Genomic DNA, 64,749 nt, shown 5'->3' on the forward strand with positions numbered 1-64,749 from the left:
AATCACAGAAGTGCTGTCTGAGTGCCGGCAGTTGATTCTACACTTTAGATATAGACTTTCTTGAGGTTTACGGTAGTAAAAATCAAAAAAGACATTAAATCATTGGTACTTCAGAACACTCAAGTTACATAAGAAAGAACTTTCTCGACACAGTTTCAATGGCATTTGGTAGAGGAATTGTTCTGAAAAAGGCAACCAGAAGAAAGCAGCACAGCATTCTTGATCCCTCAAGGAAGATCTCTATTACGCTTGGTAGCTTTAAGGATATTTGAATAAGTTCTTTAATCAAAATGATTCACTAATAAATGAATAAAACCACATTGGGAATTTTCTAATTTTTTTGTTAGTCAGCAATTATCTAAAATTGCTACCATTAAAAGAAAAAGAAGACATTAATAAGTGTTTGTCTTTTAGATATTTCAGAGCATAAACATAAAGAAGAAACAGGATTTGATTCTGCTATTTACTATCATGTAAACCAAGAGGAACTTGGTTTACTTGGTAAACTTCTAGGCTATACTTTTAAATCGAAGCAAAGAAAATTTACAGAGGAATCCAGTGTAGGTATTCCAGTATAAATTGGTTTAAGTTTGGAAGTGAACAGAGCTGTATCAGAAGGGCAGAGGGAGGGTGACAATGATAGCTTTCTTTTCAAGAGTTTTACAGTTTCATAAATAACAGTGGTCATCCATCCATGCACAATGATTGCTTTTCCCTAGTTAGTCAATTGCAAGTGAATTTGGCAGAAGAATTCAGATCCAAAGCTCTACCAAATTTCATTTAAAAAAAACCAACAAAACAAAATCCAGGGAAAAAAAAAATCCACCACAACTCACACCCAAACACAACAAACAAACCCCAAACAAACAACAGCTAGATACAGTGAAAACATGAAATTTGTTGCTCCCATTGAAGTAAACTCCACACTGCAAACTCAAAAATTGCCCATCTTTTGGTGGCAAATCTACATACGGTTTGCTTGGAATTGGTCACACGACTGTGCTGCCCCAGCCCCATCAGTAGTTAAACAACATACAAGGTAGGAGTAGGTAGAAGAGCGAGCTTAGGGCGTGCAAGAAGAACTGGTGGTTATCACCATTTTAAGTACTGAGGTTACAGTACATAAACACATAAAAATTGAGAACTATTTCCTTGCATATTGACTTGCTAGGAATGTATTTTTACCTTACTTACTCTTGGACGCAAGTCATTTCCTATAGGATTCACATTAAAAACAAACAAAAAAGAACATCCACACATACTGTCGAGTCAGGCTTCTTAAAATTAAGGAGTCTGTGAAACAGCACAGTAGCCCCTGGCTTCTCACATTCAAATAATAAAAACCAGATGATTCAAAAGCTTATACAAATATTTAGACTATTATAAGCACACCATAAAAAAAAAAATCAACTGAAAGCAACAAGGAACAAGACAAGTAATAAACGATCTCTGTGTTTTCATTAAAAAAAACACAAAACATTATCTGGCAAACTGATTGGCCTGCTTTTCTTTGGCATATCTTTAGGAAATGTGGCACGTTTACTGATTGAGGTAGTGGGTAACTAATACAAATGAAGGAAACAGAAATAAAGCTGAGTCCTTTTTTTCCATTTGCTACCCAGAATACTTGGCTTGCTAGAACTCTGCTATTAGGCTTAAATTCAATATTGAAAATGAAGTATGTCATTTTAGCGTCCCAATGAGTGTTCATTTCTACTTTGACATTCTGGTTATCAGATTCCTAAGAACAGAATTTGTTATAAAAGAAATCTAAGTCATAATTTTTAACAACACAAATTGTAGAATTACCACCTGATGGTAACACAAAAAAAATTACATAAAGGATGGTTCTTAGTACAGACTTCCTCTTTTAAAGCCCTGTAATTGAGAGTTCACAGCTCTCACCCATGTGTTCTTGAGAGGATGTGATGCCATTCTTCACCACCATTTTTCAGGCTGACAAAGTCTATACTTGGAAGAAAATAAATATTTAATCTCTAAGAAAAAGTAGAGCAGTTGCTCTGCTGTCTAGGAGTTCAGGAAACACTGTCATTCCACAGAGGAAAAAATCTTCTGGGGTTTTGAAAGGAATGGATAGAGTAGTGCTGGTTGCAGCGTAATCTTTTTCCCTTAAGGTAAGATAGAGTCAATATGCAAAATACATAGAGATTCTATAGAATTGCGATTGGTCTAATTAATAAATCTAATCTAGTAATTACAATTATAACTTACTGTACAAGATACCTTGGGTTAGATTTAGAAGACACCATCAATCTCTTTGTTTTACCTATTGACAAGTGTATTATCTCACAAGTGTCAAATTCCTGAATTCTTTATGCAGATTTGTTTTAAATGTCTTAAGTGACAGAATTTCACCTATTTACTTAACATATCATGTCATAGTCATGAACAGCTGTGGGTTAAAAAGTTTTTGCCATTCTCCAGCTCAGTCTACCTTCTAACTATATCTCTATGATTAACCATAGAATCTCTTCTCTCCTTCTCTTGCAGAAAGCCAGAGAATACTAAAAGCTCCTGCAACAAGACAGGAATGCAATGATATCCTTTCTCATAATCAATTGCTTCTAAGGCTTACAGGCCTCTAAATCTGAAGACCAAGCTGCAGTTTCAAACAAACTAAAGAAAGCTTATATCCTTATATAAGCATATACCTTTTCAAGACCCTTGTTAGACTTCAGAGTTAGAAAATCAGCTGTTCCTGTGTTCTGGTGCTACTAACAACAAGGTAACAACTTAGGATTGCCCTCTATTTTCCTTACTTGAGGCTGATGTAGAACAAATGCTTGAAACCAAAAAAGAGTTGTTATCTGGGAAGTCTGAAATTGAGACATTTTAGTTTATATAGACACCTTATCTGATAATTTTGTTTCTTGTTGCTAATTATCAGCTGGAATCTTCCCTTACAATACAGTATCATTGTGGAAAAATAACCAAAAACTGTTCCCCAAAGTTCAGTTTACATCTTAACACAAGCTGTAAAGTTAAAGCAGCTTTGAGGCTAGATACAGTTACTGCTCCCAGGCACGGAATGCGGTTGGCATGGACAAGGCCTGGCCTGGCTGAATGTACAGTATCCTTGAAATGAGCAGCAAAGTGGTACGAAGGTACCAGGGCTCATCCCTGTTCCCAGGGATAGAGAATGGCTGACAAAGGGAACCGCATGGCTGGCAAGACAGACGGATCGCAACTGTTGCCTCAACAATGGTGGTGAAGGATGTTAGGATGCCAAGACCTAGCCAGGCATTTACGGGGGCAATTTGGCCACGTTAATGTTTAATAAGTTGCAAAATTCCTGGCCTTTAGGTGAACTCTGCTCATTATAATACCAAAACACAACTCCATCCTGAAACGTATCTGCCTCCGGGCTGCAATCATTCCTCACTGAGCAGGCACCCTAAATTTCTTCTAGTCTATACTTTAAATCGAAGCAAAGAAAATTTACACCAATCCTGACAAAGGCATGCATGACTAGAGTCACTCGAGCTCCACCCGAAAGTATAAAAATGGCTTAAGAGAAGGGGGCGTTGGGGGAAGACCTCCATGGCAACATCTGGGAGCAGTCAACGGGCTGGACCTCTCTTCTCCCCCCCATAGGGACGCCTATTGGGCAAGAGCTCTGTGTTACGCATGCTTAGTTACTAACATCTTACTAGCTATTTAGAATTATCACTGATCAGTTTTGCACCTATTGCTGCCTATCTTCGAACCTGTATCCTGTCACGAGCATACATAATAAATTTGTCATCTATAAGTTTCCAGAAACTTCAATAATTGAAACAGGGGATAGAAGGGATTTGTCCCAGTGCCACTGCCCGTGAGAGGCCCTGAACAGGTTAGATGAACACCCTGCGACGTAGCAGGCGGTCCAGAGGGATCTGTTCCAGTGACACTATCAGGGTGAGCCTGACAGACTGGTCAAATTGTAAAGAGTTCAAGGTAACCCCTTCTCTTTAAACAGGGTGTGGCAGGCGGGTCGAGTACAAGGGTCTCGTCTTTCTTGGGAAACTGGTAGACTGGTCAAATTGAAAAGGGCTCGAGGCAGTTCCCTCTCTGTCCTCTATCGACCGAAAGTCACGTCTTAACGTGACAATTATCATGCCCATACATACTTCAGATGCAAACACCTGCTAAGAAAAGAAAGCCCAACAATGACAATGTTCAGTCCTAGGCAATAAAACAAAACAGATCATTTAATCTCAAAATGAAAATTTAAGCCAAGCATCTAGACGAAGGAAGGAAGAAACGATGAACTCGACTCTAAACAAACCCAACCTGGAAACTATTTACCTGTTGAATGTGTGCCTGCCTAACTTTCTGAAGACTTGGTATTACTGCACTCCTCTAAAAACAAAAGCATTTCATTGTATCAGACACACTCAACAGGTTGAGATTTAGGTTGAAGCAGAAAAAGAACAAAGCAGCAAACACCCTTGGGCTACAGAGATAGTGCAAGAGTAAACACTTACATGTTCCATAATTCTATATATTCCCAGCAAGCACTAAGATGAACATTTTGGACAATTTTACTCCAAATGATAGCTAATTTTCCATTTGTAAGTACTGCTTCCCTATTGCGACAGGTTAGAAACTGAAAAGCCTACATGATACGATTAACAAAGATGGTGATAAATCTTAGACAATTATAAAGTTAGTAAGAGAAAAAGATTAACGACATTTTGAAAATAAATCCAAAAATCAGATAAAGAGGTAAACCAGAAGATTTTAGAACACAAAAAAAACAAAAAAAACATAGAACTGGGGCAAGTTACTTAGTCGGGCCTTTAATTCACTTGTATTTTAACTACAGAAGCAGCTTTGTTAGCTTTGTGTTGTTACAAACATAGACCAAGTAAGTGTCATTGAATCACTTCCATAACTATGCAAAAATGTCAGAAAGTTCAATTCTATCAAACTCTAATTTACAAACATAGAACAATTCAACTTAGTAATTTTAACTTGGCTTCTTAGAAAAATATACTTCAAACCCATGTGAAGCTAAGCTGCAACTTGACTGACTCACATTTGAACCCTCAGAAGTCTAATTTTATCGATCAAGTGACAGTGTGCGTTTCAAACATGAATTTCCTAAGCTTTAGCTTCAAAGAAATTGTGGCCTCATATGCTAGAAGGAAGAAAGTAGGCAATTATGAATGGACCAGAGAATTTATTTTTATACGCCTGGAGGGTGAGAACTACCTCCTGCTAATGGAAACAGCTTGGTATCTAACGTTCCACGATTGCAGTTTTTATATAGTGTTTGGCTAAACATATTCTGGGTATATCAACATTAACTTAAAAGAAAACAAAACAAAACTGAGTCTTATACTCTTAAATCTTCCCAAATATTGAAGGCTGTTAGTATTATGCTAAGAAATGAGACCCACAGGAGTTTAATGCTGTTTCCTCTTATTTTCATAGAACAAATACCCTATAATAAGCTAAAGTGGTGAAATACATACATTAAGCATGCTACAATAATTTTCTTATGTTTCCACCTTAAAGAATTCAGAAAAAATTTGGTTTGACTTTATTGTTTAAGTACAGTTTTAGATTATGAATAATAGTTATCAGTTTGCTGCGCATGTTATTAAAATCTAGGAAGTACAGTTTACAATCTCTCAAAAACCACGTATTTCTTTCTACTATAATATTGCAAATCTGAAGGGATAATACCACACGACCTAATTTAAATTACAAAGTCTTTCCAAATATTTTTCTGCATTTGGAAACATTAAAAACGTAACATTTTCTTACGTGAACACTCAAAATATCAATATATAGAGCAAGTAATGCAAGATTTCTTATTTCCCAACAGACAGAAAGAATGATTAATTAGATATAGTTATGTCAGTATGCTGGCGTACAGTATTTCATTCAAAGATAGGTGAAGTCGTCTCACGGTATATGGATCTCTACTACTGGAAAAAAAACTGCAGTGAAGAAAACGGCTGGCTAGTAATATATTTAAACCCCATCTGACATGATAAATGAAAGAGAATAAATGTATACAGCTAGTGAAACTGCCAGGGAACAGGGGGAGACTTCAACACTTCTGCTGACAGTGACTTTGCTGTCAGTGGCCGTCTCTCTTGGAGGCAGCTGTCAATCACAGACCGACTTTCCCTCCCAGAGGGGTTCATTGTGCCTGCAGACAGTTGTGGAATAACCGCTCCTAGGCGTCAGAGCGGCAGATGGAGCGTATCTGTCAATCATTGTCACTAATTATTAACTTCTGTCACTCAGAGCAAGGCAACATACCTCCGCCTGGTCCTCTGCGATTTGATCGGCTCCGCCACGGCAGAGCCGGGCGGCTCAGCGCGCCGCTCCGCGCCACGCGGGGCTCCGCGCGGTCAGCCCTCGCCACGCGGCGCTCCGCGCCAGGCTGCGCCCCGCGCGGCGGACACGCTCTGCCGTCAAAGGCAGCGGTCACTCCTTTTCCGCAAACGTTTTGAAGCTAAAGCGGCACAGAAGTAACAGTCTCCTAAGCTTTAAGCAAGGGAAAGGAATCTAAACATAAGCCAAGTAACTCAGATTTTCATGTGATAAGCTGCCCTTTGTAATTCACCAAAATGTTAATTATCTTATCTCAAAAGACTTAATTACTCTGAAAGGAGGCAACTTCCTTTAATGGCAATTATTTACAGCAGTTAGTAAGGTTAAGGGAGGCAGACCAGACAAGAAGGATCACCCCCTCCTTTTCCATTGGCCAGAAAAATCACTACAAATTATCATCAGTGATTTCTGATTTATCTTATGATTGCCTGCGTTTTCGATCTTAGAATTACAGGTACTTTTATTAAGACTCCATGCAACAACATTGGCCACGACCACTGAAGGAAAAGGATCAATAACCGAAACGTATCGCTGCAGGAAAAGCATATTCTATGTTTTCAAGTATATACTTGCTATCATCCCTCTAGAAATTCTACTTAGCCAAACCCAATGCAGTGTCTCAAGGTTGATGAAGAATGTTTATTATACACAGCTTATGATAAAAGAAATTGTAACACCTTCAGTAGTTAAAATTCTATAAATCCAAGAGGCTCCAGACACTTTTTATAAAACCAGAAAACTTCACAATTTTTCTTTAAGCACCTCTGCTTTGGGAAAAGTCTTACGCACAGACCTATTTAAAAAAAAAAAAATAACAAAACCAAAACTCAACATCTATCTGCAAGCTTAAAGTCCTCTCTCCCCATTATTTTTAGTATTGGAAAAGTTGTTAACAATGATGAGATTTGTTCAGGTGTAAAAAATAGTGTGGATTTTTAACACACTACTGCTGTTATATTCTAATATATTGGATTCTACCATATTCTAATACAACAAAATGCAAAAACATGGATATTGAGGAGGGATTGAAGCCACAGGTACAGATTAGGGGAAAAGATCTTGGGAGAAGAACACTTCTGAGAAGGACTTAGGGAAGCACTCCAATTTCAGCTTCCACTGGGATGTTGTGGAAAAATGGATGAAAGCAATAACTGGGTGCATCTGAGAGTAGAGAAGACAAGAGGAAATTATTCCATTACTGCAGTTTGCATCAATTAATCAAAGCAAGTGTAACATAAGTTCTTCTGGTGTTCCCATTTAAAAGGAATAACAAAAGACTTACAGAAAGAACCTCACCATTACAAGAGACTTGTGAAACTCAGTATTTCTTGTTTATGAAAAAGACTCTGAACTAACTTCATCATCATGTATAAGGTTCATCATGGAAAGAAAATGACAAACATTCTGCAAGCTTTTGAAGACTGGTCTGAAAAGAAAGAAAAGAGAGCTAAACATGTAGAAATTAGAGACAGGGTGACAAAACTCAAACACCCTGCATCACCACTTTTTAATAGTGGAGGTGGTCGAGTTTAAATAGTGAATTGTCCACAGTCTCTCAATATTTTCAAACATTTTTCCTCTCCAGACAACCCAATTTAGCTGAGTACAGTGCATTTTTAGAAAAGTTAATGAGTTCAAGGCAGCATTAATGGTTAAAATACAGCATTAGACTGTCCTATCTCCATTGTTCTCTGTATTTAGGTCTCCTAAAAACCTATGAAATTTCAAGTTTTTAAAAATTCGAGTAGTTAAAAATTGGTAAGATTTTATTCTCATCTTAAATTCTATTAACTCCTTTATCCAATGCCACACAGCCTGACTACAACTCAATAGCTAGCTACACCATTTTCTTTATTTCCTTCACTTCAACTAAGAAAAAAAAAAAGTAACTGATAATGTTCAAATCTTAAAGACTCATGCTAGACTTGAAAATTCTTATGAGCGCATTCACAAGTTTAAATGGTAGGTTCTTCATTCATCATCTTCCGCTTTGAATACTAGATGACTTTTCCATACCAAAGGCTATAGATCCCAGCTAGCAAAAAAAACACAACCAGCAAACAACAAAAAATTAGATTTATTTAGGTATTTGTTTTTAAAACCTTATGACAATTTTGACAGGTCTATTCAAGATCCTTACCCACTTCTCTCAGAATACTTCTGACTCAAACACAGATCAAATTTCAAATTGATAAACAAAAGAAATAAAAAGGCAAACATAGCCAAAAAGAGGAACCATCATTGGAAATTGCATAGCAAACGGATATTCCAAATCTTGAAAAAATTTCATTATTTCCTCACACATGCCCATTCAAAAGAAGAGACATTTCATTGCCTCTAATAATGACTTTTGTTAATATTCATTGGAAAACAGGAACAAAAAGAGACCATGAAACTATTTCTGTTTCCTCTGGTTTAGACCCTGACCATCTGCTGTCATTACAGTTCAAAGTACATTTAATTTCCTTTCATAACTTTTGACAACAAGAATCACTAACAGTATTTTAGTTGAAGAAACTTTTATAAAATATTACAATCAAATCAATTGCATTAACACATTTGAACCTCTAAGTTCAAGACAGTGGAAAACACAATACTTCTTTATTATATCAGCTGTCTGGTCATATATAAATCATCTACAACTAAAACCCAAAGTATTGAGAGTACTATTTATCCAGAGTTAGCAAAAGGAATTATCCGACAGTTGAAAATGAAAAACCACTAATAAGCATTACAGTGTATTGAAAAGTTTAAACAATGTGATTAAGGAAACTTTCGCAATAATAAGAAGCGTATGTGATTCTATTTCACCTTGCTAACAAAATTCCTCTAGGATTTCTTATTCTGTTATACAATAACTAAACTGGAATATTATGTTAAACAAGTCTCACATTCTAACTGTATTCAGAATATATTTAAAAATAAGAGATAATATTCTTTCAGTGTATTGCACTTCACTAAAGCATTCGTATTTTCACTCAAATTATTTGCACAAAGCAATAAACGGAACAGAAGGAAAGTCAAAAAGCCCTCACCACTGCCTTGGCCATTTAGAGGCTTAAGAGATGCAGCACAAAGACATTTAAACCATCTTTTATGACTTTATTCTTAAGAGATGAAAACAAGGAATTCTTTAGAAAGACTGAGCAGATAACTCGATGGCAGAAAAGAGTGCATTTACCATATCTCCTGCTGTAAAAAGCCAGTGACAAGGAAAAGCATGCAGTGAAACCCTTTAGGAAACAAACAAAATTGAAAAGGAAAACTGCAGCACAGATGATAATTACATTGCCTATACTGTTCACTTAGTGATTAGAGAATTAAAAATAAAACAAACAAACAAATCAATCACAAAGCATTTGGGAATACAGTGCAGGAAAAGAGTGAAATTTGTCACTTACGTTATTTGCTGTGGTCACCAGTGATTAGATCCTATCAAGTAACCAAAATATTATAAAGATACAAAACTTGAATACAAAAATTTGACCACTGTCAAAAACTGACAGTGGTTTGGTGGTCAAAAATTTGACCACCACCAAAAACTGTCACTGCAACGCAAGGTCTGACAGCAGCCCTACATCAGTTACCTAGAAAACACTTCACTTTGTAAATATTGTACTCCCAAGTCATGTAGAATTACAGTTTCTTTATATTTGCATTAAACTTAGATCTTAAACTATACTGATGCTCCTTATTTAATTTTATTTAGGAAACTATTTGCAAGTATTCAGTGATGAAGAAAAAATTCCAGTAACTGCTTTTACCTGGTGCTGCCGACATGCCATTTGCACTGTACCAACCAGCAGCCTCACTACATCTGACACAGACAATTACTTAATGTATTTAAAGTCAAAATCCTTGAATTTAAAAGTTTTCCATAAGTTTCTTCAGTATGTGCATTACAATCCACAAATCACTGGCAGGAATGCTAGCCATACAGCTTGCAATTTACTACTTCTCAGTCAATAAGCCCAGACACACAAATACTTTCTAGCAGAGTATAATGCCCTGGTAAATTACCATTCCAATGAGTAATGGAGCATGAGTAAATTTTCAAACAAAAAAGGTACACACAGACAGAAATAATATTTTCCAACTCCAAACCATTAAAACTATTAGCTAATACTATTTTAAATACTTTAGATTCAGACTTGTATGCATCTGAATCAGCATATGCAGTCCATTCACTTCCATAGAGTAACAATGCAATGACACAAATTCATAAAATGCATCCAAATCTAGGTCTTCATTTTGCTCAGATTTTAAACTATATTTAAACTCAGCCACAAAGAGGTCAAATTCATAGTTCTGTATAACTGTTGTTTACATCAAGTAGGTTGTCACAGGAACACATGAGGGTGCAAGTTTATCCTACATATCAAATTATTTCAGCTAGACGAGGCAAACTAAAGTCTCAGATGCTCTCCCCTTTACACTATCTCCGGTTTAATCACATGTCGACCTACAGTGCTTTTCTTCAAACCATTGCTGGATTCAACACATTTCAAATATAATCAATGGAGGAAATGAGATGACAAAAGCATGTGTCGTGACCACTTGGTTTAGAAAACAGTTTCCTGAATCTCGACAGTTCATGTTTCCAAGCACGACAATTAAAAATCCCAAGAACCCATAACTGTTGTCCTAAGAGCACTGCAAGCACGAATAAGTTTTATTGGTTTGGTCATGTACACAGGCATAAAGAACCACACATTCTCCTCTTAGATCTTTAAAAAAAATAAACTATAAAACTCAAAAGAACCATTCAGCAACAAAGTGAGACCCATGAGCGTAATTCCCAACTGCTTTACTCTGTTGCCAGGGAGCTCTGAAGGGTACCTGAATTCCCTGTGTACCTAAGATTCCACTGGGCAAGTTCCTAAGACACTCTAACTCCTGCCTATCAATACTGGGTAGAAGTGAACCTTCTCTTTGCTGTTTTCCATATGAAAAACAAGACTAACCTGCCTTGTTTGTTTAATGAAGTCAGGCATCTGAATCCTTAACAAAGAGGAATCTTAAGCCCATGGTTTTATTTGGCATTTTCTATTCGCTGGTTAAAGCACTTCAGTAATCAGGCTGTTGCGGATCCCAGTTCTGCACACTGGGTATTTTTTCTATGCGATACAATGAAAATGAGATGCTTAGGACTGGACTCCTGTGTCAGAATAAATGTGAGGTAACTGTTTCCAGCATCATCACTGGAAAAAGGACAGCATGTTCTGTTGTGCCATAAGATATAAGAGATGGGAACTATGATGCTGAAATAACAGCCTACTGCATAACCTAGCTTATGGGGGGGCTTTCTCAGGCTTTGGTCTTCCCTTCCCTGTAGGCCTCACATGCTTCCATTTAACATTAAATTTTGCTCTCTTTATGAACAGTTACAGATACATAGCTAAGAACTCACAACACGGTTAAGAACATAAAGATACTTGAACGCTATTCAAACTCCAATAGGCTGTTAGATATTACGATAAAGAATCTGCAACATTATGAGGTGATCAAGGATGAATACTTTTGTCATTACCAAAGAGGAGTTATGTGGCAGTCACATTACGCTGAACCACTCAGGAACAGAAAACGTGCACAAGGTAGAAAATTTTTAGAATTAGGCTAATATTACAATTCCCATGCTGTCATTACCATGATGGAGAGCAGCACCAGAAGAATATTCACTCTAGTAATGCCCCTCGTAGGCTAATAGGAAAATATTATTCTAATGTTGAAAATGAACATCCTGCCCTGTCCAAGTCAGAGAAATATTTTACAAAACAACATGTCCCAGTTGCAGCAGTTCCAGAAGGACATTTTCTTATTCCCCAGAATTGAGGCTGGTAATAACGATAATAATTTTTATTATCGTAACAACAACAACATTTCATATCGAATAAGCTGGGATGCTTTGTGCCCTCACAGAAATGCTCGAAACCCGATAGTCTTAATGTTTGATTCTGAGTATGTCTGTCAGGAAACAAGCGCCAGCCTTCAGCAGCCGCGGCTGCCTGATTAGTCTCACAGTCACTCCAACGAGCAACGAGCTATCAGCTTCTCAGCGTGAACTTCTCCTGCATCACTGCTCCAAGCCTTTAGGCAAAGGATTCTAATAATGAGTCACAGTGCCGTGACTGAGGCCACACTTCTGCTCTGGTGAGCTGCTTGCTGAGAGGGACTGCATGCTCCCTCATTATCATTTTACAGCTTTTTTGTTTGTTTTGTTCTTTTTTATTCCTTTTCCTTCCTCCAAATGCTTGGTGCTTTTCAGCTCGAGTACTTAGTGCTACCACCAGGACAGAAGCCATATGCTCATGTTTAATAACCTTCTGCTGTGAAGTAGTCAAAAAACTTAAGATGAGGCAGAGTATTATGTAGAAGAAAAAGATAAGATAGTCTTCTATCACATCCTAATGAACAGATGTAGACATTCTCCTTCCAATCAACAGAGGTTACAAAGGTAAAATATTTCACGTTTCTCTTTCATTAATGGTATTATGCAGAATTAAAAACAAAACAAAGTGACTCACTTACTTAGCTCCGCCCTAGCAGTTAGGATAAAAAAATATTTTTTTATCCTCCTACCTATATTCTTATGCAACGTTGAGAAGGTCAGTTCCTCAAGAATTTGATGAATGGCACTTAAGTCAAAACATACTTACATTAGTTACATCTGCCACATACACAGAGCGGTACTAATTTGCCATTTGCTAATTGTCTAGTAACATCCAATTCAAAAAACATACTGGACAAGCTTTCCATCGGAACAAAATTTTTCATGCTCTTATGCCATTCCAATAAAATGTCCCACTGTTTTGAGACATACCTAGATACATGCAGTGTCATGTGGTGTTGCTACTACTCTTTTTTGTTCATTCTTTGTGTAGCTAGAAATGTATTGTTATTTTACTGTTCTTTACATAAGGCCTAGGTGTACTTGAGCGCTAGCAAACTTCATCATTACTTTTCTAGAGAGGAAGCACAATGTTAAAAATTGAAAGATTTAGAATATGAACATACAGTTCTGCTCAACTTAATCCCCAAAAGATACAGGGAAATGTAGAAGTGATTTCAAAGCAGATAGAAAATTGACAGCCTGACTACTCTATCATGTCAGGAACACTGAAGTTGCCTTATGGATATTCCATCTATACATTTAAAACTAAACGGAAAGAGGAGCTACAAATAATCCTCTATATAGCTATGTACTTATATATATTACAGTATCAGATACTAAAAAAGAAATCCAGTGAGAATAAATGGGAATTTAATCAAGGATTACACGCAGTACCTTCTGTACAGGATTAGAATAACCTGAAAACCAAAATTGACTGACCCATCAGGCACATGTGTTCCAATCCACTGCAGTCAAACATCCATGCAAAGTACACCATTAATCTGAAAAAAAAACAGTGAAGCTCTCCAAGTTCACCTCCAGCTTTTACTTTATAACGAAATTTTCTGAAAACAAGGTTTTTCAGAACAATACATGTGGGCCATTCACATATAAAGTCTGTCTTTAATCATTCTCCTCTCCTTTTTGTGTTTGTATTTTTTGTGTCCTGGCAATTAGACAAGAATAAGGCAAAAACCCCTCAGCTCCCTTACAATAACGGCCAATGCCGCAAGTCTTTTCTTCGACTCACAAGCTAAGCAGAAAAAAAAAAATTAAAGGAGGGTACACATTAGAATTTGCATATTTTCTCATATACAGACCCTATCACCACTGGTACTGGAAAGAATAAAAAACTAAAGAGGACAATATTAAAAATAAAAAAATCTTCAGTAAGCAGCGATCTCAAATTGAATAGTCTTTTTGTGTAATCGGAGAACAGCAGCACCACAGAAACACTGAATATGACTGCACAACCTCACATCTCCCCTAATTTTACATGATTGGAAACCTCAGGTGTTTCAATCAGTCATCTTTCCTTGGGACATAGCTACCTTCAAATCAATCAAGCTTACTCTAGCTGGCTTTTAACTGCATAGTTTGGATGGTAGATCTTAGAATGTTCCAAATATATTAATATTTTCTGAACTTCTCTAACATACACTGCAGCTCCACTCTGCTGTCACAACGTTAGCAATGTCCAAGTGAACTAGTTCAAAGACAGCTCAGGTGTATCTACGGCAGTTGCTGTCACAGAAGCCATTAAACTGTACATATACCTGTACCGTGACATTTGCCTTTTTTCTTCTCTTAGATATCGAGCATACTTTCACACTAGCAGAATATGGCAGTGGGCTAAAGGGAGCAAGCTTCATAAAAAGAAAACGTAAGAAAGCAAAATCAAAAGTGTTTGGGGAAAAACCCTTGAAACAACAAGGCTCTGAAAAAGTCAATGACGAGTGTGCCTATCCTACACTGACAGAGTTACAACATTGATATTTTCAGTATGACTTTTTCTCACGTTATCTATATAACATTAAAAAGACTAAATACAGGAAAAACATCAGCTGAAAAAGAACGTGGGCAGCTTGGTGAAGTCTTCCATCTCACACCTGTGAGAGCATGTTGGTCTGCAAGGTGCGCAGCTGGACCATGAAATTCAGAGCCTCATTTAAATTCGTGCTGTCTTTATGGTATTTTCAATTAAGTTTGAAAAAAAGGATACACTCTTACTCGGCATTTTGAACAACTATCTTTTGAAAAAGGCACTATCAGAAAAAAACAGAAAGAACGCAACACAGAAGAAAAAAGACTATCCAACTTTTGACTGAAGGTCTCCACTGCACACATCGAAGTGAAAAATCACCTTTCTGTTGTCTTGAAAACAGGTTTCCTAAAGACAAAAACTCCCCAACAACTCTTCCATCCATTTACTTTTGACAGATTTCATGGATCCTCCTCTGTCTTCAAACATGACCACTTTCCCTGTCACTACTCCTAATGATGCATCATTCTCATACAAACATAGCTGCACAGTAAATAAACCGTAATCTTTCTCCTGCTCCTTGAGTTTTCTGATTTTTTTTTTTTAAACAACAAATAGTTCAGGTGACCATACATTTCTGAAAGTCAAAATAAATGCAGGTTTTGAAGCTTTTTCAGAATGTTACCAAGCCATCTACTTGGTTGGAAATATATTTAAACTAGGTAGCCTTGAAAATTGTATAAAAACAAGCAACTTAATAAAGTCAAATGTAAATCTCATGATGGGTTTTTCTTAACCTCAAAAGACTCTGATTTGGCTTTTGATTTTTTTTAAGTGAACTGTCTATTTACTCTGATCCTACTACTTGAGAAGCAGCGTGACCTAATTGCTCTGAATTTCCTCTCTATTTAACTTTTTGTCCTTAAGAGAGTTCTGTGGTACAATTCTGTGTAAATTACAGTTAACTTATTCACTAATAGATTCATGTATTAAGACTGATATGCAGTAAGCCATTACAGGCTAAGCTAAGTTGACAGACTCTATTAAAGTGCAGTACTGTCATGGAAATTGTGATCTTAACACAAGCACATGCGACGGATACCAATTACTTTGCTCTTTTTCATAAAAAGTCTGTATGACATAGTAGTTATTATGAATGACTGATAAGATCACCGAATGCTTTACATCATGATTTTCAAACATGATTCATCTTTAATCATGGAGTAAGCATAACTGCTTATCTATCCCATTATGACCTGTTGTATGCAGGACAGGCAGATTAAGCTAGTCACCTCCTAACCAACGTTACTATCACAGTATGCTAACTACCACTTATGGAAACTGGCATCTTTCTCCACAACAGCAGAAGTATGCTTAATAATCTTAACATCTCCCCTTCAGAAGCATTAACTTTAGACGAGAGAGTCTTTTCCAGAAAGCAATTATTTTAATCAATGCTAAATCATATAAATCATCATCCCTTAAAAATTGTCTTTAAAAGGAACTAGACAGCTGCTTCTAAACACGCTCAGATCAGTGCCACAGCCAAAAGGAGGGCATTGCTTGTTCAGTGTGGCACTTACTGATGAAGCAGGAAAAAATACGTATGTAAAGACATCTAGAAACAAAGAAAACACTGTAAAAATTAAATGCTTTCATCACAATTCAGAAAAGTGCAGCATAGATCCTTCTGCCTCTCTGTACTGAAACACAGCAAATACCTAGGTCACGTTCTAGGTTGATTTACTTAAGAACAAAGATAAATGCCAACTGAATAGCAAACTTTGGACTCACTCCTTCCTGTGTTAAGCAGCTATTTCTAACAAAATCAATGAAGGACTTCAAGAAACAAAAATTTTAGTTTTATTTCCAATGACAAACTGAAAGCCTCAGGAATTTTTCACTCCACACTGCTGACGGGCGATTCCTGAAGATTTGGTTTTACTAAGCTGTTGTTTGGCAATTATTGTATGATTTACAAGAAGTTACAGAGCTCAAAACATGGTTAATACGACTTGTAAGTCATTAATTTATTCCAAATGCATTGGAATAAGAATGCATAAGCTCGGCCATCCTACACGTCCCACAGTTAGATTCGGGAGTCACTATTTAGCATCTCAGCCATAAGCTACACAAGTAATTCCAAAAGGGCTCCGGTACATACTTCAAAACACATAGGCAAAAAACCAAACAAATCATAATTCTACCAAATTACATAAATTTAAAATTATCCAATAAAAGGTTTGAACGATGAGTGTGGTATGGCACTCAACTATACATATTGTCCTCCTATAAACGCATGTAAACCAAATACTGACTTCCCATGCAAAGAGTCATGAACATTCATTAATACCCATAAGGCATTTCTTATGTTTTAAAAACTATTAAACTAGCCAAGACGGACAGATGACATATGATCATTGATTCATTTGGGGGTTTTCAGAGGTTGCCTCTGGTGGGTTGTTTTTTGAGGGGGTTTGGTTTTGTTGTTTGTTGGCATTGTGGGGTTTTTTTTTTTTAAAGCTCACAAAACAAAAAGATTTTTGCACTGCTGACTTTCCTTCATGTGAATCATACAAAACACTTATTCTTAAAAATTAATTCACAATAGCCCATTTAAAGACAATATTCTACACAATTTTCTTCTGAAGACTTAGTTCATCTAAACACAAATTTGCAAGACGAAGCCAGAAATCTTTTGGAAAACAAAACAAAAAAAAGGGAAGAAAAAACCAGAACTCCCCACCCACTCAAAAAATGTTCTTGTATGTCCTTTGCTCTAATAATGCATTAGAAATACTGCAAGAACGTTCCCTCAATATCTTTACTATATACCGCAAGCACTTGTGGCTATAGTCAAAAGACTTAAAGATGGTTTTAAGATAAATGAATCAAGCAAAATTCCTACAGAATTAATTACATAGAAAAAACATTATTACAGTTGTACCCGTTAGAACCATGAGAGAATTTTTCTTCTCACAATAAATTAGCAGTTTTTTGATATAATGAAAAATGTATTAGGAAATATTTTCAATTCTCTGAAACAAGTTAGTACTTATTCTCCTCCTGCCCAGTAGCAGAAAACATTATCAGCTCACAGTTGTTTAAAGCAGATTTTCAATGATACAGTCACATATCAACATTTTTGCTCATAAATACTTACGTAAAGTGCAAATATGCAAACATGTAAAAACTGTGACTTATTTAAATAAACTTCCTTACAGCTTTACTACAATCTTTGTGTAACAGATTATTTAAAAGAGAACAAGACAGCCATCTAGAGGGCAAGAAAAATAAACTATCTTTAGATCACAAGGGAATGCTGAATGACCAATTCATTTACTGTAAACCAGAAAAAAAAACAAACAGGCCAAACACATGTGATTAAGTGAAAAGATCCACATTTCTGTTACCCACCAGGGAGTTTATTTGGTATTTCAACATAACTCAATTGATAACGCTGAACCCCAAAAGTGACAATTTTTTCCTTTTAGGATGATAATTTATACAGAAAGTACATGTTTTTATAAAAGCAAAATGGTTTTCACTATATGGCACTGAAGTCTAAAAAATTAAAAAGCACTAATCCATAAAAAAAAGCACTGATCCATAAAAAAAATTAAAAGCACTGATCCATAATCAGGATGTCAGTTCTGTCTAGCCTCTTAACTACATTACTGTACTCATCACTTCCTTCTCCCATACTGACTAAACCAGCTAAACTAGCAGTGAGCTTTCTTCTTACAGTATCGTAAAACAGCATTTATGGCAATAATGCCTACACCAGTTCATAACCGATAAGTTGTAAACCCTCACAGTAAGTCATAGAAGTGGGAGTTCCAAGTGGAGCATCTTTATAACTAGCTATTTCTTGGCACATCAGAGAATTGGATAAACCGAGGATTACAGCCCAGTGGGAAAGGATTCTGGATAATTCTTACTGTTTACTCAGATCAGCTCCTGGCTGTGGGGAAGCTTAATGCCGCTCTATTAGCATAGCTGTTTCAGAACAGATGTTACAGATGAAGAAAAATGTGCAGAACCACCAAGTTATTTGAAAAAAGTACGAAGAAAAACCTTTCTAGAGTTTTGATTCAGATTATGCAGAGGGAAGATTGTGAGGTGAAACAATCAGCAATGCTTTTCTCTCTCTCTGGACTGATTTCCTTTTTATTGGTTTCAATTTCCACCCTACCAGAGATCTAATTGTTCTTAATATGGCAAGTCCACTGCGACCACTGCAGGCTGTCTCTTAAGCCTATTACAGGCACCTGGCATATTTTTCATAGTACAGAGACAAATACATACAAAATTCTCTCGTATCTCTTGCCATTTCCACAATATGGAGTGAAGGTCTTGAGTTGTCACTCAGGAACTAGGGGGGTGCGTGGGAACATTTAATTCCTTTGTATACCAATTTAGGAAAAAGCCTACAGAAGACTGTTCACACTGAAGTACCTCACTCCCTAGATTTCTAGATGAGCCTGAGACATTTCACACCTTCCCTTCGTTTCATATCCAACACGAAGTGTGGGTGGCCTGCTTAGCAACACCAGCAAGAAATAATCTTTAAATTAAATCCAAAAGTTTTATTTAAAAGACTCTTTGCACTGGTCTTCTAATGGTGACCTCTTCCCTAATTTTGCACTGGTTTCAACCTCCTTTCCAATCATTGTTATAGCTATAAATAGCAAAACACTTCCTCCTAACCCCATTATGATGGCAGCATTAAATTTTATTATTCATTTTTAATAGGAAGAAGTTAAACTCGTCCAGGAATCATAAAAGGTAGGTTTTTGATTTATCAGCTAATGGAAGGTTGCTACAGAGTTGTGCCTTCGGCACAGTCTGATAAAGGGTATACCTGGTACCTGGATGACAAGAGAAAGATAGATGTTACTCATTATTATTTTTTAAAAAATAAATCCATTCATTTTAAACAGGACTATTTTAGGAGTTCTTCTGTTGGTTGGGTTTTGGTTTTGTTTTGGTTTTTTTCTTAATCTCTTATCAGTCTTTGAACAGCATTTAAAAAATTGTATACCAACAACCAAAATTATAAGCTCAGATCAAGACACTGTCTTAAGATAATTGTCTGTTTAACCTTTAGATCATCCTGCACAAAGATAACATGTCTGTTCATCACTCAGTAGTTAAAAATCATAATATTATAACCCCTGCTGTACACAGTGTCATCTTCCAAAAGCCAGTAACATCAGTATTTGTATCAAATACCATCAAGGCTATAAGAAAACAAAACAAAAAGGGGTGGAGGGGCAAGGATTAACATCTTTGTTAGTGACACGGACAGTGGGATCGAGTGCACCCTCAGCAAGTTTGCAGATGACACCAAGTTGTGTGGTGTTGTGGACACGCTGGAGGGAAAGGATGCCATCCAGAGGGACCTTGAGAGGCTGGAGAGGTGGGCCTGTGAGAACCTCATGAAGTTCAACAAGTCCAAGTGCAAGGTCCTGCACGTGGGTCGGGGCAATCCCAAGCACAAGTACAGGCTGGGCGGAGAATGGATTGAGAGCAGCCCTGAGGAAAAGGACTTGGGAGTGCTGGTGGATGAGAAGCTCAACATGAGCCGGCACCATGCGCAGGCAGCCCAGAAAGCCAACCGTGTCCTGGGCTGCATCCAAAGCTGTGTGGGCAGCAGGTCGAGGGAGGGGATTCTGCCCCTCTGCTCTCGTGAGGCCCCACCTGGAATACTGCCTTCAGCTCTGGGGTCCCCAACACAAGAAGGACATGGAGCTGCTGGAGTGGGGCCAGAGGAGGCCACAAAGATCATCCGAGGGCTGGAGCACCTCTGCTGTGAAGACAGGCTGAGAGAATTGGGGCTGTTCAGCCTGGAGAAGAGAAGGCTCCGGGGTGATCTTATTGCAGCTTTCCAGTACCTGAAGGGGCCCTACAGGAAAGCTGGAGAGGGACTTTTTACAAGGGCGTGTAGTGATAGGACAAGGGGCAATGGATTTAAACTGAAAGAGCGCAGATTTAGATTAGAGATAAGGAAGAAATTTTTCACTCAGAGGGTGGTGAGACACTGGAACAGGTTGCCCAGAGAAGTTGTAGATGCCCCATCCCTGGAAGTGTTCAAGGCCAGGTTAGATGAGGCTTTGGGCAACCTGGTGTAGTGGAGGGTGTCCCTGCCCATGGCAGGGGGGTTGGAACTAGATGATCTTTGAGGTCCCTTCCAACCCAAACCATTCTGTGATTCTATGATGGAGGGGAGGGAAGACTGAAATCAGATCACCTTCCAGGTCAACAACAGTCTGGCCTAGCACCTGGTCAATCTTCAAATGAGATTTCAAAACCTGACAAGTGACTGCAACAGCTCAGAAGATGGCTCTAAACAATGAGTACTATCAGCCTGGGAGTATATTTTCAACCCAGAGAGTTTCAGCTAACAGGTATGTGATGTGTGACAAAAGCTACCCTTGAGACATTGGGGATTGGAAGTGTGACACATGGAGGCTCACATAATTTTTGAAGAGTCAATGTGCTTACAGGGAAGTGAGATTTTTACTTGCTTTCAGTGGTAATCAAAATTATCAGTCCCTCAAAACACAGTCATATAGGCTTATAAATGCAAATATTTCCTCTTTGCTTTTCTCTTCCAATTTCAGATAAAGAATAAGCAGTTAGCAGCCTGAAAGACATTGGGGTTGGAAGAAAAGAGAGGGGGATGGAGATGGACACAACATCAACAATAAAAACTCTATGGCAAAAATCAAAGTCTGAAACAAAGATGTGGACAGACTGGAATAGCTTCTTCTCTCAAGGTATGAAAGAAAATGGATCACTAAGGAATCAACAGTCACATAATGTACACATTTGCCACTTTTTAATCAAAGAAAGTCCTACCTTAGGATTGCAGCAGACTTCAGAGGAAGTTAATTCACCTCCCGACGGTTCCATTATGAAAGCAAAGTATGTAACCGTACACATTTGTAGTTGCTAGAAATAAATAGGAAAACTCTATTAAAAAGGCTGCATGAGGTCTAGGTTAAAAAAAGAAGTTTATCTCCTGAAGCCGAGCTCTGTTCCTGCATTTGGAATATTTTCTATTTTGCCATGAAAAGAAGACATTTTCCAGAGAGTCACAATTCAGATTCTTTAGTCTGGATTAGCAAACGCTCCACTCTTCAAATGCCTCAGATGTAACCTCCACCATTTTTCTAACCTCCTGTTTAAACACAGATTTATTCTAATTGGTCCTTTTCCTTCTGAATGGTCCCCAACTGCTTTTCTTCACTTGCCTCACCAGGTGTCTGAGAGATAAATCAGGATAATTAGTTCTGAATTACCTAGCTGATTACCGAAAAAAGTGGCATTAGACTCTTCTAACATAACACACAAATAAAAGACAGAAAGAAGGCAGTCTTTTGTCCTCCATCCAGTCCACAAGGCTAGCAAATGCAGTCATAACTCTCTGCTACCAAAGACAAATCAATTGTTCACAAACCTAATTAGCAAGCCTCATTTTGTAACAAGTAAATATCCAGTAGCACTCACTGACTGCAGCCTCAGTAATCCCAAGAACATAACCAACCATCGTATCCTCACCATTAGTAAAAGACAGAAAGCAGCAAACCAGTCTTCAGTAGGTTTCATCAGCCCTGAACCTGTTTTCTCTGTAACAAACTGCAAAAGCCCCTACAGATTTGGTCTCGCTTCGCTTGGACCAATTTATTAATAGTAGCTGTGAATGTAATTCTATAGAATTTTGTGTTTATGTTGTAAAAAGGTCTTAGCAAAATAAATGGCAAGAAAAATACAAAACGAATTCACATACAGTAGGTAATATTATAATCCAACCTAGAACTTTTGGAGACAGTGATCTCTTAAAAGAGCAGGAGAAAAAAATCCACCTAAATTGTGTCAGTAGGAAGACAGACAGCTCCCACAGAAAGTCATGCCAATCGTTCTCCTCAAGCAAGGGGTGGGTAACGAGCTACACCTGTGTACGCTTGGTATAGAATTTAAGCCCAGGTGAGTGAACAAGAAAGTAAGGATCTTTCTCGACTTACTACTGGGCATACTTTGTATCCAGTGTTGCATTTAGTATTTATTGTATCTTGGTGAGTTTTGTTGTTGTAGAATGTTATTTGCTACCAACAGCACAGAACAAAGATTTGCTTTAAAGAATCTGTTTCCAACTCACTCAAATCAAATTTGTCACCCCAGAGTCCGTATGAACACGCTTTCAGGATACCTCTTAGACTTCATGAAGAAGCGATATACAATTAGTAACTGTAAGACAGTAACCAGGTTCTGATGCTGCCAAGCAAATTATTTTAAAGTCAAGTCTTTCTGCACTTGCACTGAGCGTCATTACAGAGAAAGGCTGCCGTGCACAAGCCTATGACTATGCTACTTTTCCTAGTTGACACGAAGTATCCTACTTGGTAATCTCTTTTGATTGCATAGTATGTTGCCTGGTCATTCAAAGAGATGACCTTCTGTGTATGCACAGAGACTGGGAATAACGAGCCATCTATTTGTCACCTGGGACAACATTGGGAAATTGCCAGCATTAGGGTCAAGTATAAAATTGTCTATTATTTCAGTGACAAGTTCTATAAATAGAAATAAAATTTGTTTAAAGGGCATGGCTAACAGTATCAGAAGCAAGCACTCAATACTTTCTGTGTAGTTCAGTTCTGAAGAAACATACACTAGACAGACTATATTTCAGATTCTTTTCCTCCTCATCTGTTTTTTTCCTCCACTAGACGGAACTTTTACAGTGGGAGTGGCGCAGAAGGGCAGGTTAAGATACTCAGCTGTGCTCAGGTAACATTGAAGACAAGTGAAAAATAACTACAAAAAGCTGCACAAGTAATTCAATAACTGCAGAAGCAATCCCAATCCTCGCACACACAGTTTGGAATGCTCTCATGACACATGGAAGTCCTTCTCTAATACTTAGACCTACGAACCGTTCATGACAGGATGCATTCAAGAATACCCAGAGGGAAACATTTTCTAAACAATGCACAGAAATCTTTAGCTCAGTAAACAGTCAATATTCATGCCAGGCAAAGAACTGAGGTGTTGTAGATATTTGTTCATTTAAGTGAAGAAGATGCTTTGCAATTTGTATTATCACTAAATATTTAGGGTTTTGGTTGGGGGCTTTTTGGTTTTTTGAGTGTTTTATTTTCTTCTTCTTTGGTTTTTTTTTTTTTATTTGATACAGCTCACATTTCTTTCTGGGATCAATGCTGTCACAGCACCATCGAAAAATAAAATGGTAGTACCTTTATTTACATTTCTAAAATACCATGAAAACTGTTCCCAGGCAGGACCCAACCAACGTTATAGAGTCAAACTATACCACTGTTCTTGAAGCTATAAAATGCACTTTTTTAAGAAACCAATAAATTAGTAGTGTAACGAAGTAGCTAAAAATGCTGTTGAACTTTTTGTTGTATATGAATTGCATAGCTGTGGAGGTACAGTAAGTGCCTAACATAACGACATAATGAGTCATGACTGGAGCTGAAAGGCTTATTTGCCCCTAAGTGACACAAAACCAGGGAATTAACATCAAATCAGCTTACATCCAATATAAAATATACTGCTTCACTTCACAGCAGGTTTTTAAACTCAACTGTTAAACGACAGAATATTGATCTACTCCTCTGTGAAATAATGAAACTTTAATTTTTAAAAAGCACATCTTAAGTTATTTTCTGTTTCAGTGAAATTTGTTTTCATGCTGAATATATTATATTGTTATAAATTCTTTAACTACTATTTCATTTTCATCTGGACAGTGAATAATAGAAACAAAACAGTAGCTGCTTACGCCCAGAAAAATTATAGCTTTCAAAACCAGTATCAGAACAGAGTGCGAAAGAGGAAAATATCCCAATTGAGAAGTAGCAAGTTTGACTTCTATTTAGAACTACAAAAATGCTTGTATTTAAACCCAAAAAAGAGTCTCAGGCTCAACAAAACAATCTATTTCCTGACTAAAACTGGGAAGAACTTAAAAATTTGAAGAAAATCATTCCAAGACTATGCAATCTTCTCTGTGATATGGCTCTCCCTCCTAGTTTTACAAGGTCCACGTTTTTATAATGGTGCCATTAATGAAGCTGAGCACCTGGAGATACACACACACTCACTAGCCCCATCTTTACATGGATTTCAGAAACCCAGAAAACAAGCTAGGGTTAAATTAGGGTTAATCAAAAATGAAGAAATTGGTGTTTCTTTCCTTCTCATGCTTAAAGGATACCTGTTCACACATTAAGACCAAACTAGGCAGCAACATACAGCTTTGAATCTCAGAAGCTGTGACCAATGACAAGTAATTCTTAAATCCAGATAAAAGTGCAGCTAATATAGCCATATGCTAAGAAAAGCTCAATAGATTTGCTTGGTTCTCTGTAAACTTTGGTGACCTATCCTTTAAAACTATAAAGTTACTTAAAGCAGAGATGTACACTTTATTTTGCCTTTAATTTAAAAACATTATATGCACTTTATTTTGCTTTTACTGTTTAGTCCTGTGTATTGTTTACATCAATATGAAGCTTTATTCCTAACAGTCAGCAAGTATTTGCTTACTTATCTCACATTCTCTAGGGGAATAATACCAAACCACTTACAGAGAGAAAACAGAATTTTTCTCACTATTTTTAAACACATTGCACAGACCACACATCTGTGCCTGGTGGTCCTACCACTGATCTCTCTTCAGTGATACCACATATGTGTACTGCAAATTAGAAAATGTTTCATCTGTTGCTTACACTCTTCAGCTAGTAGAGTTAGAATATTTTGCAGCATCACAAAGCTGTTGGATCTAAGGAGCCCCTGAATGTCATCATGTCCAACCACCCACTCAGAACTATCACCAACACTAGATCAGGTTAGCCCTAGCTTCTCCTAGCTGAAGCTTGTAAACATCTGAGGATGCAGACCCGTAACTCTCCAAACACTGTATCATGTTCTCAGTGAAGACTTTTTTCCTGAGTATCTAAATCTGAACTGCCCACGCTGCAACTTGATGTCACTCTCCCCCCACCATACCACCAGCCACTACCAAGAACAGCTTACCTCCGTCATCTCTGTACCTCCTCTTCGACACTCCATTTGCACATACTTTGAAGTTAAAAAGGATATCACACAGTTGCAAAAGTGAGGTGAACAGTCATATTGAAAATAAGGAAATACAGTAACAGTCCTAGACCTGGAAAAATACTCTGTTCATAACACAAAGGAAAACATCCTAACATGACGGATCTTGGGCAAAAAACACCTACACTGCACTCAAATGAACTGACAGGAGGACAAAATCCTATTTAACCATACAATCTAAGAGAATTTTACCAAATTAAGTTGACTCAAAAAACACTCCAGTATTCAGAAAAGAGGCCTCCAGAACTTCTTTCTAAAGGATATGTCTCTCTTCCTACCCGTTTCCAGCTCTCAGTGCAGAAACCAGTGCTGGGAAGGCAAAGCATAGTGGGAAAAGGAAAGGAAGGGAGAAGGCGGCCGTAAGTACAGTAGGACGAGTCAGTGGAAGTGAAAAGCAAGAGAAAAATAAAAGAAAACGCTTTACCTGGGCTACAGCAACAGCACTTGACAAAACAGAGAAGTTTAAAGACGACAGTTTTCCTCAGCTACTGTGTTCTAATAGTCAACTTAGTCTTCAAGGAAAAACTACAAACACCTCTGAACCTGTCCTGCTGTGCAGCAGCAAGTGGACACAAGTTTGTCCTAAGTAAGACCTATTTAAGACAGAAAGAGGAGACGACGGCTTCGGGAAAAGAAACATGTAAAATCTTCTTGCAGACGTGTTACAAGAGCGCCATCTACCGCGAGAAGGCACTCAAAGCTAAAAAACCCGCCACTCCCCACTAAAGGGAACGCAAAACCTTCCGCAAACGAGGAAAGGCCACACGCGGCTACGCGCCAGGCAGTGCGTACGCAGCCAAGGCCGGTCCCGTCCCGCGCAGCCAGCGCCGCTCCCGGCCCGCGCGCTCCCGGCCCGCGCCAGCTCAGCACGCGCTGAGCCCCCCGCAGACGCCATCTGCGGGCGCGAGCGCGCCCTCAGGTGCGTGACGGGGCAGGGGTCGCCCCGCGCGCGCCGCCACGCGCGCAGGACTCTCTCCCGCCCCCCCGCCGCGGAAAATAACGGAAGCGGGCGGGAAAACGCCCGTTCCGCCCGGAAGCCGAGCGGCAGTTGCCTTCGGCCGTCGGGCGCTCCCTGCTGCTTGTGGCAGCCACCGCGGGAGAAGACCGGTCTGCGGCCCACCCACCGGATGTCAGGCCCGCGCGGCCCCGGCCCTGGCCCCGCTCGGCGTCCGCCATCGGCGCCTCCGCGACTCTTCCCAGCGCGGGGCGAGGTGCGTCGGGGGGAGGGGCGTTCGCCGCAGGCGGCCGCGCGACGAGAGTTCTCCGACACTCCCTGTCCGGAAGGCGAGACCCCGCTCCCGGCCGCCCCGCGCTTACCGCTGCTGCCCCTTAGGTACGAAGGGAGCCATTCGTCACGCGTGGCTTTCGGGGAGGTCTGAGAGGAGGGGAGGGAAAAGCGCTCGCTCTTCTGGCCAAAGGATAGGAGGATTTCAGTCTTCAGGAGGGCAGATACACACCGTCTGTTACTACTCTGCCCTCTCTTCCCAGGCTTGGCCTTTCCCTCCTTACCTTTCCTGTGTTACGGCTGGCATGATGGCACTGGAAGCCTAGCCAGCAATAAGCAACCATCTGGCACGAGACACCTCGAAGCTTTGAAGGGTATCTTGCAAGGGATTGCCTTAGTCTTCAACAGAATGAGATTTTATTCCTTCTCTGTCGCTCACCAGCCTGGGCTGCAACTCCAAGGACACTGTTGCATCTTCGGCAGCCAGGAGGAAATGGCCTGCCTCTTGTAGGCAGGGTCTGTACCTTGAGTTAATTAGTTCATTATATTCAACTCAGTCCAGCTGGGTAATAATGATTGGGTGCCATAATTCCCCCTTTTTGTTTTACAGTTTTTCTTCCGCAGCCAGGAGGAAATGGCCTGCCTCTTGTAGGCAGGGTCTGTACCTTGGGTTAATTAGTTAATTATATTATTCAATTCAGTCCAGCTGGGTAATAATGACTGGATGCCATAATTCCCCCTTTTTGTTTTACAGTTTTTTGGTTTTAGGTTTTTCAAGAAGGCTTTACAGTGAGCAGAGACCCGGTCCATTCATTCCAATTCCAGCACGCTTCCCTCCCTCAAATACCACGTCGGGGCTTGCGGCTTTACCTTCTTCACCGAAGGACTCTTGCTCGGGCTCTGGCTCTTTTGGCTCTGGCTCTCGGCTCCGGCGAGGGAGTCAGGGCTTCTCAGGGTCTCTCAGATGTATCACGTCAGGGTCACCAGTTGTTGCTCACCAGCCTGGGCTGCAGCTCCAAGGACACTGTTGCATCTTCCACAGCCAGGAGGAAATGGCCTGCCTCTTGTAGGCAGGGTCTGTACCTTGAGTTAATTAGTTCATTATATTCAACTCAGTCCAGCTGAGTAATAATGATTGGGTGCCATACTTCTCCCTGCAGGCTAGTCACCTTTTCCCCCCACACCCTCCCCTATCTGCACCTTTTTTTCTCCTTAGAAGCACATGTCCTCAGTTGTTTGCAAAAAAAGACTGCAGATCATCTGTACCACTACAGGTTCAGGGGGCGGGGGGAAGGAAGAAAAGTGAAGCACTACTTGATGGTATCCTTCACAATTTCAGTCCTTTTATTGGAGAGGTTGTGCTATTCCCTTATCTCTAAAAGGATCCCCCCGCTGCAGCAGATCAGCACAGGAAGGGGAGACAGGTCCCTGCATGAGGGAGAAAATAAAGCATAATTCCTATCCTTGCCCCCTCCCTCTCTGGCAGCGAAAAGATTGCAAGAGAAACTTTCAACTGCCTCGCTAAAGCAGAGACAGGTTAAGTAACACTCTACTTAAATAGCAGCATCTGACTTAAATTGATTAGTTAGGAAGGTTATTAAGACTAGTTCTAGTAAACTAAAGAAATGTTGTGCTCCTTACTAGAGAAAAATTTAACTTTTAAAGCTAATATCATTCAGGTAACAGTGAAAATAATCAGTACTCTGTTTTAAGATGTTACCTTTAATCTTTAGTAAATGCAACCATTCAAGAGTAAGGTAATGCTGACCAAAAAAACCATCCAAACATGCACAGCAGAAGGCAGAATTTCAGAACGCAGCCTAAGGCTCACCATTAATCAAAGGAAGAGAAGTCACTGTCATTTTTATGCCTTTAAAATCTAGAGTCATCTTCTGAAAATTGAGTATTCAGTTTAGAGTGAGCTTTTAATTGAGAGGAAAGCTAAGGTGGACTAAAATTTTTAAAGCCTCACATGAGAAAGTGGTATTTATCTTTTTTTAAAAAAAATATTGTGAAGATAACATGGCTTTTACGAATTTGCTCAACCATATAGGCTTTATAGCCTTTTGTTGAAGTGTCCCACTCTCCAACAGAAACAACAGTGGTACAGTTTGACTGTTTTTCATTTTATTAGCACAAAATCATGTAGAGAGTGAAGACAAAGCAAGGAACATACACGTGTACTTAGAACATGGAAAACTCACTGCACAAATGCGAATGATTTCTTCCTTCCTGTGATCTTGCCAGTTACTTCTCTCACCTTGAGTACAAGAACACTGGGATGAACCTTGCAAGCTACCAAACCCAATCTTACAAGCCCGCAGGACTTCCTTAAAAAAACCCTGCAGTTCCATTACCAAAAAGAGGCTCGGCCTAGGTTCAGAACTACAACTGCTGTTAACTGAACTAGAGCACCTGAATTCCCAAGTCTTCTGCTGACTGTGGTAACTTTTGGAGCAGTTCCTTTATGTATTTAGTATCATACAACATCTTTAAAACAAAGGAAAAACATTTACACACTGCATACACCCTAATGTTACTGCATGTATATTCGTTTTTACATAGTTCAATGAAAATCCATTCTATAAGTACAGAAACAATCCTGTGATTATTTCTGACCACATAAATACATCAGTTGCAGACATCGCTTACAGTTGCAGATCTTCTTGCAGAAACTTATAGTGGCACTTGTATAGTCAGTTGGTCCAGTGGCTTCGCAACACCTATACACACATAGGGACAGGTAAAAAGAGGCAAGATCTTTACAGGCCAGGAGCTGAGCTTACTGCATAGCAAGGCTGATGTACAGTATGACATGTGCAGTAACAATACCAATAAATTAGATTAAAACAATTCAGATATACTTCCCATAGTATGAAAGCCAGCATTCACAAAATCAGAAGAAACACTATTCTATTCAGATTGCATGGCAACAAACAAGGAGGTGTTTGCCACAGTACAGAATCAACACACTTTCAATGTCCAGTATTATTAGTAGGTTGTGGCACACTTATATTTAATAGCCATGCAAGGATAACACCCTCTGACATTTTCCTAGGAATTATCTTGATTATCAGAGGGTAGAGAGAGATCCATCATCGAAAGTCAGGAACTTTGTCACTTCTTTGCTTGGGAATTGCTGAAAGTGGTTGCTTTATTCCAGCAGATGGCAGACATTTCAGTTTAGTTAGCCAAGCAGTTTTGTGAGTAGGATTAATCACACGGATTTATGACGTCCATGTTTTTGCAAAAGACAGCAGTTACTTATTTCTGGTTTTAATACTTCCCTTCCATCAAAAGGGGCATACCAGTAAGTGTGGTCTGAAAGCAAAGTATCACGATCTCTTAAAACAAAGCTGCAGGTCAGCTCTCCAAACAAACATAGAATCGCTAGAACAGAGCTCTACCCTGCATCCACCTAACAAGTACAGAATTCACGAGAATACTCTGAGCACACTAGCAAGAGCAAAAACTACTTTATGGAATGATTTGTGAGACCAGCCTCACCAAACAAAAAGCCCGAGTTTCACAAGCCTAAATAACATCGCCATCTTTTTTTTTTTTTCATGACAAAAGGGTCATTAAGCAAAAATGAATATTCTACAGATTAATTAAAAAACAAACAAACAAACAAAAGAACAAATGTTGAGCAAGTGTTTGCGTTTCACACAAAACCTCAACTCAATCATTTGTAAGTTTTGACCAGGCTATCAGTTTGAGACAGACTGTTAAATAGGACTCCAAACAGAAAAAAACACTGCACTTGCAATAAAGCTGGTTTCAAACTGGCATTTCTAACTCCACTGGCCTCAAAGTGTTTTTACAGTAGTTTCAGTTGTCCAACATGAGTTACAAGCTGCTGCTCCACAGTTAGCGCCACTCTTCTCCTGTGAAACGTACTTCAGGCTTTCAGACTTCTCTCATTCCACAAAACTTTGGAGTGAAGAGCTGACAAGTCTATCCAACGTCTTTAGTTTTCCTCTAAACTGCATTCCTAGGTGTGCCATTGTGAGTCACTGCTTTCATATTTGAGGTGCTTGATTGATGGTTGCAGATTCTGTGGGACACAACACCTACTTCAAAGACTTCATGAATGGCTTTGCGGAAGCAATGAAAATTGTAGTCTATCAGACCTGTCAAGAAGGAGAGGGAGGGGAGAGGAAAAACTGTGCTCAGCTGGGCATATTTACATAATCAACAGAGCTTCAAAAATAATATAAAACATTTAATGTAACCAACAGCTATTTTGCTACTTATTTTTGTATGAATTTAGATTCCCAAGATTTAATGCAGTTTTACCATTTTGCCAGTATTTATTTAGACTGTCTCAGTTTTTAGAAAAAAAGGGTACTCATTTGGAATACAAGGTGTATATTCATAATTAAACAGCAGGTGAGGGGCAACACAAGACTCTACCCCCAGAAACATGCTAGTACAGCACAACTATCACTTGAATGTTATATTGCACTTTATGTCATTGATATGTATCCTAACTTTGAGATCAAATACAGTACAGTTATTTTAATAACACATCTGCTTTTTCTCTTTTTAAAATGCCAAGGTAAGTATTGCCACCATTTAAGTCAAATACTTTGAAATTAAGGCCCACAATGTCACTTCTACCCTGTAACGTATGCAAAACCATTCACACCATCATGTCCTACAGGTCCAAGCAACTATATAGTTGGTTAGACCTGCAATGTATTAAACACTTTGTTTTAAGTTCCTACCACATACTGTCCTAGCCTACCACTGTTGATTTCTTCAGTTATATGTTAAAAAAATTACATCAGTGAGACACATGATAGAGAATATGGCTATTCACAATGCAGCAGCTGTCAAGCAGAACATAATAAGCATTACTCCATTCTACTAATTCCACCATAGTAGATGGTAGTGACACAAGCCACATTAGCTCCATGAGGACTGCGATTAAAGCGATGATTCACAAGAATAAAAATAAGACCTCTTTACACCTATTCTCTAGGAAACAAGAAAAACCCTCCCAGAAGATCTTAAACAGATTACAGTTACACAAAAATGAAGGTGACTTGTAAAGTCATATTAATACTTTATAGTTAATAAAAAACATCAGATAAAAGCCATTCAATGGGGAATGTCCTTACCTTTGCGCTCAAAACTCTCTTCTCTAAGAATGCAAACTAATGCCAAAAACTTTGTTACTTCCTTTAAGTACAGAACTGTTGTGTTATTGAGCTTGATAATCGCCATTGACTCTTTATCATAAGCACTTCCAGTGCCATCTTCCTTTAACCTAAGAAAGGAGGAGTTAACCCAAGACATAATCTAATAGACATGCATATGTAACGTCAAGATAAGTATCTGTTAAACGCAGTTAGAAGAATATTACTCATACTGAACGGCGAGCAAGTGAAGAACCTGCAATGCAGGTCTTAATATTAAGTAAGACCATTATCACACCTGAAGTTTCTCAGGAAAGCCAGACCTAAATAGAGTAGAGGCCTTCACTAGATACTATCTACCTTCGATGAGCAGTTAAGAGCAAGCTATCAGCATGCATTCTTTCCATATCAGACTAAGGGCTGTGACTGTTCAGTCGATACTGTTTTCAGCATACAGCTGAGCATTCTTCATGGAGATAGTATAGTACATTAGTTATAGCAGAGTTTACCTTCACACCAAAGAGTCACTGCTACTCACTGTCTCACTGAGTTTACAGTGCCACGGTAAGGTATCGAGTGATTGGTAAGCAGATTCTAATGCAGGTGTTGTACGTAGAAACGTCAATGGAGTGACATCTCAGTGAAATTACTTTTGGTCAATTAATACAAAGGCTTCCCTAGTGAGGCTGGGGTGGGGTGAAGGGAGTGCAACAGAGAGCAGGACACTTTTTGGTCTTAAGCTAAAACCAGCCTGCATTTACAAGAAAAGATTAGGATGCTGTTTCTATCTGCAAGTTATTAGCATCAGTTCAATTATTGTAGAAGCAAAAGATGTATTGCAAGCTACTTCTAAGCACTCACTCCTGAAAAAAAAACAAAACAGCTACACAACCATGGGCTGACCCATCAGGAGACAGACCGTTAAACATTGCCGTATTTCTCAGCAGCACTGTATTCTTCCAGGCTACAACCACAATTCTAAAATAAGTTACCACTTCTCCAGAGCCACTTCAAAAATCCATTATTAATGAAGGATAATTCAGCCGTAAATTGTGAGAAACAAGCACTATATGCAGCCCTCAGAGAAAGTCAGCATGAGCCAAGCTGACCTCGCAAAAGCTATTCTGTTCAGATAGCAGCAAGTCTCAAAGCAATGTGACTGCAAGCTACACTTAACGAGCTATGGCATGCTATCAACCCCAATTATTTGCAGGTATTAACCTACTGGCACCCAGCGTGCCAAACGAGACACAGCACTACATATTTTACATGAAACACTTGACTTCTGCAAACATCAGATAACTGTGGAGGGAAACACTGAGTACAAATGCTCAATCCAGCTGCCAAATCATTTGGCTTTATTCTAGTTACTCACAGAACCAACGTGCTCTACAGACAGTGGACAGCATCTCTCTGGATGACAAAGCCAGCACCACTTGCACAGTTTGCAACCTATTCTATAACTTTTAAGGACTTTTCCTAAGAGTATTCATCACTTACCCATATATACAGGAAACATCTATCACTACATCAATCATGTCACAGCACAACTCATACGACTGCATGTCCACAGGGGAACTGTCTGTTGCGATGTAGATTTTGCTGACTACGTCGAAGAGAAAGGCTTTTTCAATGCCTGAATTCTTTGGAAAGAGAAAGAATTTGGATGAATTTTTAAAATAGCTACATTTTTAAAATCTCAAGTAGAATTCATATACTTTCACATTCTTACTAGCAGGAAATGTTTTAAACATAACCAATTTAGAGGCAATACCCCTTGTTGCAATAATACATATCAACATTACCTTTTAGTTGACTAAAATAAAGCTGGGGACTCAATTAGAATTCTTCTTAGTTTATCATTTACCAGATCATAATTAAGGTTACATTTTACTATGCTTTCAGAACCCAAATTCAGTTCTGTGGTTCTGTTAACTCCAGAAGAGCCACACATTCACATCCACCTGACGGTCCAGGCTCAGAGACCAGTTGCTTCATAGTAGTATGTTGACAGTTAACTTTTACTTGTAGTATCTTGGCAGTTCAGCTACTGTGTGAGGCAGTTGCTGTGTAGTTTAACACGCAGAGCAAATAACGTCAGCCTCTAAAGTTATGACTCCACAAAGTGTATCACATTATGGCAGTTATGGGTATGGAAAAGCACCGAATCAATTGTACATTTGTACATTCCATTTGTAACTGAGCACTTTGGTAAAGTGCACGTGCTCATACTAAGTTCAGAAGTCTTCTGCTGTTAGGCAAGTTACTGCATACACACTATGGATTTCTGGCAAAGAGTAATTTCCATTTATGCACCGGAAGCATTCCTTATCACTTCTTCCTAGCTAGTCTGAATACCCAAGGCAGTGTCCTGAGGACATCCAGACAATCCTTTGGGCATCAGGGCCATGCTCCATGGCACTGAGCAGGGTGAGCATTAACATGCCCTTTATCCACTGGGCCAGGTTATTACAGACAGTCCTCTACCAACACAGGAAACAAGCACCTTTCAGTAGCATGGGGCAACACGTCTGACTCGCACAGCTCCCCTCTATCACAGCTCTTTTTTTCCATGGTGTCCACATGCCTGCAACAGCCTCGCAGACATAACTTAAATGAGACAGGCTACTTCAGCCTGTGATATTTTATTTGATCATTTGATGTATTTGATTTAAAGTATACAGTAGCAAATTTCTATGTCACAAATTCTGTAAGAAAGGCAACACTACAAGAATAAGGGCAAAAGTGTCACAGGCCACATGAAACAGACAGTTTAGTTCAAGGCCAAGTTCACATTATGAAAAAATTCTCTTGCCAGTACAGCTACGTTAGACTGCTAAGTGCCTTAGCAGATTAATCAGCATATTGTGCTGGCAGAAAACTTGCGTACCATCAGTTATAACTAGCCAAACTATGCTATTTAGAGAAACACGCACAAAGCACGCACCAGTACAATTTAGCTGTGGAAAAGAGCTTCTAATGCAGACAACCGGGCCAGAGTACACGAACATGAGTGGCACCCGAATCTCCCAGGGGCAGATCTAGCCAGCATTCCTTAGCGTAAGGACTTGCTTTACCATTCTGCTTACATCACTCAAACTCTGTTAGATTCACACTTACTGATATAAAGATATTTAGTAGATTTTCCAGTGTTGGCAGTTGCGGAATGAGCTTCTGTACCACTTTACTGAAGGCTTCAAATATTGAATGGTCATAGATACTGGTCAAATAAAAGCTGAGATGAGGAGGGAGGGAAAAGGAATAAAAAAGAATAAAGATTCAAGAGTATTTCAGAATTGCAATAGAAATGTTAAAGCTATGTTTTCTAACATTCAGGCCTGATCATGTAGCCGGGATGCCTTTATCACAAATATACCTGGCCACTGCACCAAGAACATAATTTCTGAGAGACTGGAGTAAACATGAAACAGACTTCCCCCATCCTCAGGAGATAAGGACAAACAGAAAAATTTGAACGTGTTTTCACAGCACAGTCTACAGAACACTTATCACAAAAGCATTAAACACTCAATTAAATTTCTTCAAGTCCCATACCTGGCCTTCCACTTTGTTCACACTAACACTGAGAGATACTGACAATGCTTAAAAGCTCCATGAGAATCAAAATAGCAGTAAAACCAGATAAAAGATAGCTCATTTTAAAGGTTTTGGATAGAAGACAGCTTAAAAGTGAGTCAAATATCAAATAAGAGACTAAGCTTTTAAAAACAATCACGCTGTAAAGTCAGTGCTAGCTAGGACTAGAAGGCAGGCAGCTTCTCCTCTCCTTCCCCTGTCCCTCCAAGTCACATGGACAAATTCAGCCTGCTATGCTGAATGAAAAGCATGCAAAAGGACCTTGAATTAGGAGCAAGTTTATGAATAAATCTGTTCATCGGAATCTGATACAGTAGCCTGCCTTATTTTAGTCAGCCTAATAGCTGAGGCTTGACCATAAATTCAGTGGTGTATTTTATAACAAGAGTTTGTGCAGTATTAAGAAACTAACAAGGCCTTGCTCTGGTCCGTCCACTGTTACATCTAAAAGCCATTAGTCTGTACACATACCAGCAACAGTAGAATCACATACGCCATAATCTTTAACTCACCTAAGGTGAAGTTTCTCAAGCCCAGCATCCGTAAGGTCATCATTAGCCCTCTGATGAATGTCCCTCTGAGTTTCTATTTTGTGGTCATCTGATAAACCATCAACTTTATGAATAAAAACTTCAAAGTTCATTTCCGGGTTGACCTTGTAGGCTTTTGAAACTGTAATGTGGAGTCTTGTTAAAGCTTCCATGTAGTCATCCTGTAAATCAGTTTGGCAGGAATGAATGACAAGGCTTTATCTCCAATAACTATTCCATTCCACACAACGACAAAATATTTCAGTGCAAGAACTTCAGTTCACTTCTGTAATTAAACAGAAGTACAGGAAAAGAGAATACCTTGGAGTGTCAGAAATCCAAGTAGCTTAGATTCTGTTATGTAAATTAAGTTGCATTAACTATACAAGGCTCAGCTACACAAAACTAGGCTTCAGAGCAAAAGGCAGGTTACACTTCAACTCCAGCAAAAGGCAGCAGCGATCTCCAAGACGGTCCTAATAACCAGGTAATCTCCCACAGTGCGATTCCTAGGTTCATTAGAAGCTACTAGATACCCAATAGTACCAGTACTTGAAACCGAGGTGAAAAGTGTGCTGTAATTAAATGAACTCCATAGCAGTCAACAGCAGAGGGAAGGGATAATTCAGACCACGTAGCACAGCAGGTTCTTGCTATTATTGTAGAAAATATTAAGTTCAGAGCACTTGCCCCCTTTTACTCTCTCCACTGGGAGCATATGTTCCAGTCACTTCACAAAACTAAAAACCACACATCAAAACTTAGATTGCCAACGGATCCTTTCATATATAACAGATGTTTTACAAACTTAGATAAAAATATAAATTATTAGCTTCTCGATCATTCCTCTTGCACACAAAGCAGAAAGAAAACTTCCTTGTGATTCTTAGTGATTTGTATTTACCTGGGCATCAATAACATATATTAGAGCACCTGTTCCTCTGAAGATCATCTCGTAATCAAATGTTGGATCAAAAAAGTCCATCTGTCCAGGAAAATCCCATATTTGGAAATTCACAAATGAACTGTTAGAAATATCGTCTTTGTAGATCTTGTTGGTACTTTCCAAGAAGAGAGTCTCATTGGGAGACATTTTGTGAAACACCACCTGTAAAAAGAACACAAATAATAGTCTCGACTTTATCTTATTAGAAGAGATTGGTAAAAGTTCTGTGACTTGAATCTTACAAACAGGTTGTCTATTCTAAAGGGTCCCGTTGTCTATTGGTGAACAGACAGCTTCCTGCATCAACTAAGGAAGTAACCTACCCTTGACCAGAACCAAGCAACCGAATACAGTTAAACATTTTCACAAGTCTAAATAACACTACTGCCTAAACACACAGACATCCCAGTTACTCTTTCTTCCTTGCAAGTCTAACGCAGTATTTTCAAATTCTGCTATATTAGCCAATTCAGATCTGGTATAAAGCCATCATGTTAATTAAGCAACTGCAAGCTTTTAAGAACTGTTCCTTTCCAGTCTTAGAAATTCCTAAAGAAAACTGCTTTCAGTCTGGCATCAAGCGTTACAACACAATATAATCAGACTGTTTCTAACCTACAATAAAAGCTTACAAAAATAACATCTCAGTTTTAGAGACCCAAATAGATAGGTAGTTTGCCGTGTGTTAACGACTGAATTATGTTTGCTGACTGTCTCCTTTCAAGTATCCTGAAGAAACGATGAAAGCTTTCACGCTAGCTGGCAAACGGTTTAACTGCAGTGATGAAAAACGTACTCACTGCTAGTACTCAAAAAACCCCACTGAGATTTTAGCCGTTCCCTGAACAAATAGAACTAGCATGTAACTCCACAGCAAAGCAGCCTGTAGCAAGAGCAGTCAGTTTTAACAACGAACGCTGTGCTAAAGCAAATCAACCATATCTTACAGAAGTTATTACTAATGTAAGGTGGTCAAACGCTAGTACAACAAAAAGAAGGATGTTTCCTATATAGCACTCGGTAATTATTTTTTTTTTTAATGTTTCACACAGTTACAGAAGTCATCCATTAAAGAGACCTAGTACAACAATCTCTGTCAAAAAAACTGCAAGACAAACAACTCCACACCCAGTGTAGTCAATGGACTGTTTAGTGAGGTTCAAAGTAGTATGTTAGCCTAGATTTTTACAACCAAGGGAAAAACATTCAGTTCCTCAAGGTAAACATTTAAGAAAGCCAGGATCTAAATGAGGTTTCAAACAGTGGGACATTTATATGGAAAAGTAAAAACAGTTCTGTATACGTAGTGGCTGTATTGCAAGGACTAGAAAGTCCTCAGGGCTCGCAGCACAGTTTTAAACCATTCCGAAATCAACATTCCTTCTTTGAACTCACTATCTCCCACAGGGAGCAGGACAGAATTAGTGAATCCAGTTTAAAGCAGATGAGTCTCTGAGAAGCAATGCCATCATTCCCCTTTCCCCTCCTTCCCAAAGCAGTGCATTTCATCAGATTGATGTTCCCCATCTTTTTTTTTACAATAATAGGGGAACCAGGACAGAGTTTTGATCAAATTCCATTTCTATCACCTAGTATCCATCCTCACTCTTACTCACTTTACACAGCTTTGATAAAGCAAATAAAAGGCTGTGGAAACATCTGATTAGAAGCACGCAGCTAACACTGATGCCAAGCAATTTTGACTAGGCATACGCAGACAGAGCAGACGAAGCTAGTAAAATTCTAATAATTAGCTGTGTTCTCTCACTATGGTTTTTATCATTTCCAAGTGTTCCTTTTTCATCGACTTCCTGCTTTTATCTGTAAGAACTTTTCCCTGTCAGCCTGAGCACTCTTAGCAGTATAATGTTTCAGATTTTTTTAAATCCATCTGAATTTCCCATTCGCGTCTGACCTGCTGAGATCTCTGAGTTTTCAGAAGGTTTTTTATTTTTCTGACATGTCAACCTTTTCTCCACAACAACTTCTTTACACTGGCACCTGGTTTTAATTTTTGAATTGCAGCAGTTAAGCTGGACTCCTGATGCGGTGTGTCTGAACCATTTCCATGTTTTTGGACTGCCCTTTTCCTTGTTGTTGTTTTGTTGTTGGTGGTGGTGGTGGTTTTTTAAATTCTCAATTTCTATCTCAATTTCAAGTAGTTACCCTTCCTTGGATCCGCAGGTTGAATTCATCTGATATGTTCATTATCACTACCTTAAACTTTGAATGAATTCCCCAGGAAAGTATGTGTTTGGTTTGGTTTGGGTTTGGAGTTTTTTTTCTGTTGTTCCCTACCCCCCAAATCAGCGAACAGCCGTATTCGGAATTTCACTTCCAGATGAAATGCTGGCCTGATCCATACAAACAAAAATTTCCCAGTCCACCAAACAGTAATCCTACACATCAAGTGACAAGCATGACTTCCACAACATCCCTAGGACAAAGAGCTTATGATTAAATATAACCTGCCACCAGAAGACACCTTATCAGGTACATTGTAGCAACATCTGTACACTGCAGGAAGAATATCTAACAAGGGAATTGCAAATTGCTGAGAAAGTAACAAATCCAGGATAGTTTCCCTTTTTTTGGACACTTTGTCTGCAAACATGAATAACTGGTTTCTATCTGAGAAATCTACATCCTTTCCTCAAAAGGGAAACAACAACCAGAGTCCAAACTTTTCTAAGAATCTTCACAGTGCAAGTAATCCGAAGAGAAGAACCCTTCACTGGGAGCTGTCCCAAGCCACCACAAAACATGCCTTAGTGAAGCCCGCACAGCCGAAGCAGGCAATTTGCCCTTCACAAACAACCAGTCTCCCCATTGCAGCACAGGATCATTCTGCACATAAAAATAGGCACCTTTACCTATAAGTCCAAATGCAGAATGGGTTTTCAAACTCCATTTTTTTTTTCCAGTCAAAGTAAAACCCTTTTTTTTCTTGAGGTAATATTAGACTATTTCTATTGCCCTGATGTCCAGAAAGGAATTGGCACGGGCAGATGGAAGGAGGTCCCTGAAAAGAGAGAGAAAAAGTATGGTATTGCAAGATTGTGTTGAGAGTCTACTAATTGGAAGAGAACAGGCGCTTCACAGGTGACAATGAAAAGCAACTTCCAAGGATTTCCTAACAGCAGTAATACATACAACCGTTTTGTCATTTTCATGCTTTCCAGAATCTTTCCTTTAATTTTGTGGATTTCTTAAGCTGCTCTAAGGAATGAGATGGTCTCAGAAGCAGCAACTGTCTTTTTTTTTCCAGAGGAGAGATTTGAGGGGTGTGGGGTAACAAAGGAAGAGAGTAAGTACAGCGAAAGGAAGACAAGACAGACAAAGTTTTTAAAGAAATTCACTAGTTGTTAGAAGCACTATATTACATCTTGCTGTAGGATTTTCTAAGTATTAGAGCTTGCTACAGAAGCACAACAGACAGCTCATTCTGACTCCCCACTCCCCCAACTCATTTATTTAACACCTTTAAAGAACAATGGGTATAAACGAAAGGTGTACAACAGCTCCAAACAAGCTGCTGCTTTAGGTTCCACCACACACACAAATTCCTCCTCCAATAATATATTTATGCTAATCTTATGCAAGTCTGGTGACCATGACCAAAAAAAACCAACAACAACAAAAAAACCAAAACCAAACAAAAAACGACACACACTCGAAAATCCCCAATCAGGTACTCTGAACTCTTTCTAGCCTCCTGTTACATAAGGACCATACCGTAAGTCCAGTTACGCAACTCATAAGTCTGCACAAAAATTTGTTTCATAAACTGAACTAATCTCACGTTCCCAAAATCTTCTAACTTCAATTTGCTACCAAACATTCACAGGTTATACGAGTATGGAATATTCAACTGTAAAAAGAGTTCCTTCCCAGCACCATCATTTTTTTATTGTGTGAGAGGCCTCCTGTCAATATTGCTCTCAGTAGAAGGCTGGAATGGTTAATAATTTGCAGTTTTCCATACACATTTCTGGATTCCTAGAAAGCCAATACTTTTCCCAATACAGTGTTTATCGTGCATACCCCTACTTTCTGGCAAGGTGATCAGCAACTAGTGCCCAGACCGAAAGGTCGGGTCTGGTTATGACCGTTTTTGGACTAGACAGATCTAAGAGCAGGGACGCCACTGAAGGGAACTTCTTGATACTCCAAGAGCGTCCTCATATTATTACCACAGTTAGTTCGCCCAGGGAGCAGCACAATGAGCTAGGTAACAGAAACACAGCTTCTAATTCCCAAGGCAGATCAGCAACCTATTGGCAAAAGATAAATGCTACGTCCTCTTACTGCATGCTCAACATCAGACTGTTCCTTTCCTGTACAACTCCTTGAACAGGTCTTCGGGGAACTGACACTACCACTACCAACCGAGGCCATTAAGGGGGGGGGGGGGGGCGGGGGGGGGGGGCAGGGGTGGTGGTGGTAAGGAGTCCAAAAGCTACATTTATAAAGTGACTTGTAAAGTCTTAAAAACTAGCTGCAATTTGGAGTTACTGCTTCCCTCCAGCTTTTAGGGTTCACTTTTTTCAACTGTGGAGACTACAAGAAGGTCTCTAACATTAGAGAGATTACAAGGGGTGCCAATCACATGACCAAAGACTTAGAAAAGACTTGCAGTGCAATCACTGCATTTTCACATACAGTGGGGCAACGGGCCTAAATAACAAGCAATAACTGGAAAGACTGAAAAGCAATCACATCCCAGTCTGCTGCTGTATTTCAGAACAGAATAATGGAATAAATTTCACACTAACAGATACAGTACCTTTTGTGAACCTTGTCTAAAGAAAGGCAAGCCTACAGCAAAAGATAGGAATCTTCAGACTACAGTTTAGAACCCATTTGTCTAGTACAGCCTATGGATTACCAAGTAGTCCATAAGATGGCTAAATAAAGCACATTCATACCTGCTATACTGCAATGTCCAAAAAAGGCTTCTCTGCACAAAACCTGTACAGAAAACTGAAGGATTTCACACTTGCAGTTGAAAGTTTAAGGCTCCTAAGTCTAGAGCTTGAGAACCACCGCATTTCACTAGTAAATGCCTTCCCATAGAAAACATCACCTTAAAACTTCATAATAGGGACTGCAAATACAAAACTCGCACTGAGGAACAGGGACCATTCTTAGCACTACACTTGTCTTGAGCTGTGTGGCAATGAAAATAGTCGACTTTATCTTTTTTTTATTAAGAAACACTAGTGACTTCACGAAGCTACCAACAAACATAAGGCACCGAAACTGTTTTATTTCCTTCTCTACCAGCAACTCTCGTTTGCTCGGTCTAGCATACTAAAGGAAACCAGAGGCTGCCTTTCTGCTCGTATAAAAGCAGAAGTCGCTTTCAAAGGATCAAAGGCAGAACGGCAGCCCAAGTTTTCTCACGACCGGAAGCGCTAGCTGAACACCACACACTGTACCGCTCGCGGTGCTTTCGCATCCGTAAGAAAACACCTATCAAAAAATTTCATACCAGTATCGTCACTTTTTATTTTTTAAGCGCTAAAGTGAAGCACTACAAAGACTGCAACCTATGCTACACAACCTTCTTCTCTAGGGCAGATGACTGGAGTCCATTCTGGGAAGTAAGCGTCTTTAACCAGGAGCTTCACTCCAGCTTCGTCACATGCGCCCACATTAAAAGGTAAAAATTGCCTAAACAGCAACACAGAAAGGAGAAAGAGCTCGGCGCCGGAGAGGCAGCGCGGCAGGCGGGGGCGGGAAGCCGCCGGCTGCCCCTCACCTTCTGGATGGAGGACTTCCCGCTGCGCCGCAGCCCCATAAGCAGGATCCGCGGCTTGGAGTCCGCCCCGCCGGCACCGCCGCCGGGCCCGCCCGCGCCGCCGCCAGGCCCGCCGGGCCCTGGGCCTCCCTCCAGCTCCGCCTCCTCCTCCTCCTCCCCGTAGCCGAAGTCCTTGGGGAACGAGTCCGCAGCCCCGAAACTACCCCCCACCAAAGCCGGCTCCTCAGCCGCGCTTGCCGTGCCCGCCCCGCCGAACTGCAGCGCCATGTCCGCCCGAGCCTGCCAGCCTCCAGCGACCAGCGCCCGTCCCAGCGCTTCCTTCTGCTCCTCCAACCCAACCCGACACCACACAGCCTTCCCCGGATTGGCTGGCAGCAAGCTCCGCGGCGCCGATTGGCTCAGGAAGGCAGCGAGGTAGGATGACTCCGGTCAGACGACCCGAGTCACCTGACGGCGCCGCCGCACGTGAGCGGGAGGGGCGGAGCGAACAGCGACCGACGCGCGCCGGGCAGCGGGGACGCCCGCGCGCCGCCCCTGCCCGCCCCGCGGGGGACGCCCCGTGCCCGGCCGCCCGCCGCAGAGACCGGCCACCGGTACCGCCCCTGCGGGCGGGCTTCAGTTGCGGCGAAAAAAGAAAGCTTTCGTGAAAGAGGCACTCCCGCTTTCCCAGCGAACGTTATCTACGCAGCAAGCTTCTTGCGCAGCGGTCATTATTTTCTGCTGGCATCCTCTGTACACGCAGGCAGTTCGGCTGAAGCTTTAATATACTTGTTATTTCATTACAATCCTAATTAAAGCTCACGAGACCAAACTGTTTTCAGAGGGAAACAAATACGGTTGTGAAAAGTTAACTTCGTGTTATTGCCTTCACACCCAATGTCTCGATCAAGGAGTCCTCTGTGCCCTGTGTCCGCCTAAACTAAACACCTTACCTGCCCGCTGCTTCTTTGGCAAGACGCGCGCCCCAAAGAGCGTTTATTTCAGTCTTCCTCCGGTCATGTTACTCACAGCACATGTTGAGCTGTATGGTGCTTCTTTACAGCATTACCCTCTAGGTTCCATATGTGCAACTTAACGCTACGTATATATTCTAACTTACAAGTGACCTTTCTTCTCTCCTTTGTTGCAGAGGGTGGAGCATTTTTTGTTTGCTTTTTTTTTTTGAACAAACAAAAAGCCCTGGAAAGAGTCAGGGATTTTTTTTTTGTTGGTTTAAAGATTTAACACAGTATTTCCCCCTCATTTTACTCTCTTCTGGTCTCTTTAGATCAGGAGGTACAATAGTAAGGCAAGCAACCATTGCATTCATTAGCCCTTGATTCAGTTGGAACATTGCCTATAGCAAGAATTCTGATCCATTCTGCCACATCTGTAAGACAAGCTGCAAAACCCATCTGGAAACAAAGTTAAACTAATAGTCAGTAGATCTAATACATAAGACAGCTACTGCACTTCTCCCCCTCCCCTTCCTTCCATTTTCCTGTTATCAGTTGCCTTCAAAGTACCTAGTTTTAGAACAGAAGACAAACGCAGCTCTTGAAATTTTTTTTTTTTTTTTTTGGTAACAGACAACTTTGCATTTCAGAAGAATTGTGAAGCTGATTCAGGGAAACAGGGGCCATAGAACATTAAAGGCAAAATTAGAAACCATGAGTCACACACACAACCTCTTGGATTTTTTACCCTGCCTAGATTTTCTTTTTTCTTTTTTTCAGAAGTCCGCACATTGTACTCTTACATGTGCCACTGTAATTACACAGGTCATCTATTACAAGTAAGAATTTTGTATTCTGTTCAGAACTGTCACGGCAGTATCTGGATCAACTCTCCAAAATCTAGTTTCTGAAACAGGATTGGAGACATGAACTGCATGGAAATAGGTACACATGCAAATTAAAAAGTACACTCAATACTGCATCTCCAACATTGTGCTAGGTGGAGCACATCTCCAACACTTAACTATACTCATTCCTTTTGTGCCCCTCTGAGTAGACAGTTACCCTATCAGCTTCAGTAGAAGCCTAACCTCAGTGCCAAGCACCAGCTTAGAACTACATTGGAAGTCCTGCTTTAGTTTAGTTGGTCCACCTGTGTCATGTCACCCCCTTCAGTTAAAGAAAAACCAAGAGAGATCAGCAGCTTACCAGGACCATTGACCACAATGCAAACTTTACACAAAGTTGGCAGGCACAGTTATCTAAAAGTTAATCATAACTATCACCTTTTCTTAAACACAGAAAGCAAGAAAGTTGGCCAGTACACTTAAGCTCATCAGTTGCTGCTGCAGCTGCACAATAGCAGCTGTACGCTCCTGACAATGCATTTTCTTTCTTTAAGATGATGAGGTAACAAAGTAGACATGCAGAGTTCTCACACACACAAAAAAATAGTGCAGTTCTCAAGAAGCCCTTTATTAAGTCTAGGCATTAAAGGAGAAACTACTGTTATTCGCCATGCTTCTCGTCTTGAGGTGGTTCATACTGAGCCAGCTGTGGATTTAAAGAGAGGAATTTAGTTAGCTGCAACATTTCAGAGACACTTTCTACATTAATTGAAATAAATTCCTACATAAGTAGGAAAACGTTTGGTCTGGAAGTGTTCCATTTACTTTGTGCATTTTAATCCATCACTGATATTTATGCAAGTCCATTTTCAGGCCAGGCAACAAAGTAGCTCTTCCCTCAAAACATCACTTTGTCACATTGTATAATCATGCAGCCATAACAAGGAGGCTTTTAAAACTCACTTTCCAGCATATAGGTCTTGCCCTTAATTTTTCCTAGTTCCTTGTTCTAGGTCTCATTAAGTACTTTTCATCTCAAATAGCAGCTGATAACAATCACTGCCTTATAGGCTTTTGTCCTGGTTTTAGCTGGGATAGAGCTAGTTTCTTAACAGCAACAATACCCAAACTAACATTTCCTGTAAGCATTCTAGCTTTCATTATGCGTTCCGGAGAGTATGACCTAGGCAACTATACACTATACTTGTAAAGTTATTTCCAGAGAAACATATAAAAGTGTTCCTTGACCTCAGTTACATTAAAGATAAGCTTAAGCTTCAAAAACAGTTCAAGCATTAGGACTGATTCTCTGAAATATGCCAGTCCAGTTTCCTCAATTAAGATTCTTCTCTCCTGCAAATTGCAGAGTAGGTTAAAAATAACAAGGTACAAAAAAAAAAGAAATACTCATGTGTTTCTGATAGCAACACTAAATTACAGCAATCACTATGCCGCTGACAAAATGCTAGTTTAGTAATTTTTGTTATTCTTGTAGATTTTAGTACAAAAGATGGCCAGTACACAATTCAAAGTCAGTTTTCTTTTCCACAAATGGCCTATTGACTTCCTTCCCGCCTGTTCCACCCAAATACCTGACATTCTGACCAATAAATGTAAGGAAAAGAATAGATCTGATGAACGCAACAGAGGAACACCACCTATTTGGACATGATCCAAGTTATCAATAAATGCACAGTTAAAGATATGTATTTTATGCTAGAGAACTGCTTAAAAAATAATAATAAAAAAGCTAAGTTAGGCTTCTCCCTGCATTGTTTTTGCGCTGCGTGAACTTCTACAGTATGTCAGAGTGACAGGCAGAAGATGGTAGGGGAAAGAACGGGACAAACCAAAAACATTAATACTGGAAATATGTAGAGTAAGAGTTACCATTTGAAGGCTGAAGAAGGTGAAAGCGCAAATAAACTCATGATTATGGAAAGGCTTACTTCCTTGGTACAAGTTTTGACTTCTTTAAAAACTTTCTTTAAACAAAAACCCAGGTTACTCTGCTTTCATGTGTCTACTTACTATCAGTTGCATTTTAAGTCGGCTACACCAAGTGAACTGCTGGTCTATTGCTATTCCCCCTAAAATTCTGCTCTTTGCCATATTTCCTAGTAAGAAATAACAAACGTAGCTGTAAGGACTCATAGTGGGTAACAGTGAAGGAGGAGAATTACTAGAACAGCAAGAGCGCTTTCTCCCAGAACTAAGGTGGGGTGTTTGTCTCCCAGTGAAAAAAACCCACAGGGATGTTCACATATAACAGCAGCCAGCCATCCTCTTCCAACAAACGCATGGAAACCTGTAGCAGCACATAAACTACTAGCTTATTAAGATCTCCTTCTTCAGTGTTGTTAGGTTCACAGTCAGTGCCCTCCGGAAAGGAAGTTGTTCACGCTCGGAGCTGTTTCAGACAGCCTGTAGACCCATTAAAAGAATGGCTCTGCCTTAGCTAGCACTTCAGATTCACTGTTGTTGCAGGTAGAGGAATACCGGGGTCATTTTAGCTGACAAGTGCAGATACTGTTCCACGTGGATACAAGCGCCTCCACTGGGAACATCCTGCCACGTGCAAGTCTGTGCGAGGTTACGCGAACTAATATAATATTCCCCCTTCAGCTGGCCTTTAGAAAGCCGTTGTAATAGATTCATCAGCTTTTTTCTTTTTCAAAACTCTTGTGAAAGCATGAGCTACATAAATTCAGACAACGTAAACACATCCAGGCAGGATTGAACTCAGACATACTATTAGCCTCAATAACATTCTTTCACTAAATAAATATCCTAGTTTATCAATATGATTCCATGTTATAGAATATAAGTAGTGTCCCATCACAAAAAAATAAAAATCTTTACTATGATGAATTCTATCAGCATTCCTCAGCCCTTAGGCGACACAATGCAACAACATCTATCAGTTACTCTAACGGAACAAAGTTACCTGTATTCTAAGTACTAAAATATCCTTCCTGTTATGTAATATGGAACTACTGAGCAACACTAAGATGACTTTTACCTTGGTTTTCAGTTTTTTATTTTCTTCCAACACAGCTTCATATTTTTCTTTCATCTCTGCCACTTCCAAGCGAAGTGCCTCTATTTCTGGATTCTCAGGAGCTGAAGCTCCCAGATGATGCTTCAGAAAGCTGATATTTAGATGTTAAGTATTTCTTCAGGTAGATAGTGTAACTGCATTTTAACACTTATTATGAAGTTAGTGCTGCAATAGACATGATCGAAATTGAATTAAACCATTTAAGATTACAAGTGCTTTTCATCCTGCAGGATGAAGTTACAAAAATAAGAAAGCTTTTCAAGTTCATGGATATAGTCCTTAAAAAAGAATAAAGAATAAGTAGAAAACAAGGCATCAGTACACACAGGACAAATTCCCATGTTTTACTACACCCTCCTCTTCTTTTCTTCTCTTAAATGTCAAAGCTTTGAAGAGTTAAAAGGAATAACCAAATAACCAATTAAAGCAATAGCCAAAAAGGGAGGCTGCTTAAAACCAGCAAGAAACAAAAAGACATTAAGGTTTTTTCCTCTTTTGTATTATTAAAAAAAAAAAAGCATGGAAAAGCTGACGTCACTGACATCAGAAGCTACAGCTACTGTAAGTACTCAGATCTAATGCTGCAGGTCTACAACACTGTGTAACAGCCCATAACTTCACTTCATTATTGCTGGCCTACTGATAGGCCTAGTTCTCTCACATCCTGTCAGACTTTCTGTTAGCTTTCAAGAAAGCAATTATTAGCTAAAATGCATCCATAAAAGCTGTGTTCTCAACACAAGTCTTCTAAACAAGTCTCTCCAGTTCAGCTACGAGTCAGAAGCCGTACTGCTGTTTCGCGGCAAGTCTCTACAAACAACTCACGGAAGAGAAAAAGGATACTCCAGCGCACTATTTGGTTTCTCTGGTTCTTCATATAAGGCTACCAACACTGCAAATAGAAAATATTCAACAATTGCAAGAAGTTCACAGAACTTTTAAGTCGTTAAAACATGTACCAACAGTCAGAAGGCATACAAGTTGCATGCCACAATTATAGCACATTTTTCCCATTTAACGAGATTTTCACCTATATACTTCAACATAAAGAATAAGTCTGCTGTACAGGAGGAAACAGAGCATCTCATCCAGTAACAGCTAGACAGAAGTTTTGTTTATCCCTAACCACAGACCTTAGCTCTTCTAGCACAGAACACAAAACAGCCTGAACAATTTTTCAATATTCCACATGCAACCCTAGTACTGGCTTTCACCATCAAAATTGAAATTCTAACTATTTTGGAGACTCTCCCTTCATAAATCGTTATGTCCTCTTAAGCTATATCTTTGAACCACAGGACAATATCAGCACTTCCAGAACTTTCTGCATAAAAGCAAACCCTCATCAAACACCTACAGTTACAAAACTAAATGGCTACCATCAGAGTAGGTGACACTGATAATCTTTATGGATGGGGGCTCTAGCAGCCAACAGAGTGCCAGAGAGGTCAGGCACAAGCAGCAGTACCCTGACAGCTTAAATAAAACTAGCCATACACATTCCAACCCCATGTCTGGAGAACTCAGTCACACAAATACTCAGAAAGTTACCAAACATAACCACTCCCTGCTCCTCACAGGGGCACACACATGGCTATAGAAGACACCTGCTTTCATGAATACTTAGATGCCCTTCTCCTGCTTTCAGATATTCAAACTGCACAGCCAAGTTGGTTTTAAGCTAAGCGCTTAAGCTAAAAAAAAAAAATTAGGATGCCATATTGCTTGGAGTATTTGTTTTGCCGTCCCATACAATGCTTAGTACTGCAATACAAAGAAATCAAACAGTAGCCACGTGTCAAGCCGAGAACCTTAGCACAGTATCTATTTGCTTGACATCCTACATCTGCTGGTCCCTCTTTAAACGGCGTATTTTTCAAGCAGGAATGTGAACAGATTTTCTCCACCTAGTATTGGAAGGCTCTCAAAAGGGCTTCAGAAGGATTTAAAAGATGCCAAGGCATACAGAAAAAGCTAGAGTACAGATCAAGTTTAGCATCACCATTTTCCCCATTCATCTATGGAGAGTCACTTTCACAAAACTTACAGGTTCATTAGTTTTAGGAGAAGCACCAAGCTCCACTCAAGAAATAGTCTTTTTAAGTAGAGCACTTTTTAAGAGCATATTTGCTGTTACTTTGTGTCAAGCATTTACTGCCTCTGGAGAACTCTGGCAGAATAGCAGCCCCCCAAGAAATTCAGGTGCTTCCAAAAACAAGCACAGAGAAAAAGCACTTTGGCCGAGTAAGAGAGGGCTCCAATACACCACGTAAGGGGAAAGGAACAGCCTACCTATTCCTTTCGTGTCTCCACCATACCTGTTCCACACGCGTCTTTAACAACTGACCCACACACGAAGAACGTGCGCACTGCCGGAAAGGGGCTAACGCACTGCAGTTCATCGGCCACGTTCCCAAAGAGGTCCTCTGCGCCCCGCCCCCCCCCCCCAGCGCGCACTGCCTCGCTGCCCAGCTCAGATTCGATTTCGACCGCCGCACCAAGTTCTCCGGGCGAGTCCTGCTGGCGGACGCCACGCAGACTGAGGAGAAAGAGCGACCGGCTGGCCGGAGCGAGGCGAGGAGCCGGCGGAGCGCGCCCAGGCAGCGCGAGGGGCGGCCACACCACAGCCGTGCAGGGAACGGCCCCCGCTCGCAGAAGCGCCCCAAGAGCCGCCCACGGGCCCCTCAGGCGGCACGACGCGGGCCAGAGACTTACCCTTGGTGAGCGTGTCCAACACCCCCGACTTCTCCAGGTACCGGCGGAACTGCTCCCGCTTGGAGTCCGCGGCCTGAGGGAGGACGCCCACACGGTCAGATCGGCGGCGCCCCCCCCTCAGCTACGGAGGCGGCTCGTTGGACCAGGCCGGCCCCCCCTCTCCGCCGCGGAGGCGGCACGAAGGGCAAAACCGATGCCAGCCCGCGGCCTGCCCCTCCGCGCAGGCGGCACAGTAAGCCGCACCAACCCCGCGCCGCCGCCGGCGCGCTCCCTCCTACCTTGTAATGCGCCATCTAACCCTCACCGCGCCTGCACCCAGCCGCGCGCCTGCGCGCTGCTCTTTTACGGCGCGAGGGCTTCGCCGCGGTTACCATAGCGACGGGCGAGCAGCAACGCCCTCGGCCGCGCCTTGCGGGGCGGGCGGCTGCCGCGGTCGCAGCAGCTTCTGAGCGCCCTCGTTCCCTCGCAGGGCTCCGCGCGGCCCCCTCGTCGCCCCGAGAATCGGAAAAGGCGGCGCTGCGTGCGCTTTCTCCGATAGCAGCTGCGGCCGTTGTCCCGTTCCGCCCTGCCCTTTTCGCCAGGTACGGAAGTGCATTTCGGACCCAGCGGTTCCGGGGCTCGCCTCTGCCGGCCAGCGTGCCGTGCCCCCGGCTGGCCGAGGGGAGCCGGAACAGGCGGCCCCCGGGCTTCCCCGGTGCGAGGACGCGCTGCCGCAGCAGGAGCCATCCGGACCGCGGGGCGGTGGAGCGCGTCCGCCCGCGATCGGGGCTGTACGAGCGATGCCTGTGGCATTCACTGCCGCCGAGCTGTGAAGTTCCGCCGCGCCTCGCAGCGCGGCCGTCGGTCAGATCAGTTTAAACCGTCGTACCCGTGGCTTGACTGGTAACTGGAACTGACTGGAAAAATCGCAGGAAGAGGGAGTCGCAGCTGCAGCTGCAGAGTCGCCTATCCAAGGGGCTCCAAGGTTTTTTTATACGCGGTGAATCTTCACATCGAAAAGAAAGTCTTTTGCCTGAGCCTGGTTTAAAACCGGAAGCGGTTATACTGGTTTATTTTGTGAAACGCGGTGGTATCTACTGATAAAATCTGTTTATTGTAAAAAAAAGAACCAAACAAATAATCTTGCACCTGCGATGTTAGGGTCTTTTCACACTTTTTCTGCACACTCTACTGCAATGTCTTCAGTTTTCACTAAGTTTTTTGTCCGTGAGGTGATGTGATGAAATAGAAAGTTTGACCCATATCCACACAAAAAAAAAGGTAATAAATATCCTGTCAGCAGCGGAACACCCAATTCTTTTATATTTGTCTTGAACCAGCAGAAATGTAAATGTCATATCCCATATGTGAGCATCTAAATGCTAATTTTCTCTTATTTAGACAGTGGGAGCAGAGAGCATTAAATACTAAGCTTTTTATTACAGAGACATTAAATGCAAAACATGCATTAGTACAGTTATTGCCCACAGAAACTTACTTATCAAGAAATGCAAGTATTAAAGCCACAGTAGCTGTATCAACTGAGCTAAATCACACCATACATTTCTGTACATTCCTGTATATTACACAATGTTAAATTTACAGTGTGAGCGGAATTATCATAGGGCTGTATTTATGTATACATGCAAAGCAATCCTAGAGGTGAGAAGAATAGCTGCTAGAGAGAAATCTACAGTGACTAGTTTAATAGTGTTAATGCATTATCTCTTATGTGGACAGGGCCAAATTAATGCTGCTGCTGCAAGTGAAAAAGCCTTTAGGTTTTCTGCCTTTTTTTTTCCTAATATTGTACAGTCTTTGGCCAATCTGAAACATGGCTGGCTTGTAGCATAATGATAATGCACAGTAAGAATTTAGTGATGCCGTAACATCGTGATGCTACCTCTCACAAATTGTTTTTCCAGTACACATACACTAAGTGAAATTCACTAGTAAAAAATACACGCGTATATGCTAATGCATCCCAGATGTGACCACCTCATCAGGTATTTACAGCCTGTCAGTGCTGTGCGACTCAAGTAAGTGTATTTCATTCATAGAAGTCTTGATTACAAATGTAACACAGTGTTTTGTTCATCTGTCCCTCCTTTATCCTTTCAAGATGTTTCAAGGAACTTGCCTACACTATATGGACCAGAGCATCTAGTAGATAAATGTCCTTTATTTGTCTTACTACCTCTATAAAAAGCATGCTCCTTCTAAAAAACTATAAGCATTCTTTGATTTAAAGTTTGTTGGAATTCAGGGGACAGATGGACCCCCACAGCATCCAGAAAAGGAGTAGTTTTAAAGTTTGATAAACCTTTTATACGTTTTTTGACATTGTAACTGAAAGTAGTAAGGTACTACTTCCCCCCCCTCCCCCCCCGTAAGGTTTCTGGTTTGTGAAGTCCAAAATTTCAGAATAATCAATTTCAGGAACTTGTTTTCTGATTAAAAAAAATAATAATTGTTAGCTTATCAGTGTTATGCAAAATCTCACAGTTAACGCTCACAACTCAATACTTCATGATGCTTCAAAAATGTAACAGCTTATTTAATGGTAACAGCATACGATAAGACATTCACTCTGATTTATTGCTGTGGAAGTCAGTGGTGATACACTGAAAAAGTGTACTATGGAGTCAAAGTATTAGTGATACGTGTATCAAACGTTTTGTTCTTTTGTATTTAATGCAGTTCAAACAGTGGAATATGCCCGACATTCTGCTTTCCGACAGCTATCAAAGGTCTGTCTGAATTTTCAGAGAGATTAAGCAGAAACATATTTACCAATAATTAATGTCTCCTGAGAGTGCCAGTGCCATCTTTAGCCTAATTTCATTCACTGATCTTCGTAAAATATATTGTTAGACTGTAATTTTGTCTTCTACTTTTTTTTTTCAGTTTAGATAATATCAGCTGTGATTTTATGCCTCACTTTTCCTAATAGGTGGATTTATATGATGTATTTTTTCCTTTTTAGCTGGAAGGGTAGTGTAGAAGTTTATACAATGAGGTCTAAGCCACCCGTTCATTACAGAGGAAGTAAAAAGACTGTTAGAAGTTACTTAGGTAATATTCCAAAGGCTACACAACTTTTCTATGTGAAACAGCTGGTTAAAGTTGAACGATTTAGCTACCCATATATATAGGTCTTGCTTATGTTGCAACGTTCGGTAATTATCCCAACACTGACTAGTGCAATTCATGGGTTAATTCACACTATATTTGAAGATCAGTGGGGGCACGCCTGCTGCTGGCATTACTTGACAGCGACAGTCGCCTAGACAAAGAGAAAGGCTTAGGACTATCGCAGTTTCTACTTTGTTTAGATTCTGAGCTCACCTCCCCTGTACAGTCTGAGTGTCTGTTCGGCTAGAATTTTTTATGTCAGCATTGGAAGGAGGTTGGGCTTTGTTTGCACTGAAACTGCTTTGTCTTCCATTGCTGTTCTTGGAAGAGAATTTGTCGAAGTTCCTGCACTCTCAGCCATTGCTGAGCAGTTCCAAGATGTACAGATTCCATGTTGTCTTCTGCAACCAGTAATAGGAAAGGAAGTTTTATCGGGTTGCAGTGAAGTTTGAGATGGCATTTCAGCAAAGCTTGTCAAGCACCCTGCTCGAAGCTATATTTGCGTTCTGAGTACCAACAAGGAAGTGTTTCTTTTCAGCTTCTTTTTGAGCATCGCAGCTTCAGTCTCAAGCTTGCCAAGCAAGCCTTCGTTATTATTTGTGCTAGTATTCTGAGCCTGATTGTCTAAAGCATTTGTAGCTGGCCTCTTCTTTGGCGATTTGTTTTCCTGATTGCGATGGGTGTAATTGCTGCGCTTTCTGTACGGTTATTTGCACAGACTGAAACATGGGAGGAGGATTTAGAACCGGGTAGACGGCACTGTCAGTTTGCTTTTCCATTAAAAAGGTGTAACTGCTAAGTGCAGAAGCAAGAGTTTTTGAGGGGTGGTGGATAGTCCTAAAGAAGGGTGTGGTATCACAGAGTATTTCTTCGATTTGTTATGTAGAAATTGTCAGGGTCGTCCTTGTTTTTGTTCTGCCCACAGAGTCCCATTTTAATTTTTCGGAATCCTAGGTGAATAATTTCTAGGATGTTTAAAAGCAATGATACAGTTGCTATTGATTGCATGAATATATGAACACTGTCTTTTCTGTTGGTCTAGATACAAAACAGTCAACTGTGTTTGGACATGGATCTCTCTGACATTTATAAAGGGGATCTAGATGAAAGCCATAAAGAAGATACTGCCCAATCATAAAACCGACTTCCACTGCAGATCTTGTGAAAATATGTATCACGTAAGTGCAGAGCAAAGAGCCTCTAAGGGGTGCTTGTTTAGCTTTCTTTGATCCAATTGCCTGAGTTCTCTCTCCAGCCTTTTCCGATTTTCAGTCATTTCTAATTCAGTGCTTTCAAGCTCCACTCTTACCTGAGCTTTCTTTTTTTGCCTCTCTTTTCCAAGGCTCTTATCTGTATAAGGCATGACCCATATACACCAAGGAAGGGAAGACACAAATATAACTTGCAAGACCCAGTATCTTATGAGAGAGATGGGAAAGGCCTCATCATAGCACACGTTCTGCAACCAGGTTGTTCTGTATTGCATATGAATTCTGATTGTTCATCATTCCAGACATCCTCAGTTGCCACTCCGAGGACAAGCATTCGAAATATGAAGAGGATCGGTAGCCAAATCTTTCCAATAATAGTAGAATGAATGTGACCTCCTCTAAAATGCCTCCAAGGAAATTCCAGTCTCCCAGGGTTATTCTGCCATCTAACACTAAAATGTATGAGAGAAAAAAGTATCAAACATTGTAAAAGCTGCAGTCCTTAACGCATTATGATAAAACACAACACTGGGAAAAACCATCGGATCCCACATTGTGACTGTGGCAACATGACCCACTGCTCATTGATCATCTAGGTATGATTCTCTCTCATTTACAAGGGTGGGAAGTGCATCATCTGCCCGTGTCTAATTATCAGTAAAGACTCCTGATAAGCACATCACTATGCAGCATTAAGCACCCTCAGTCTGCACCAAATTAGTGGAAACTAAGGTGCCTGACTTGTAGTAGGATTGAAAAGCGTTACGCGGTCCATTTGATCCATCTTCCAATAGCAGTGTGAAAGCAGTACGTTTATATTTAGATACTGATGAAGTTAGAGGAATATTTCCCAGTCCTCCTTTTGAATGTTCTGAGCCTCACGTAGCAGCTGAATTTACAGTAACATCCAATGACTGTTTTGCAGTGAAAACTGGTTATACAAAGGAACACGAGAGGGAATAAAGCATCTCGCTAAAATTGTATTGTTCAATTAAAAAATACGTTTAAGCATATAATTTGGTGCATTGCTTTTGTTTGTGGATGTCAATGATAAACAAATAAATAGGATCACTGTTGTTGGTCCAATTTCCTCTGATCAATGATCAAAGAATCATAGAATCATTTAGGTTGGAAAAGACCTTAAGATCATCGAGTCCACCGTCAACCTAGCACTGCCAAGTCCACCATTAAACCATGTCCCTAAACACAACGTCTACACGTCTTTTCAATACCTCCAGGGATGGTGAACTAACCACTTCCCTGGGCAGCCTGTTCCGATGCTCGACAACCCTTTCCATGAAGAAATTTTCCCTAATATCCAATCCAAACCTCCCCTGGCGCAACTTGAGGTTGTTTCCTCTCGTCCTATTGCTTGTTACTCGGGAAAAGAGACCGACATCCACCTCGCTACAGCCTCCTTCAGGTAGCTGCAGAAAGCAAAAAGGTCTCCCCTGAGCCTCCTTTTCTCCAGGCTACATGACTCCAGTTCCCTCAGCCACTCCTCCTTATACTTGCTCTCTAGATTCTTCACCAGCTTTGTAGCCCTTTGGACATGCTCCAGCACCTCCATGTCTTTCTTGTAGCGAGGAGCTCAAAACTGAACACAGTATTCGAGGTGTGGGCTCACCATTGCTGAGTACAGGGGGACAATTGCATCCCTAGTCCTGCTGGCCACACGAGCTTTGATGCAAGCCAGGATGCTGTTGGCTGTCTTGGCCACCTGGTCACGCTGCCGGCTCATATTCAGCTGGCTATCAGTCAAAAGATACCTGCATTTGAATACAGAATAGAGTGGCTAGGTGTCAAGCATTGCTATCTTTGGCCCCAGTTCTGTGAAAAAGAAATGATTTATGCAAAAATTCTCTACCAGCATTTTCCTAAATGATTATCATCTGAGTACAGATAAACTGGTAATATATGTGTGTAATTGCACATCTCACCTTTCTTTCATATGTTTATTTCTTTCTCTGTTACAGGATACTATATTGTGGACAAGATTTTAAATTCCTTTTCAGTGTTTATGTTGTTATATACACTAACAAAAATATTTTTATTTTTTATGCACAGGGATAACCAGTACCTCTGTAGATTTACCTTTTCATGGTAAGCACAGTCCAATTCAATAGAGTTCAGTTATACTAAAACCAGAATAATCTGGGTTTTTTTTAGGATAAAGGTATTTTAACACAGTGTTTTCTGTTCAAATGGGATTCATTTTCACCCTGTAAAACAGGAGCATTAATAAATCACATGGAAGTTGCAGTCTTACAGCCGCAATACCAATAACTATAGAGGAAACTTCATGTAAAGGCAACCTACTAAACAGGAAATACTCTTGCAAATCGGTATACAAATACCGATTTGTAAGAGTATAAGTTAGACATTATTTAAAGATAAACAAATTAAAAATACATGGCAAATTGAAAATAAAACATACCTTTCTTTACAAAAATCTGTAAAATTAAAGATCTGCGGCGTCCGATAAAAAGTTACAACCCCTGCCATCTCCCATCCGTGTGAGTAAATTTCACATTATAAGCAGTTTAGTTCACTACAGGAGGAAGTGATGGAGTGCAAGCTTTGCGCATTGAATTTATATTTGCTAGGGATGGAGGGAGGAGAAAATCAATCTGTTGTTCAGTCTGCTACTGCTCCAAGCGTAATTTAACTATGGCCAGTGAGAGAATCTCATTAAAAAAAAACAGAAGTGAAAAATATGCAGCCCTAACTTCCTTCAGATTATCTTCCATTTAGCCTCTCCAGCACTTTCCAAGTTTTAAGAATGATCTCAGCCTCAGGCAAACAGAATAAAAGAAAACTTTCAGACTGAGTTTTAGTTTACATGCCTCAGTAGCAGCAAACACTGTGCTTGCCTTTGCAAAAGTGAAGAAGGTAAATCCTCCCAACTTTTTCTTTTAAATTCCTCCCTTTCCTATTCATTTCTTTACATCAGATGGCTCGCAGTCGCCCTGCAACTCAGGTGAATAAATGGGTTTGTTCTACTGAAGAACCTGCTTGCTTACAGAAAGAGATGTGGTAAAGCTATACGCTATACATCCACCCCATGTCAGCTTGTGGCAGAATTAGAAATGGAACCCGCAGTCGCGCCTGTACTCCAACTTACCATTCTCTGTGTCTCCCTAGAGGTGGATAAAGACAGAGCTACTGGAACAGAATGAATACTCCCTATCCTAAAATACCTTCACCGAGTTTAAAATAGAAAAGTTTAACATGGAGGAGGATAAAGTGAGGGAATGGCAGCAGAAGTTCTACAGCCTAAAGGTACATAGAATCATAGAACAGTTTGGGTCGGAAGGGATCCTAAAATACTGCCTAGTCCAAATCTCCTGACATGGGCACGGACATCTTTTGCTAGATCGTCAAAGCCCCGTCCAACCTGATTCTGAACAATTCAAATGATGGGGTGTTCACGACTTCTCTATCAACCTTCCAGTGTCTCACCCCCCTCATCATGAAGATTTTCTTCCTTTGTTACATAAAGGTTCTAAGAGTAAATGCTGTCTTTAAAAAGTCGGCCCAGCACTTGGGGATAGATCATGGCTTGTCAGCTGAGCTGACACACAAAGATTATTTAAGGAGGCTTAAACTCTACCTGTTTTTTTTTTTGAGCCAATCGGACTGCTACATTTCGGGACCCATGGTAGGCTGAGGAACACCCTTTCAAACACTCTGAGCTTTAGGAAATGTCTGCAAAAAATGTTGGGAAGAGGGGAGGGAAAGAGACCTCATTTTAGAAAAGGAAAGACAGGGAAAGAAATACAATTGTTTTGTGTGCAAAGATTGTCCTGGAGCCAGCATTAGCAGCACAATGGCCAAGGATACAGCCTTGTTAGGCATGCCTGGTATAAATGTGTAACTCCACTGCTAGGATCAATACGAGTTTAGAAGTATATCTAGCATTATAACGCCCTTTTAAATTATTCTCCTCAGCACCCTGAAAAGTGTATCGCTGATCCATGTGTCCTGTTTAGGATAAATAAACTTCCTCTGCTGAGAACTCTAGAAAGCTAATCATTATCTTTTAATTTGGTACTGAGGATCAGTCAATAGGTCACGTCCGATTTCATAGTTAAATGACAGCTTGCCTGAAAGTATTCAAGCTATCAGTCTACAGCCAGCCATTTCTATGAAGCGCTTAAAGCAGGTTTCTAAACTTACATCTTTTCTGTCAAGTACTTAAAAGTGGGTTTCTAAACCTTTTTCTGCTATTGGTGAGCAAAATTCTAAGTTCATTGAAGCAGTCCACAGACTCCTCCACCCCACCTACTTCAAAGCTACTGAAGCTTTGTTTGAAAAATCCTAAGTGTTCCGTGGGACTCAACTACGGCAGCTGGGGATCTACTTGGTCTGTAAAAGATAAATGTTAAGATGAGTAGTTAACGATCTGCACATAATGTTCCAGGACACATTATCTCATTTAAAATGGTCAAATGACAACTTGACAAGTTGGGAGGGAAAATGAATTTGAGTGCCAATGTCGATTTTATAGTGCCGATGAAGCTCCTTACCTTAGTCCAGGTGTTTCGCGGATGTGACTATTTACACAAACTGTCATAGCAACATTCAGTGTTTAGTAACAAAATACTTGGTGATGTAAGGAGAGAATACTTATTTTTCTTCCAGGCCTACAAGCTACCTCACTGGGTTTTCATCAGTGGTTGGTTTGCTGTAAAAACATCCCCCAAACTTCAATGACTATATTCTGTTTTTTTAGCTCAGGGTAAAACACCACAGAATCATTCAATCGTGGAAATAATCTCTGAAGATCGAGACCTTTTAATTCCTACTCATCAATAATGTGCACTTTATGTGTACAATTGATTGTTATTTTCTACTGTATTAGTCTGACCCACAATGGCCAGCTAGATAACTAGAGGCACAAACATAAGTGATGCATCCTACAGGCTTTCAGGGTAACGTGAGCTCACCCCCACGTTGAGGTTAACCCCTTCCTGTCCACTGTCGACCGCACGTTGTGCTGTAACGCGACAGCAGTGTTACCCTCCCCAAGCACACGATCCGGTGTTCGGGCTCGTTCCGTTTCACATTGCTGTTTCCGCCCAACACTCCAGTCTCCCCAGACCCTCTGCAGGGCCGCCTGTCCCTCAGGAGTCAGCAGCACCCCCAGCTGAGCACCACCGGCACGTTCTGCTCCTGCACCCCAACCACCGATTGGAATGCAGAACGGCACCAGCTTTGCTTTGCGGTCTCCGGTGTCACCTGGCGGGTGGGCGGCTGCTTTCGTGCTGGTGCAGAGTGAGAGCATGCTGCTGGGCACAGAGCTCGCTGATTTTCTACCTGGGAGTCATGGCGGTGCCGTGATGAGAGCTGTGCACACACTGAAGACTGCCACCTGCCTCGTGCAGAATAAAACTCTTGTGCCACATGTGCACAACATGGAATGGTGTTTCAGTGCTATGCATCGTACCCGTCACCTGTCCTCACTGCAGCACTCCTCTGTCTCTGTCGGGCACCCACAGGCGGTCTCGGTGCCACCGGTTCCGTCAGAACCTTTTGGCCAAGAGGGCGGCAGTCGCTCGGGCTTCGGTGGGTGCAGCAGCAGTAACGAGGCGTAGCAGGCAGCGGTGGCACAGATGGCACTCCGATGATGCTGTGTATCTGCTCCCCAAGGAATTTGGGGTTCCTGGAAAAAAAGGGTTGGCAGAGTCAAAGTGCAAAATCCTGGAGCGACCAAGTGGGACTGAAGCGCTCGTCTGACCTCTGCTCACACCACGGTGCTCCTGCTGTTCACCCTGGGATTTCCAATGTGCCTGTTATTTTAATTTTTACTACTTGTTATTTACTTAAAACATTTAGAATAAAAACTTAAATAACAGTAATGAGAACAGTCTGTACAAGTAAATAATGCCCAGACTCCAGCTACTATGCAAAACTTACAGACAATATCTGCTCCCAATTTATAAAACCACAAGCAGTAAAACCCAAATAACGGAGCACTAACTGGGATTAGCATTTGTGGAGAAACAACTCTAGTCAGTATTAAAAAAAATAAAAAAATCACAGGCACTAGTTAATGCCACTTAGGGGTAAAGTGGCAATTAAAACCTTAGAGTGCAAAATAAACAACGAAAATATTATTTAGGGATGAATCATAGTTAAATTTAATTGTAGCTACTACTTCACAAACCAGGTGGTACAGATTCCCAGTCTTCATTGTAATTTAATAAAAATATTCAGCAGTCTTTTCTGAACCCATACAGAAAACTGGTTGACAGCCATTAATAGCTAATAGAGCCATTATTACATAAATTGCAGTCATTAACGAGCCATTATTAAATAAATTGCATTAACGACTCCATCAGAAAACAAAATAAGACAGTTTTAGAATTTAAAATGCAAATAGAATTGGAAAGCTAAGGAGAGTGTTTCATACTTAAATTATACACAGCTGTAAGTTCACAACCAATAACGACCCCTGCCTAGAACCAAAACAATAATCAAAGGTTAGATTTTTAAGATAAGAAGAAATAAAAATGAGTCACTAATTAACAGCTATGTTTAAATGTAGGTATTAAGAAAATTTGTAGGTGGTGATGATTCTTAACCAGAACTAACAACATTAAAAGAGTTTAATTTTAAAATAAGATTAGAAAACTGTTAACAGAGTATCATGACCACTTAAATTTAAACGTGGCCATTTCTGGGGACGGCTCCCCCCCCCCTCAACCCCACAGATTTCTTTCAAGTAGAACTAAACCAAAAGTAAAACCAGTGCAAAATAAATGTGATTAGTAAACAGTTACATTGAATTTAAAACTACTGAGAACACTAACTGGGCATGCGTTATGCCTCTCACTCACCGAGCAGCAGCCACGTTACATTTGTGCACTCTGCGGCGCCCGGGCAGCACCGCCGTAACGAACATGTCGCGACACGGAGCAGAACCAGAACAGCGACCGGGAGCGCTTTGTGCTGACACCAGCCGAGGGCACCTGCCGCGCTCAGGCGGTGGCTCGTGGACTCCCGCTGCACAACGGCGACTCGGACGAGAGAAGAGCTTTTCTGCCGCCGCCGTCCCTGCTGCGGGCGCTCCGTGTCCTCTCCCGCTCTCCTGCGGGGCCGCAGAGAAACAGTCCGTGACCGAGCGGGGCCATGTCACCCGTCCCGCGCCCCAGCGCAGCGCCCGGAGGAGCCCCCGCTCCGCCCGCTGCGTGGCACACCCCCCCGCGGCGGCTGCTCGGCCCGGACGGCCGTCACTGCCCGGCACGGCGCCCGCCCGTAGCGGGCAGCGGCGCCGCTTAAACGGCCGCCGCCGCTTCCGCGTACGAGTACCGACTGCGCGGCTGAGCCCCCCCTCACTATCGCCCCTCCGCGCGCACCCGCCGAGTGCGGCCCCGAACCCGCACCCGCCGCGAAACGGCCCGGAGGCAGAACCGGGCGCGGCGAGAGGGACCCGCCCGCTGCAACAGCTGCCGCCCCCACCAGTACCCGCCCGGAGGGCCCCGGCCGCGGAGAAACGCCCTCGCGGAGGCCGGGCCGGCGCCAGGCCCCTCGGAAGCCGCGGCGGAGGGAGAACCGGCACCGACGCGGCCACGGCGGCAACAGCCGCTCAGAGCGGCTTCTCGGCGACGGACGGACGCTCCCCGCCCTCCCGAAGCACAGACCTCTCGGCCCGGTACCGAAGCCGGCCTTAAGCGCTCCGGTACGGACTCCTACCGCGCTCCAGGGCGGCCCGAAAGCGCCCTTCAGGTCTTAGAACTCACTCTATATGGGCCGGAAGTCCTCCAGGACACCGGAAGTGCCCCGTCAGTCAGCCGAACGCTCTCTCTATGGGCCGGAAGTCCTCCAGGACACCGGAAGTGCCCCTTCAGTCAGCCGAACGCTCTCTCTATGGGCCGGAAGTCCTCCAGGATACCGGAAGTGCCCCGTCAGTCAGCCGAACGCTCTCTCTATGGGTCGGAAGTCCTCCAGGATACCGGAAGTGCCCCGTCAGTCAGCCGAACGCTCTCTCTATGGGCCGGAAGTCCTCCAGGATACCGGAAGTGCCCCGTCAGTCAGCCGAACGCTCTCTCTATGGGCCGGAAGTCCTCCAGGATACCGGAAGTGCCCCGTCAGTCAGCCGAACGCTCTCTCTATGGGCCGGAAGTCCTCCAGGATACCGGAAGTACCCTGTCAGTCAGCCGAACGCTCTCTCTATGGGCCGGAAGTCCTCCAGGACACCGGAAGTTCCCCTTCAGTCAGCCGAACGCTCTCTCTATGGGCCGGAAGTCCTCCAGGATACCGGAAGTGCCCCGTCAGTCAGCCGAACGCTCTCTCTATGGGCCGGAAGTCCTCCAGGATACCGGAAGTGCCCCGTCAGTCAGCCGAACGCTCTCTCTATGGTCGGAAGTCCTCCAGAATACCGGAAGTGCCCCGTCAGTCAGCCGAACGCTCTCTCTATGGGCCGGAAGTCCTCCAGGATACCGGAAGTGCCCCGTCAGTCAGCCGAACGCTCTCTCTATGGGTCGGAAGTCCTCCAGGATACCGGAAGTGCCCCGTCAGTCAGCCGAACGCTCTCTCTATGGGTCGGAAGTCCTCCAGAACACCGGAAGTGTCCCGTCAGTCAGCCGAACGTTCTCTCTATGGGCCAGAAGTCCTCCAGAATACCGGAAGTGCCCCGTCAGTCAGCCGACCGCTCTCTCTATGGGCCGGAAGTCCTCCAGAATACCGGAAGTGTCCCGTCAGTCAGCCGAACTCTCTCTCTATGGGTCGGAAGTCCTCCAGGATACCGGAAGTGCCCTGTCAGTCCTCCGTACTAACACTCTATGGGCCCGAAGTCCTCCAGAACTGCCAGACCCATCCTAGAGACCCCTAGATCCTCCCTGACCCATTCTACACCTCACCCAGATCATCCCAGAAAGATTATACAAGCGCCCAGAACTCTTTTGAGGCCCCAGACCCACCTAGAGACCCTTACGTCTCTCCAGAAACATTTTACACCTGCTCAGGCCTATCTTAGAGCTCCCAGACCCTTCCTAGAACCCCCAGGACGCATCCTAGAGACCTCCAGATACCCCAGACCCATACTACACCCCCCCAGGCGTATCCTAAAGCACCCAGACCCCTCTTAGAGGTCCCAGACCTATCCTAGAGACCCCCACATACTCCCAGACGCATTCTATGCCTCCCCAGTTCCCTCCTGGAGACCCTAGACCTGCCCTAGATACCCCAGACTAAATTTAACACCACCCAGATCTCCCTAAGCCCTTTCCACACACCCCTACATCCTTCCTACAGCCCCAATCACCTCCTAGAGCTCCCAGACCTCCCCTAAAGCCCCAGACCCATCATAGAGACCCCCAGATCTTTCCAGCCTCATTCTACACCCCCCTCGACAACTCTAAGAGCCCCCCGACCCTTCTTAAAGCCCCCAGAACCATCATAGAATCCCCCACATCCCCCTAGACCCATTCTACGCCCCCCTGACTCCTCCTAAAGCCTCCAGAACCCTCCAACAGCCCCCAGACCAATTCTTAAGACCCCTAGATCCCCCCAGAATCATTCTACATCCCCTAGATCCATTTTAGAGCCCTCAGATTCTCATAGAGCCCCAAAACCCTTTCCAGAGAGCCCAGACCCATCCTAGAGATTCCTAGATTTCCCCAGATCCATTCTACACCTTCCCAGTCCAGACTCCTCCTAGAGCAGTCCAGACCCCTCCTAGAGTAGTCCACATCTCACTAGACCTATTCTAGATCCACCCAGGAGTATCCTAGAGACCCAGACCCTTCTTAGAGCTCCTAGACCTATCCTAGAGA

At 41.4% G+C, this 64,749-nt stretch overlaps 3 protein-coding genes across 3 annotated transcripts; all 3 read right to left on the reverse strand.

Annotated features, from left to right (window-relative positions):
- Window positions 1-28,807: 28,807 nt before the first annotated feature.
- RRAGC (Ras related GTP binding C) lies at window positions 28,808-43,353 on the reverse strand. Its single transcript, XM_086626062.1, has 7 exons — window positions 43,087-43,353; window positions 37,281-37,484; window positions 36,359-36,558; window positions 35,370-35,484; window positions 33,750-33,892; window positions 32,232-32,380; window positions 28,808-31,238 (listed from the first exon to the last, which is right to left on the reverse strand). The coding sequence occupies exons 1-7, from the start codon at window positions 43,351-43,353 to the stop codon at window positions 31,087-31,089; spliced, it is 1,230 nt and encodes a 409-aa protein (XP_086482188.1). The 3' UTR covers window positions 28,808-31,086.
- A 2,123-nt stretch (window positions 43,354-45,476) lies between these two features.
- On the reverse strand, window positions 45,477-50,971 carry MYCBP (MYC binding protein). Its single transcript, XM_086625930.1, has 5 exons — window positions 50,924-50,971; window positions 50,646-50,718; window positions 48,774-48,822; window positions 47,892-48,021; window positions 45,477-45,575 (listed from the first exon to the last, which is right to left on the reverse strand). Exons 1-5 carry the CDS (start codon window positions 50,936-50,938, stop codon window positions 45,531-45,533), a joined length of 312 nt encoding a protein of 103 aa, XP_086482056.1. The 5' UTR covers window positions 50,939-50,971; the 3' UTR covers window positions 45,477-45,530.
- Window positions 50,972-53,019: 2,048 nt separating this feature from the next.
- On the reverse strand, window positions 53,020-55,432 carry GJA9 (gap junction protein alpha 9; the record flags this gene model as incomplete). The annotated part of the gene is given in 7 exon segments (XM_009980803.2): window positions 53,020-54,775; window positions 54,778-54,987; window positions 54,990-55,108; window positions 55,110-55,146; window positions 55,149-55,220; window positions 55,223-55,363; window positions 55,366-55,432. Coding segments are annotated over 7 exon segments (807 nt in total), but the record flags the coding sequence as incomplete, so codon positions are not given.
- Between the last annotated feature and the right edge of the window lie 9,317 nt (window positions 55,433-64,749).

The sequence above is a fragment of the Tauraco erythrolophus genome, chromosome 24, assembly GCF_009769465.1.
Source record: "Tauraco erythrolophus isolate bTauEry1 chromosome 24, bTauEry1.pri, whole genome shotgun sequence".
In the NCBI taxonomy this organism is placed as follows: Eukaryota; Metazoa; Chordata; class Aves; order Musophagiformes; family Musophagidae; genus Tauraco; species Tauraco erythrolophus.

What these genes read in the sequence shown, in the direction of transcription:
- RRAGC (XM_086626062.1), bottom strand. Translation starts at nt 43,353, where the DNA reads ATGGCGCTGCAGTTCGGCGGGGCGGGCACGGCAAGCGCGGCTGAGGAG. An exon ending in TATATGTTATTGATGCCCAG is followed by an intron (nt 36,559 to 37,280) that starts GTAAATACAAAT and finishes ACTGATTTACAG; the next exon opens with GATGACTACATGGAAGCTTT. An exon ending in GATGTTTCCTGTATATATGG is followed by an intron (nt 32,381 to 33,749) that starts GTAAGTGATGAA and finishes CTCCTTTCTTAG; the next exon opens with GTTAAAGGAAGATGGCACTG.
- MYCBP (XM_086625930.1), bottom strand. An exon ending in GTTGGACACGCTCACCAAGG is followed by an intron (nt 48,823 to 50,645) that starts GTAAGTCTCTGG and finishes TTCTATTTGCAG; the next exon opens with TGTTGGTAGCCTTATATGAA. An exon ending in AAACCAAATAGTGCGCTGGA is followed by an intron (nt 48,022 to 48,773) that starts GTATCCTTTTTC and finishes TCTAAATATCAG; the next exon opens with CTTTCTGAAGCATCATCTGG.